General features: G+C 47.5%; 3 protein-coding genes across 6 annotated transcripts in view; 2 read left to right on the top strand and 1 right to left on the bottom strand.

Annotated features, from left to right (window-relative positions):
* PDGFRB (platelet derived growth factor receptor beta) overlaps positions 1–8,548 on the top strand; it is a 17,607-nt gene extending 9,059 nt beyond the window's left edge. Inside the window, exons 7-8 of the mRNA XM_034778888.1 lie at positions 1,380–1,618; positions 2,237–8,548. Of these exons, the coding sequence (XP_034634779.1) occupies positions 1,380–1,618; positions 2,237–2,390 (393 nt within the window). The 3' untranslated portion in view covers positions 2,391–8,548. The remainder of the gene's footprint in view (positions 1–1,379; positions 1,619–2,236) is intronic.
* Positions 8,549–20,757: 12,209 nt separating this feature from the next.
* On the top strand, positions 20,758–50,741 carry CSF1R (colony stimulating factor 1 receptor). The gene is made up of 21 exons (XM_034778121.1): positions 20,758–21,054; positions 26,468–26,722; positions 28,081–28,365; positions 29,258–29,394; positions 30,312–30,471; positions 31,812–32,001; positions 34,160–34,275; positions 35,344–35,464; positions 36,254–36,444; positions 38,308–38,420; positions 41,515–41,641; positions 42,242–42,346; positions 42,744–42,854; positions 43,423–43,585; positions 44,436–44,527; positions 44,683–44,789; positions 45,935–46,057; positions 46,580–46,691; positions 47,046–47,145; positions 48,012–48,117; positions 49,166–50,741. Exons 1-21 carry the CDS (start codon positions 21,006–21,008, stop codon positions 49,298–49,300), a joined length of 2,898 nt encoding a protein of 965 aa, XP_034634012.1. The 5' UTR covers positions 20,758–21,005; the 3' UTR covers positions 49,301–50,741.
* Positions 50,742–52,868: 2,127 nt separating this feature from the next.
* HMGXB3 (HMG-box containing 3) overlaps positions 52,869–70,636 on the bottom strand; it is a 26,897-nt gene continuing 9,129 nt past the window's right edge. The window contains exons 7-20 of one of the 4 annotated variants that reach the window (XM_034778123.1): positions 70,470–70,636; positions 70,024–70,193; positions 69,507–69,604; positions 68,488–68,586; positions 67,186–67,335; positions 64,340–64,641; positions 62,966–63,093; positions 62,229–62,360; positions 60,409–60,593; positions 58,897–59,116; positions 57,218–57,351; positions 56,640–56,756; positions 55,884–56,093; positions 52,869–54,231 (exon numbers count right to left, since the gene is read on the bottom strand). The exon at positions 70,470–70,636 is cut by the window's right edge and continues 255 nt beyond it. In XM_034778123.1, coding sequence (XP_034634014.1) covers positions 53,755–54,231; positions 55,884–56,093; positions 56,640–56,756; positions 57,218–57,351; positions 58,897–59,116; positions 60,409–60,593; positions 62,229–62,360; positions 62,966–63,093; positions 64,340–64,641; positions 67,186–67,335; positions 68,488–68,586; positions 69,507–69,604; positions 70,024–70,193; positions 70,470–70,636 — 2,589 coding nt within the window. In that variant the 3' untranslated portion in view covers positions 52,869–53,754. Of the gene's footprint in view, positions 54,232–55,883; positions 56,094–56,639; positions 56,757–57,217; positions 57,352–58,896; positions 59,117–60,408; positions 60,594–62,228; positions 62,361–62,965; positions 63,094–64,339; positions 64,642–67,185; positions 67,336–68,487; positions 68,587–69,506; positions 69,605–70,017; positions 70,194–70,469 lie in introns of all 4 variants that reach the window. The other 3 variants (XM_034778122.1, XM_034778125.1, XM_034778124.1) reach the window with 3 other exon arrangements.

Below are 70,636 nucleotides of genomic sequence, written 5' to 3' on the forward strand. Positions count from 1 at the left end.
CAGCATAAGCGCCAACTCCGTGGGTGCTCTGGGGCTGGAGCACCCACGGGGAAAAATTAGTGGGTGCTCTGCACCCACTGGCAGCCAAGCTCCCCTCCTCCCCCGAGCGTGCCACGTCCCCGCTCCAACCCCCAGCCTCCCAGCACTTCCCGCCCGGCCGCCACCAAACAGCTGTTTGGCAGCATTAGCACACGAGCGGGAACATGGCTTGCTCAGGGGAGGAGGCGGGGAAGAGGCAGGGCGGGGATTTGGGGAAGGAGTTGGAATAGGGGCAGGGAGGGGGCAGCGTTGGGGCGGGGACTTAGGGGAAAGGGTTGGAATGGGGGTGGGGCCTCATGGAAGGGGTGGAGCAGGGGCGGGGCAGGGGGCGGGTGTCAGGCACCCAGGAGAAAGAGGGGAAGTCGGGGCCTATGTTCTCCAGGGCATATTCCAACTCAAGCAAGTACATTCTGGCGATCTAAATTCCTCTTGCAGTTCAAACTGGACACAGCATTCTTCTTCACGTCCTGCCCTAAATGCTGTGTAGCGTTGCTGTGTGCAGTTAAACATTTGCCATTTCTCAGAGGTGGCTGGACTTTGGTGGCAAAGTGCTCCCTGTGTATAGTTTGTCTGAGATTTTGTAAAGCACTTCGGGCTTTTCGGGGTCAGTGGTGATAATGAAATGTTAACAGTTTAATTCATAAGGCTTGAAATATATTTGCTGGTCAATTCAGAGAAAAAAACGAAAAGCGACACTGTTTCCAGCAACTTGCTATAAAGATCAATTTGCTGTAGGAAAAAAATCAGCAGCCTTTTGTAAAGTGACATTTCCCAGCGTGGCTGGGCATATTGGTAATACCCTGGATACATAAAAAGAGAGGGACAAATGTCAGGTGTGAGCATTGTCTAGTTGTTGACGCCCAGGATTGGGGCTCAGGAGATCTGAGTTCTGTTCCTGGCTCTTCCCCAGTGTTCTCGGGTCACTCCATTCCATGTGCTTCCCCAATTGTCCAGCCATCCGCGGGCGTGCCTCAGATTTTGGACACAGAAGGCCTGATCTCCTCTCACTCACACAGACATAGAGCACCATGGAGAACAGCAGTATCACCCCGATATCTCAGGTGGCTCACCCAAAAATGGAGCCGCTCAGGGGATGCTTTGAAATCGGCCTCCTCTCTCCCAGGGCTGCCTTGAGGGCTTCATTAACTCGTGTCTGGGAAGCACCGTGCGATCCTGAAATGGAGCGCACTGTAGCAGTGCACAGTGTGCGGCTTCCAGTGGGAACAGGGCCCAGACTCTGTAGTTTCTCTTTATATGCCTGAGGATGCCGGCTTGACCCCGGTTAGCACAACCGCCTCTCACCCTCCTTGTTTCTTTTGTAACCTGCCCTGCGGGAGCAGAGGTACCAACAGGTCGAGGAAGAGTTCCTGAAGAGTGACCACCCTGCTGTTCTGCGCACAAGGCCCAGAATCCCCGGGGTCAGCAGCGCCGGGCTCACCCCCAGCTCCGGCACCGGAAGTGTCCTCTATACAGCCGTGCAGCAGGACGAGGGGGACAATGAGTACATCATCCCTCTTCCTGACCCCAAGCCCGACGGAATCGACGACGCCCCTCAGGAGGCTTCGGTCAGCCGGGCCAGGTAGCAAACACAGGCCTCTTCATGCTTCCCCCGAATCTGATCTCTGACCATCCTGAGATCTAAACAACAAATGCTTCATACAACAAATGCTTCATACAACAAAAGCAGGAGAGTGTGGTCAGGTAGAAAGGGGTGGGGGTGGGGGGAGGCGGAACAGGTAAAGCAGCTCCAGGATCAGCTCCCTTCACTCTCAGGATCCTTAAATCTACCCACAGCCTGGCCTTTCCCTTCACAGCTGCCCAGTCTATCTGCACTGCCAGCTGCCATTCAAGGTCCTCACGCCAGGCTGGGCTGGGGGCCCGGGGAGAGGCTGGACAGCAAGTTGTTATGTTTACGCAGCAGCTAGCGCGCCAGGTGTGCACAGCCCGTGGGGCGTTGATGGCTGCACTGTGTGCGAGTGAGGGGGGTGAATTTAAGTTCCATTTTGTCAATCGTTCTGTGGGAGTTGGAGCCTGTCTAAGATGGAGGATGACACTGGGCCACTGTGGGGGCGTAGGTAGTCACTCCTCGTGCCACAAGAGAGCCAGCCACGTCTTCCCTAGCAAGTGGGTCCTCGCTTGGGACATCAGCGATTACAGACAGCACATTTATTTCTCTCCTTTCTCTCCTCCCCTTTAGTTCTACTCTGAATGAAGTGAACACTGCATCCACAATATCCTGTGACAGCCCCCTGGACCTACAGCAGGAAGGGGAACAGGAGGAACCTGAACCAAAGTCAGGCTGCCAGGAGCCAAGCCAAGGGCACCACGACATGGAAGAGAGTTTTCTGTAAAAAGGGCAGGGCTGATGCTACCCCACACCCTACCAGTGAGACCAGCTGGGGGGCAACCAAACTTGGTGGAGAACCTAGACGGGTGCTTCTTTATCCCGCCCTCCGTCCCACCTCCCAGCACAACGTGGACTATAGAGGCACCTTTCCTCTCCCCCAGCCTCGCTGCCACACTCCACCCCATTGATCAAACTACTGAGATGAGGCGGGGTCTCCTCACAGACAAACCTCTTCTCCTCACAGTGAAGCCTGCAGTGCTCCCAGACCAAGGGGCAGGGCTCCAGCGGGTCTCCAGAGGAGATACTGCCGTTCACTCCATTTGTTTGATATCCCAGCCTCTTTCCCACACCCCGGTGCAACAGGTGGCTCTGAATTCCAGTCTCCATCTGGGCCGAAGCTGCCTCTTTGATGTTCTGCGTACCCGCCACGCTGTGGTACAACTGCCATATGTGGCTGGGCTGGACAGACCGATTCCTTGCAGCTCCCTGGTGGGGCGTCGGGAAGCCAATAGGCCAGGCCCCAGTCACAAGAGAACAGGATCATACTGATTGGATTCTCTCTCAAGCACAGCAGAGCTATTATAGCCGCTGAGGAGAAACGAGCCATGGAGAATCCAGTCACCAGGAGAAACCAGTCACGTTCTTCCCCTCTTGTCCTCTCCAGCCTTTCTGAGAGGAATGCGGCACCACAAGCACTGTGGTACAGGTACCTGTGGCACTGGGCCACAATGCTGCATTAGCACCCTTTTCCTCCACCCCCAAGGAGATGTCATAGGCTGACCCTCTTTCTGCCCACAACAGCACCCTGGGTTCCTAAGGGCCTGCCAGGAATCAGGGATGCTCTGATAATGACTCTGCTGTGGCAGCAGCAACACATTCCAGCGTTATCTTCCTCTGTGTGGACTCTAAGCCTAGATAGTCTCCATATCGCTCATTTAAAGGGAACAAATAAGATCTCTTAATTCACTAGCCAGGGCCAGTATAGGAACACAAATGGCTATTCATTAATCTTCTAGTGCCACGGAACCTATTTCACCTGCTGGGAAAGTCTCTCAGCCCAACTGGCTCCAGAATCTTTGTTTTATCTTTGGGAAGCAGTGGTATGACGTTGATGTTACTTTGTTCATACGAGTTCCCCTTTCTGTGCCGTCTGGGTCCCTCACGTGAATTGCAGCCTCTTGCCCTAGGTGAGTAACCAGGCTGCATAAACACAAACCCAGGCGATCCAGGGACAGCGAGAGAGAGAGAGAGAGAGAGTTTGTGAAGTCATCTGAGAGCTGTATAGGGTTTATGGTCCTGCCACTTACAGTCTCTTTGACTGTACAAATACATTGGGGGGAGCCAACTTTTAAACAACAAGCAGCATTTGTGTTTGCCAGGAGCAGCCGTTCTCATGCTGACAGGATCCATGGAGCCTTGCAGGATGGTACATTTTGGGACCCAAGCAGAGGAGGAAGGATCAGGTTGTCGGATGGGAAGTGGGCCTAAGACAGGGACTTTCTCTTAGAAAGTGGAATGCAGAATGGAAATGTTGGAGAACCTCTCGTCTTGCTTCAAACCCCTCCTCTACCCCATTGGCAGGGCTGTGACCTGTAGCGCTCTGAGCTTCCACTCGTTAGTCGAAGAGATAAACCAGGTGGAAAACAAGGAAACCATGAAAATCCCCCAAAACAGGAAGGTTATGACAATGTCTTCAGCTTGGAAACCAGCATTTTCTCCCTTTTGAATAGCATCAAATTGCTTAGCACCCTTTTCCTCCACACCCACAGCTCCCTCTAGCTCATCCACTTCCCTGTCCCTCTCACACACATGGTGGCTGTGCTCTTATTAACAGAGATGGTTGGAAATGTTCACATTTTCAATGACGTTCTTTGTGGAGGTTTGTCGGCCAGTTTATAGAGCCGTCTAAAACTGTCCACCGAAAAACATTGACAGTTTTGGTGTGTTTTCCAATCAGCTCTGGTTAATGGTGACATATTTGTAAAGTTAAATCAAGAGGAACAGGTACCTGTGGCGGGGAGGGTTATGTTTTTAATAAAATGTGAAAGCTAAATGTAGCACTGTTAGTGGTAGCCAGCCAAGTGCTACTGCAATCCTGCAAACCATGGCCAGAGGTGTTTCTCTATTTCCTGCAAGTATGGTCAGATTTCTCAGATCCCATCATCCTCAGGAATCATTCTGTGAATGGCAACTCTTTTCCTACACACGCATCCTCTTGATCGTAGTGCAAGATCCACGTTCAGTGGACATGACTCAAGCAATGCCCCAAACCACAGGGAAGCAACATAGATCGTTGGGGTTAGCCCACGTTTCCTCGGTTTCTTAGGTGCTCTGTAGGGCACAAGCCACCACAGCTTCAGCCAGGTGAAGGGATACTGCTCTTATCAAGTAGTTTGTGTTGTGTTTTTGTCCCAGCTTTCTAAGACCTCTCAATCTGGGTGGATTTAATAGATCCCCTCTATGGTCAGAGCCTTTATCTGCCAGGGCAGATTTCTCTTTTTATGATGCCCCGTGCTACTACTTGAAATAGAACCTGTGATTTAAAGAACTCATTAGCTCCTGCCCGCACAGCAGCCCTAAGCAAAATTTAGCTGTACAAATCTGACCTTGTGAATCTGGGGCTAGCGGGAAGTCTGGCAAAGGTGTGCTGGTGCTGAACACTGTCTGGCTACTTCCAGCTCCATCTGGGCTTGACATGAAGAGTTTGATTTGCCTTCTGCTCCGCTGGAAAAGCTGTTTGGTTTCACATCGTGCTGCGAGTGTGCAGTGACTCGCTGCCTTGTGTCAGAGTGAGATGCCCCCTCGGATAAGGGCAGACAGTGCTGACCAGGTGAGCCTCCCCCCAGGTAAGAGTCCAGCTGGGTAGCCTCAGGAACACCAAGAAGGGAAAACCCTTTTCAAAGAAAGGAGTCTGCTTTTTTTTAATTCCCAACCAGCCAATGGGTACAATGGTGGCGGCTCCATGGGCAAAGTACACCTATCCCTTACAGTTTCCAGAAGAAATTCCGTGGCCAAAATCTGCCAGGCATTAAGGTTCACACCCTCTCTCTCTCTCTCTCTCTGCTTCTGAAATTCCTACCTGGATCCGTCAGACTTCTGGGAACGACAAATGTTTTAACCCATCTGTTGCCATCAATTTTGTAGCCATAATTTGTCCTGAAGGGAACTGATTCCTCTAGGGTTTTTATTTTATATTGTTACTTTTTTTGTTTGTTTTTAATGTTGGGGGATGGGTCCAAACTGAACCCCTTTTCCAAGGACCCCAAATGATGGAGTCTCCAGAACCCCCAAAGGGAATCCAGTGCTGCAGTTTGGGCCCATCGCCGGTATATTTTTTTAACTCCTATTTTAATCTGCAGTCATTACAAAGTTATCCGCTCCAATATATGCACTTTCCTCCTGCCAGTCACGATTTCTGTGCATCCAGGAGTCTATTGCTACACTACAGTGTCTCTCTCCATATTTAAGATGCTGCTCAGTCTGACATGTTTGACTTTTTAATGTTTGTCATTTTCAGTTGGGTGGGTTTTATGTAAGGAGAGTCGTGTTTAGTGTTTTGCGTCACATTATAAAGTCTAGAGCACAGTGGACTTTACTTGGAACTGAGTTGTCTCTATTCACCTCTGCGGGGACCAGCAGGTCCTTTGTGGAGTCAGAGCAGTGAGATGGGAGCTAGACTTGCAGTGCAAGGAGCAATCAGTAGAAAGTTGGCCAAAACTGGTGTTAAAGACCCACCTAATTTAGGATCACCAACTCTCTGGGAGGTACAGCACCAACGGGCAGGAAGTATCTTGATAAGTGTTGGATGGAGATCCTGGGGAACGCCGTGTTATGTCAATCCACAATACTGGACTAAGCAGGGGAGGGATATTTCATAGCTGTATCCTTTTGGGAGAGATTTGCCACAGCCCAAGCACCGGGGAGGGAGGGGATCCCTTCCTTGTTCCACTGCACAGAGGTTAGAGAAAGAACTAGACTAGCATGTCATTAGTCCATCGCCTCCTCCCAGCCATGCAGGGTTGTTCCCTACAGGATTCCTGCTCCAGCTGAGTTTGACCCTAGCCCTTGCCTCATAGCAAGACAGGTGGCAGTCCCAGAACAGGTGGGGAGCGAAGAGTGACTGGCCACCTGCTCCCGCTCTTCCCCCATAAAGGGAGGGGGAATTTAAAGAGACAGAGCCTTCATTTTCACCCTTCCATCTTCCCCCACATCAATTAATGCCAATCCCAGCTTTGCCAGTTTTTGCAAAGGGGTTAAAATATTGGCACAGGCTCACACAACCGCCACACACACATGCAGGATACCAGGGGAAATGTTCTTCTTTCCCCACTTTCGGTTTAAGACAATGCTAGGAGAGTGGCTGGCTCCTGACCCTGCCCTACAGCGCTGGCGACCCTAAATACGACCCAGTGGTTTATCTGCAGTGTTTCTCTTCAGACAGCAGAAGGGCAACCGATCTTCAGCTTCCACATCACATTGCTGCAGGTGGCAACTCTCCTCCATGGCCCATGGGACCAAGCTGCTGCAGCCCCTGGATTTCCAGGCCTGTATGGACACTTGCTTAGGTCAAGCCTATCAGAAACCTGAGCTGCATCAGACAGGTGACTGACACAAGCTACACAGCATGTCCCAGTGACGGCAGCAGCTGGGAATGTAACAAATTGGGAGGGGGGAGAACCATTAATGAAATTCTGCCCAGTGAGATCAAACTGCAGTGGAATGAGCCACCCATCCCCGTGGCATGTCTCCTGGGCTGCTCCTCCCCTCACTTTCAAACCTTGTTATAGGCTCAGCCGCTTCCTTCCTGCTTGCAGTGATTTCAGACCTAGCACATCTCTAGTTCCTCTAACCTTTGTTTCAACCTTCTGCGTTTCTGAAGATATTCAATGGGTAGGAACCAAAGTGCAAAGCGCCGGGGCAGAACCGGCACGGGACATCTGACCGGCTGTCTCTTCGGTCATGCCCTGGGCGTCAAGTGGCAGTGCCGGAATGGAGGGGAACACCCTGCAGGGAAGGGACAGTGGATTAGGAAGCAGGTCATCTTGAGCCGTGATGGCCTGATGCAGAGTTAAATGAAAGAGAATCACATCTTTTGCTTGGAGCCACAGCAATGCCATTTTTAAAGGTGAAGTTACATTGATGCTGGTACTCTGTGCTCATGCAATCTTGCAGTCATGGTCACCTCCACGCCTTATAGACGGGGAACGTTGGGGAGGGGCCTGCCCGCCAAGCAGACTAGCAGCCTCAACCCATTTGTTTCGATCTATGGTACTTACCTGGCCCCCATTATGGGGGTATCTCTGCGCCTCACAGTCTTTAGTGTGTTTGTCCTCACAGTACCCCTGTGGGCCAGGGCAGTGCTCGTATAGCCACTGTACAGAAGGGAACTGATGCCCAGAGAGGCTAAGTGACTTGTCTAAGGTCACACAAGGAGTCTGTGATAGAGCAGGGAAATGCACCCAGGACTCCCAAGTCAGCACCCTCCCCACTGGCCCAGTTCAATGGAATTCCCCGTTTCCCTTGGAGGAGCAAACCCTGCACTCAGACACGCCAGTATAAATCTGGAGTGCCCGAGCATAGGCATGGAGTTGTTCTAGGTTTGCTCCTGGGTTACTGTGAGAAGAGCTTGGCCAGACGTGTGATTCGTTCCCTCTAGACTTGGGGGATGAATGAAACTGAGGAGCCAAGCAGTGGAAGGGCCCATGACACAGGGGACTGGTCTGTCTCACTCCCCCGCCCCTGTTTGCTGTTTCCCCCTTTACAGACTGCACTACCAAGTCCAACGCATTAGTGAGTTTGCCCATTGATTTCTCTCTCTCTCAGCCCCTCCCTCGCCCCCGCACGGTACAATATGGATAATCTGTTGGGATTGCACCTTTTTATGGCACGTTATTAGGCCTGTGTGGAATCTCTGAACAGAAACAGCGCCTGTATTTGCATTTTTCCTATTAACCTCTCCTAAGCCATCATGGGGGCAAGACACGGAACTGCGTTCAAACTAAGGTACCAAAGTGTTAACGTTATCCTAGGTTTACAAATGTATTTGTAGAGCTCTTATTAAGCCACATTTATACCGGTGAGATATTATTTTTTATGCTGTAAACTTTATACACATGTTTTTAAGGAAAGATTTTAAAATTAAAGGTGTTTCTTCTTTTTCAACCGGTTTCTTGCTGGTTCCTGATTCGTTTGCCTTTTGGGGAGGTTTTGGCTGTTTTTCTTTCCATAATCTCCTGTCTGGTTGCGTTTGTGTTTTGGTGGGAATGAAGATTAACTGTGGGGAGGCTAAGGGAGAGGAATGTTAATATGCTCTGTAGCGCTCCCCAGGCTTAGGCAAAGCTAAACCACGGTAGCGGGGCGAGATGGCCTATATAGCCAGCTATTGTGGAGGTGGATCGCCCTGCTCAAGCCCTTCGATGATTGAGCACACGGGGGTCAGTGCCCTGAGTGGAGGCAGGTGAGTGGATGGACGCCATTCGGTAGCGTTTCGGGGAGAGGTGCAAATAGCTGGGCTCTAACAATTCCCAGGGAGGGCCCATGATCCCCTCTTGCAGACTCCACCCCCTCCTCCCCTCCTGCAAAAGGCCTGTATCACAGATTGCTTCCCATTGGTGGAGGCAGCCTGGATGCCACTCTCCCAGCACAGTACAGCGATGCCGGAGAGGGTGGGCCTCTCTCCCCACCCCATCCACGGCTGGGCACGTTGTCTCTACAGCACGCCCAATCCTGGTCGGCCTGTGAGCAAGGCACCCAGCACGGGCCTAGGGATGAGCCAACAGCTGGTGTATGAATGCACCCAAACCTGCTGCGTCTCTGGCTGCGGAGCCAAACCCAAACTCAGGGCGTTCGGGCCCAGCCATCATCAGACTGGGCCTGGAGCCGTGCTGGTCTCTCAGGTCCTGTAGGACAGTCACAGCTTATCTCTCCGAGTCACAATAGGAACACAGGAATTGGCAAGGTCCATCTAGCCCAGGTGCTTCGCGGGTAAGAACCCAACAGTAGCCGATGTGGGGTGACCTGTCCTTGCCCTTAATGGCTCATCCTAATCCCAAGCACCTGGAGCTTGGCTTAAACCCTGACGCATGAGGTGCAAAGCTGAGAGAGGCCAGGCACAGCGCACGCTCCGGGAGTGCGGGATTGAGAGTGGGGAGGGCGATAGCTGGGGCAGAGTGCCTAGCCTGGGTGCCTGAGTGAGAAGTCACACGTGGTTTGGTTGGGTAGATATCTCTCCCACCCCCTGGTTCTCCTCCCACCGGGGTTCACCCACCCTCCTCTCCTTCCCCACCGTAATGTGCAGAAATTAGGTAGTGTCCCTTTAAGTAGTTTGGGAGCCCTCCAGAAGAAGCAGGGTGGAGAAGGTCTCCCAAACTATTTAAAGGGACATTACTCATTTCCTATATACTAAACCCCCTCACCCCAGGCTCCCTACCTCCTTCCTTCCTACCCCGGCTTTCCCTCTCTGCCTCTGGAGGGCTTCTACGGTCCCCTAGAACCACAGAGAACAGTAGAACCCAGGCAGGCTACTTCCCAGGATAATGAACCCTGCTTGTTTAGCCTGGGCATCAGGCATAGACTACAGCAGAAGACAATGAAGTCGCCTGCCCTTGGCTGCTGGGATGGCCGGTCCTGTGCTCCTGTCTCTGACGGGCAGTGTCAGTGCAGTGTTGGTTGCAGAACATGAAGCTGATGGGTTTCTGAGAAGCTCGGGATGGTTCTCCCAAGGAAAAGACAGACGGGTTTGTTCTGATTCATGTGGCAAGGCTGAGCTGTCACAGACAGGCTGGCACCTTTTGTCCCTAAACTGAGTCAGCAGGAGTTGACTCAGCAAGGGGGGGAAAAAATCCCCTTCTCAATGAAGACTGCAGCAAGGTCCTGAATGCCCTGGGGAGAGGACAGCTGGAAAATAGGGTGGGGGAATGTAGCTAGCTGTTACTGTGGGAGCCAGTTCCCATTCCCCTCCCGTTCCATTCACTCCCTGCCCCCTCTTTGGATTTCAGACCTTTCGCATGAACACAAGCACTAAAGAGAAGCTGCTCGTGTTATAGTGAACACCCTAATGCCCAGGGAATACGCACCAGTCATCAGGGGAGCCAGGTTAGGTGCTTGTTAGCATAATGCTTCACCTGACCATGAAGTGAAAAGGAATTCCCTTCTTCTGTTTCCCCCTCCATGCTGTGGCAGCAGCAATGAAGCATGGTGGGGTAGTACTGGAATTTGGCTCATGCCCCAGTCCAAATGTGAACCATGGAGTGTTGTCTTCCTTAGTCTGCAGAGGAACTGAAATAATCACTCTAATGGGCTGTTGGCTCTGAAGCCTAATGATATGATTCTCAGTATTGTTCATTACTCATTTCTGATTATTTTAGCAGAAGCTTATTCTGGTACCATGGGCATAGTAAGGAACTCCTTCCCTCCCCCCGGCCCCTTCTCCCATCATTCCCTGTCTACATTCTGTGCAAAATGCCTGTTAACTATTTACTCAGGATAAGGCAGATGCAAACTGTTTGCAAGTTCCTACGGGTTATTTGGTCATTAATTAGACACCTGAGGTTACTAGTTTGCAAATTAATTGTCCCGCAGACCAGCAGTTTTTAATAGATCTGCACTGTAAGCGTGAGACTTCTTGTCAGTGATATAAAAATGGTGCTAATGTAGTCCAGCTGTGTGATAACACTGTCATGCTCTTCACGTAGGATGTGCTTGGGCCTGGTGCCATCCCATCAGCCAGCAGATCGAGGGACGTGATCATTCCTCTCTATTCGGCATTGGTGAGGCCTCATCTGGAGTGTTGTGGAAGCAGAGAAAGAACTGTCATGCATTGCAATCCCTTCCTGTCAGTTCTTTCTCTGCTTCCACAGTACTGTGTCCAGTTTTGGGCCCCACACTACATGAAAGATGTGGAAAAATTGGAAAGAGTCCAGCGGAGGGCAACAAAAATGATTAGGGGTCTGGAGCACGTGACTTATGAGGAGAGGCTGAGGGAACTGGGATTATTTAGTCTGCAGAAGAGAAGAATGAGGGGGGATTTGATAGCTTCTTTCAACTACCTGAAAGGGAGTTCCAAAGAGGATGAATCTAGACTGTTCTCAGTGGTAGCAGATGACAGAACAAGGAGTAATGGTCTCAAGTTGCAGTGGGGGAGGTTTAGGTTGGATATTAGGAAAATCTTTTTCACTAGGAGAGTGCTGAAGCACTGGAATGTAAAAAGAACAGGAGTACTTGTGGCACCTTAGAGACTAACAAATTTGTTACCTAGGGAAGTGGTGGAATCTCCTTCCTTAGAGGTTTTTAAGGTCAGGCTTGACAAAGCCCTGGCTGGGATGATTTAGTTGGGGATTTGTCCTGCTTTGAGCAGGGGGTTGGACTCGATGACCTCCTGAGGTCCCTTCCAACCCTGATAGTCTATGATTCATGGCCATAGCCAAAGCAGGAAGGGAAACAGTGACCCACTGACACAAGGATTGCCCATGGGCTAGCAGAGGCATTGTGGGAGTGTTATTGTGATTATCTAGAGATACCTTCTGCAGTGGTACCAGAGGACTCTGAAGGGAGCTTCCTGTACAGCCCACCCTGTGCTGGAAGAAAGGACTCCATCAGGTGGCTTCTTTGTGAGAGAGACAGTGCTTAATTTGTGCCAAGGCTGAGCCCTGGCACCTCCGGGCCTGGCGGTTCAGAGCCCCGGCACCTCCGGGCCTGGCGGTTCAGAGCCCCAGCGCCTCCGGGCCTGGCGGTTCAGAGCCCCAGCGCCTCCGGGNCCTCCGGGCCTGGCGCTTCAGAGCCCGGCACCCCTGGGCCTGGCAGTTCAGAGCCCCGGCACCTCTAGGCCTGGCAGTTCAGAGCCCCGGCACCTCTAGGCTTGTCATGTCAGTTATGAATGTAAAAAATTTGCTTGAGCTGTGGCACCTGGTTCATTACAAATTAGGCACTGCAGAGGGAGGAGACAATAGAAGTAGAGGCCAGTGTAAAATCCGAGATGTTTTCTAGTTCTCTCAATGGCCTGGCTGCGAGAAAGCCTCATCTGTAATGTCTCTGCCTTAACTATCACATCTGCAAGGAAGGGCAAGTAGCAGTAACAGAGGTAACAGGCCCAGACTGATTCGCCTCTTAATCTGAGCATGAATCGGACAGAGATGGGACAACAGGAACAGCTGAACGTCGTTCACGCACAGACGGTGAAAGGATCTGACTTGGCTGTGTGTCTTCTTGGATGCAAACCATAAAACCCCTAAATGCAAAGATATCGTTTGAACCGCTAAACTCCCATCGGCTACTGACACGCATGACCCCTGCATGATTCCAGACCAGGGGGTCCATCCTCATGGAGACATCAACACTGAATGCTTCTCACTTGGTAGAAGACCCTCCTTGATGTCCTCTTAGAGACTTGTCCTGTCACCTCCAACGAGGAAGGGTCACAGCCTTTGAGAGTTTGCTGGATGTGTGTCTGAGTGCAGCTCACCCAGTCAGCACAGTTACAAAACTTTCCTTGGAATGAGGTCACATTTACTTATCAGGCTGAGGATTAACATGAATTCTGCTACCCCTATGAATTAAGTTGTGGCTCGTTAGTCCTAGTTACTCATTTCTTAAGTAGATTTAGTAATGTTAGCCCAGGTCTGCTGGGTAATGCAGTGCATCTAGTGTACACAGTGCAAATCCTCTTTCACTGCTCATCACTCCTCCGAAGTGCCTGGAATGCCAGCTTTTCAAAGAACAGCATTGACACTGTTGCAGCAAAGAGTTTATCCTAAGTCTCGTGTGAGGGGCCTGACTTGATCTCCCTGCTCTCTCCACTGTAAAACTATGTAGCAAGATTTCATGATTTCTTCTGACTCCCGTAATTTAGCCTTAAAGTTAGCAGGCATGCTGTTTCCTCAGTCGCAGTGCTACTAGCAACACTGCACATACTTGTCCTCCTTTGGGAGTACACTGAACGAGGAGCATCCCTCATAGAGGATAGCCTTTCTTTCTTTCTTTCTTTAACCTGTAGCCAACTTCTCAGTGGAGAGCAGTTCTCCCAGCCACATGTCAGCCCTTGCGCATGTGGTGTCCAGTGAGAGAAAGCATATGTTCTCCACACACTGATGCTCTAAAGTGGTGCAGCTACACCAGTGCCATCTGCATTTCCTGGAGCGTGGCCTACCTGTGCTCTTTGGTGAGAAGGAGCTGGAGGATGACAATGGCCTGGCCTCCCAATCGTGGCTTATGGAAATACCCCTCCAGCAATCTGTGTCTGAATGGAGCAGGAAGACAGAGTTCATTCTGCCTCTGGGATGTGGATCAGGCAGTTTTGCCAGTACATACAACGTACCCTTCCAAATGTTCTGCTGCCCCTGGGGTCTATAGACAGCTCTGAAGCTCTGGTTTCCCCTTGTGGGAATGCAGCAGCGGTTCCTTTGGGTTCACATTTACTTTTGTGTTCTTTGTCCCTCTGGTACTTTCAGCCCCTGGATGCGTGACCCTTACGCTCACCTTCCCAATTCATCAGTTCCGAAGAGAAGTGCAGTGACCCGCCGGTGGGGATGAGTTCAACAGCTGCCTTTCTGGTGGGGGGCTTGATTTGCAGAGGTGCTGAGCCCCCATAACTCCATTTCAAATCAGTGAGAGCTGCAGCTTTCTGGAAATCAGGCCTTGGGGCTCCCACATCCCTGGAGGGGGACCAATGTTCTCCCAGCACAGGGAGTGGACTTGGAACTTTTGTTCAATGGGATGTTTGGGGAAAGTTGTCCTCAGGAATGCCCAGCTCTGTCAGTTCTGAGGGCAGCAGATGTGGCAAATGTGCCTAGAAAGAAATCCAGCCAAGTCCCAGTTCTGTTTCCTCTTTTCTCTGTGGTCCAGTACATCTGCGCCGAGCTATTGGCAGAGGGCTGCTCTGCTTACGGACACTACTACACGGAAGGAACCTCTGCACAGATGGACACGCATGGATTTTGAACACTGCTGAGGAACATGTAAGAATCTGGAGGGGGGTCCCTTTAAGAAAACCAGCTCTCACCAGCAGCTCCTTGTGGGGCCCACAACCCAGGCTAATGTTCCACTATTTACTGAGGAAAACCAAAGGGGTCTGCTTGCTTTTCCCAGATGGAATTACAGCCCCTTATGCATTGGCCAGGGGAGGCTTTAGAAGTTTAGAACAATGGTTCAGGAGCCAAATTAGCGATCAACGTTAGAGCCACCACCATGTGAATTCACTGTTTCCTTTACTATTTTTATATGTAGCTGTATTATTCTCACAGCAAAGTGACTGGCCAAGTGTTCTACAATTGGTTAACAACATAGTAAAAGCATCCTGATTGGTTAATAACTTAGACTGGCTAATAATTAAATGACCCGGCGTTTTAATATCATGTGTGGCAAAGAGCCACCGGAGACCCATTAAAGAGCCATTTGCGGCTCCCAAGCCTCAGACTGAGTATCCCTGCGCTATATGGTGAATTGGTTCCCAGGAACGCTGAGCAAGGTTTGGTACCCTCAGTAAAATTGCTTTCTACGTGGAAGCCCTGGCATGTGCTGAGTTGTCACCTCACACCGTGGACTATCTATCCATAGTGTCCGAGCACATGTCCCGTGGTGACCTTGTCTCTCTTCTCTCCTTAACCGGGAAGTCTTCTATGACCATGTTATGCTTCTGAGTGCTAGCAGGGGGACTTTACTGGCGATGCTCAGGGAGCCCTCATTACATCTTTCTGCCACCCCAGGATCAATTAGGTTGCCATGCTTTTGCCCTCTGGCTCTTTGATGCCAGTTACCTGGGTAGTAATGCCTGGCATCTGGTGAAATGGGCTCCGGCTGAACAGGCTCAACGCCAGGCTGAAATGAGGTGGGGCGATCACGCTGTGGTACTGAATACGGTGTGTTTAGGTGATGGGATGCCAGCATTGCTACTGGAGATGGATTAGGATCAACCATCAGCAGTAGCCCAGCGGTTTGCTGCAGCCATCAGCTTCCCTTGAAGCCTTCCTAAAAGTGACTCTGTCACTTACGTACTGTAAGAACTTCGGCATCTCTTTCCCCAAAGTGCCCGTGACCCATGACCAAAGTCACCAGAAGGGAAGAACCTGCGGTCTTCAGTAGCGAAAGCACAGGCCCTACTATAGAAGCTGAGTCTACACTAGCCTTTCGTCCTCCCTCCCAAATTTCATCTGGTGCTAACCTGATCGGAATTTTTTCAGCGTTAAGGGCTAGGCGAGGAATAAGGCGATTAGCTGTCTGCATTCAGCAGCCTGTTGTAGTTGCTGGGACCAGCCACTGGGGGTGATATGATCATACACTAATCTAGAATATCACAGCTCAGGCATCCCAGGTCCACTGGCATTCCAGTCCCATCAACGCTGCTTTGCTTTGTTACCTGTGGATTTCACTGGTTGGTTTGCTGGCATTTTGCACATTCTGCCGTGGGCCTGTCCAGAAGAAAGAAGTAATGGATGAGCTGTTTGAGAGCTTGTTCCTGTCTCTCTAATGAGTTGGGCTCTTGTTCCTTCTGGTGAGTCAGTTCCCTCTGAGTTGGCCTTTGTTCCTGGAAAAAAAAGAAGAGGAGAGATAAACAGCCTTTAAAAATCCCCTCTGGTCTGGAAGACAGAGGGAGAGAATTAGCCCAAATGTCCCCTGCACTTTTGAGCAGCCAGTCTGCATCATGCACCTCACCTGCAAACACCCAGCTCTGGGACGTGACCTTCATCCCCCCTCTGCCCTGCTCTGCAGATTTTAGTGGCGTTTCTGCTTTCCTTGGCTAAGCCAGGAAAAACTGCTGAAAGGAAATATTTTCCTTCCAAAAGCTGCCTTCATGGACTTTCCTCACAGCTTCAGGAGCTAGCCAGTGTTAATTAAATTCTGACCCAAATCCTGATCCACAGAGATACATTACATCTGTGCTACTACGTGGCATTTCTGTGGCACAGCTTTTCAGGGGCCCGTGTTACAAATTCTGATTATTTAGTGCCAAACCACATTTATGCCATTTCTGTTTTCCCTTCCCTTCCCCGCCCCCCGCTGTTTTTTTCCTGCCAGACAGAAGAGCGAAGGGGGCAGATAAATGGTCACCTTGGTTGTTGCGCTTGATTAAGTCAAGCCCTCACTTAGCGATGGACAAGGGCAAATCAGCCTCAGTTTGGTTTTATGCTTTGGCATTTGCATGCAGGGTATTTCCTGCTGTGTTCATTTTAACACACTTAGATGTTAGCTTTAATTTGGTTTCAGTTTTCTTTCCTGGCTTTGAACTTGATTTGGCTCGAACGGCTTCTGTTATGTAAGAAGGGGACTGCTTCCAGAAATAGGTCATTAGCTAAGAGCTCGGCCAGTAAATAATAACAGTAAATAATCAATGATGCATAGATTGCACACCTATTTGAGAAAGGACTCTTTGACGTCTCCCACTTGCAGAAACAGGTCATTTGGTGGCAACAGATTCAAAGCCTGCACTGACAAGCCCAGCTAGGTAATGATAAAAGATATTGGACACTCTGTGATGACCGGTGTCAGGGCCGGCTCCACGCACCAGTGCGGCAAGCATGTGCTTGGGGCAGCCAACGGAAAGGGGCGGCACGTCCGGGTCTTCGGCGGTAACACTGCCACCGAAGTGCCGCCGATCACGGCTTTTTTTTTTTTTTTTCTGCCGCTTGGGGCGGCAAAAACACTGGAGCCAGCCATGACTGGCGTGCAACAAACTGGTGGGCTCAGTCGCGTGCCCAGTGGACAAGTTCCCACATCATAAACCAGCATTTATTGACCCCCTTCTTGGCAGCCTCAGCAGAGAGCATGAGCCACACATCACCTGTCATTCACAGGGCTGCTTCCTTCAGTTCAGGGCTGAGGCACATCAGGATCAGAAGACTCTTTCCCTATGGGCAGCTTATTTCATAGGTACCGGCCAAAGAGTTTCTTGCACCTTCCTCTGAACGCTGGTACTGGCCACTAGCAAGAGCCCAGACGTGATGGGCCCAGGATCCGATCCAGTATGGCGTCTCCACATGGGCAGTGCAGGATGGGCGAAGCTTGCACTACCCACTGTCTGTGCTTCCTCTTCTCTATCAATCAACAGAGGCCTGCAGCTTTCAGGCATGTCTCCCCACGAGCACGGAAGCCCCTTAAAGAAATGTAAAGCCCTGCGCTCGAGCACCAAACTAAGAAGCGCATTCTACCTCACCAGCACATGTGGAATCCCCATTGCTGCTCATGGATGGAGGAAACAATGAATCACTAATGGCTGAGCTCATGTCTAGTGCTTCTCCACCCCACCCCATCCTCTGGCCTGACCAGAGAAGCCGAGCGGCAATCATGAAGTTGGAGATGGTGCCTGGCTGAGACATCTAACTACACCTATTTGCCAGATTCCGGCAGCTGACGGAGTTATTTGGAAGGCTCCCATGGTACAGGTCACAAAGCATCTTCCTGACCTCACTTTCCATAAACCCACTCTGAGGCATGCCTTTGAAAAGGGTGTCTCATTATGGCAAGAAGGCAGACATATAATTTTGCAATGTGAGTGTCACCTCAGAGCATACGACTATATGGAAAAACCAAAATCCTTTCTTAAGCTCCTTCCATACAGGAAAAATACGGTCAGAGCAGAAGTGGGGCTGGAGCACCGCAAAGTTTATGGTAAATTGTCTCCCCTGCTAGGTGGATCAAGGTATCAAATAACTGACAGGAGTTTTGCAAGCCTGCCTTTCCTATCTCCTGGGTGGAGGGAAAAAAGCAGCGATGCTCCTTGCATGCATTTGAGGTCAGGGGGGGCTGGAACAATTTTTATAGTGGGGGGCGCTGTGAACCATTGAACCAAACTGTAAATCCTGTATATAATGGAAACCACTCCAAGCCAGGGGGAGCAGCAGCACCCCCCGCATCCCTAGTTCCAGCACCTGTGTTTGAGGTCTCCTGACATTTTGCAGAAGCACTGGCACAGGGATTTCTTTGATCATTTACCAGTTGCAAAGTACTAAAGAAAAAGGCAGCTGGTGCTATCTGCAGAATGCACCATGTGCTATGTATCGGGCCACATCCTCAGAGGGTGGAAATTGCCATGGCCCCATTGACTTCACTGGAGCGACATTGATTTACACCCACTGAGTCCCTGGCCCCATAAAGCTGTTTTGCGCCAAGGTTCAGCGCAGAACTGCTGCTTTAGCACATATAGCCCTCAGCTCTTGTTTATAATGGTCTCGGCAGAGTGGGAAGTGGCCACAACTTTGCTAATGCTTGCGGATAATGCTCTTGCATGTGGTGCATTGGTGCTAGTGGGAAGGCCTAACCTAGGGTGCTTTTCCTTGCATTTAAAATGCACCTATATAAACCAAACAACAGCCTGCCTCATGAAAGACACACACACACACCCAGCCTCTGCTTAAACCAAAACCCATCAGAGGAAAAAACTTGCAGAGAGCAGTGAAGGGCGTTGGGAGACACACCTAGACCCCTCCTGACAAGGGTGACAAGATGAAGACATCTCCATTAGCATACAGAATGGAGAACAGAGACAACTCCCCTAGCCTCATCTGCATGAAAGATGGGACAGGAAGACATCTCAATTTACATACAGAATGGAGAACAGAGAACCACACTGAATTCTGGAACCAGAAAAAGCAGGGAAGCACTGCATCCTGGGAATCTCTGCTCCAGATGCTAATGAACCTATGTCTGCACACACCCGGCTCAGCAATTATCAGACCAATTCTAGTAATGAATCCTTAATTGATATCCAAGTACTGAAGCAGCCTAGTTGCATTGTGAGCTCCCTGGAAGAAAACACCACCCATAGCCAAGAGTGATCAGCTCCTATTGTCTAGTCTAAAAAAACCCTTGAGTCATCAGCTTACCTATAAACAAATCTAGTGTTCTCCCTTGAACCATTGTATTTGCTCTACAAAAATCCCTACTCACCTTCCAGTCAGTGTTCTGATGCTTAGATCCAAACTATGCATCAGTTCCACTGGAACTCCATCTTCTCCTGACTGATCGTGCTGGGGGCTCTGCCTGTCTCCAGCATTCAGAACCCTCCGCTACCACCATCACCTGGGAAGCCCGATCAGTTCAAACCTCATGGAGGGGGTGAGATTCCCCCCCCCCCCCGCCGCCGCCCTTCTCTCTCTCTGTTTTCCTGTCTACCTTAGATATTAACCTTTAATCATTTATGTTATGTTGGTTTAGCTCTCCTTGTGTAGTTATCACTATTATTCAATAAATAACTTCTATGGTTAAGTTGGTTGCTTCTCTCTCTCTTGCTGAACTTTACTCTTTTGTGTTTTTAGCTCCCCCCATTCACTCTACAGCAACGCTTCTTTTATCTAAGCTAAAGATCCCTGCAGCGCCCAAAATACTGTGGGGTTTGCTCATCAGGTAGGTTACTGCCAGTACAATTGTGTTGAGGGAGTGGGGATAGGGACGTGCTGAATCTGGGACACATAAGGGTAACAGCTTGAAAGTGCTGCTTGACCCAGTCCATGGAGCCCGGGGGCATATAAGGGGGGGCAGCTTCAAAGTGCTGCTTCCTCCAGCCCAGTGAGTCCAGAGACATATAAGGGGTCAGCTTGACAGTGCTGATTGACCCAGTCCGCTCAGACTTGCTCTGTGAATGTATGTGTGGGTGTGGGTGTGTTCATCTGGTTCTGGGGCTGCAGGAACCCAGCCCTAGGGAACCTAGGTCCTGCAGGGTAGCTCCATTGGGAGGGGACTTGCAGAAGGGAGAAGTAGAGCTCCATATGAAAACACAAGTGACACAAGCAGTACATTGATAGAATTACAAAATCCCCTTCCTCAAAAGAGTAACCCGAATAAATGAGCATACCCCAAAGTAATGGGCAAATCTGGTAACAAATACGCTCCTCCCATGCATTGGATGCCTGATGCCCCTATGGAATAATGGCCTCAGGTACAACCTGGCTTCTATGAACTGAATCCTGAGGATTTTGCCTTTGTTCAGTCCTTATGTGGACATCACTCTCTCCGATTTCACTGGGAAGCCGCAGACAAAGGCCCTCAGGGTTTGACTCTATGCGCCAGCGCCTCCACGGCTGTACCCCAGTGTGCTCCCTGGCTTCACACAACCTGCACTTGGTGCCAAATTTGCCCTGACAAGCCCTTTGAAATGATGTGGGATTCATTTCTGCCGTGGTGAGAATGTAGTAGAATTCTCGACAGCCAGGCCCCCAGCCCAGCAGCTGTCTGTCGGGCTATGGCAGTGCGTCGGCCTGTCCCCGCCACTTACGCTAGTGCGTGTTTTGCCTCAAGAATGTTTTCTGTAACGCTCCCCTTCATGCTCCAGCTTTTTTGACCGTCACAAAACCAGGAGGAGACAGGGGTGGGCGGAGGAGGATAACCCGGGCCTACCATGAAGGATGGGTTTGGGGAAGGGCAGAGCGGTGTGCAGTGTTGTCCTCTGCCATTGGTGACACTGTATAACTCTCTTAAAAAAAAAAATAGGGATTTCCTAACTTGTGGTCAAAAGGAGAAGTTTATCCCAGAGAGAGACGGCAGCAGAGTACAGTTGAAGACTGCTCGGCAGCGCTTCCCAGTCCAGCCTTCTCCAGTCTACTCGGGAGGATCCATTGAGCTGAAGCACTTGTTCCTTCATCTGCCTCACAACATACCTGACCTGTGCTGAAGAGGCACCTGCAGCCCAGGGGAGATGGACCCTGCCATCCTGGTGCTTCTGGTGGCAGCTGGCATCTGGCATGGTAGGTCTGACAGCAGCAACTCCACTGAGCCAATGTGAGCCCGTGGCAGCTGGAAAGCAGTGGCATGTAGGATGTAGCTAGAGAGATACTTGCACGTTGGGGAGACTCTTTCTGCACAACCCATAGGTAATTGTGCAGAACAGGAGGGACCCCAAGCTCCCTGGTCAGCGTTTGCTCCATCCTTTCTCCAGCAAACTCCCATTAAAGTCACTGGGCCAGATTTTTAACGGTGTTTAGGACCCTAAAGATGCAGATAGACGCCGAGTGGGGTTTGCAAAAGCACTCGAGCGCCTAACGGCTTCAGAAACACCTTTAAAAACCTGGCCCTGAGAGCTCTGCCTGAGTCAGGATGGAACGGAAACTCAGCAAGGTGCTCCGGGTTTGGCCCAAAGAGCACGCAGTCCTGAGCCCAAAAGGGAGCGCAGCGCTCACAGCCCCTGCAAAGCAAGGGGGGCCGGGCTGAAGCCTAAAGCCCCTCATTCAGCAGACTGTTGCAAGGGGCAACTGCTGCAATGGTGGGAGAGTTAACAGGCGGCCCCTACAACACAGACGGAATAGGCAAGGGGTGATTTGCCTTGCAGACTCATTATGGCTCATTTATAGCACTGGGCACAAGAGAATGACTATGCGCTAAGAGCAACATGCCAACATTATCAGGGATCTACAAGACAATTTGAGGCTCCTAGGGCCAAAGGTATTTAGGTGCCTAAAGATGCAAAGCGGCACCAAGTGGAGTTTACAAATCAGGTTACGCATCTAACTCCATTGACTTTTGTTCTGTCTGTACAGCGCCTTGCACGGGGGTCCTGGTCCCTGATGAGGGGTTCGAGATGCTCTGAGAAGCCAGATAATAAATAACAACAGGAGTTAGGCACCTAACGTACTTAGGCAGTTTTGTAAATGCCTCTAGGTGCTCATCTGCCTGTGTCAATCTGGTCCCTTGTGTCCCAGCTGTTAGAGCAAAGGGCTAGGAACCGATAGAGCCCCAGGACAGATCTCAGCTAAGCTGCGGGCTCGTTCTAGTAGTAACACCTGCGCTGTTGTTTTGAACATATAAGGCACTATAGAAACGCCAAGTGTTATTGGATGAGCATGGACAAGCCTTGGTGGGGGGGGTTTCTCTTGGAAAGGCTGTGTAAAAAGCAGGATCCTCTGTGAAAATCAGGTGCTACATCTGAGGGGCGCTTAGTCGCAACTCAGTCCCGCTCCGCTCAAGAACATGAGCTATTCATTGCTATGAGGCTGTGGGAGAACCAGCGGACTAGCCTGCCCGGGTTCCTGCAGATGCACTGTAACCTACACCGGGGCTAGGGTATTGCTATGCTGTGTCAGATTGTGTGTGAGGGTTGCAGCCCTTTGGTGATGCTGCTGGTGCATATAGATTAGATGTTCTCGTGCCTTATGACCCAGTGTTTCCACCTCCAGCTGTCTAGTGCCATGTTTCTTGCTCCATTATCATCTATTCCCATGGCAGCAATGTCTTTTCTGACAGGTTTTTTTATGTCATCGCTCTCCTTCTCTTTTCTGTCTCGCACCAAGTGGGATCCAGTCAAAGGCTTGTCTAGGAATATTGGGTTTTTTTATATCCCTACAACATGCCTAAGCCACTTCAGCCTGCTTTCTCCAATCGTCGGGAATACAGACGAATAAGGGCTAGGCCAAGGGTATTGTTAAGCCTTTCAACGGAATGGGATGGGAGAGGAATACAGCAAAGTCTGGTCTGTCTATTCTGATTTGGATGCTATACCCGTTCCCTGTCCTTGTCTCTTTTCAATCCTCCAAGAGAAGCATGCAGGATTCTCCGGCCCAGATTGGACATTTGCAAAATAAAATATGGAAAGGGGACTGAGTGTTTTCTGGTTTTGCATTTCAAGCAATGGTGACATCGTGGGAGAGGTTCCCTCCCCAGCCCCCCTCCCCTGCTACGCCCACTCCTTTAAGGAAACTGAGCATCTGGGACTGTCCCAGGAAGACAGGAATGGCTGGGAACCCTGGGCAGGATGGGATCTTGGGATAATGTGGACTAGGCAGTTACTGGGGAGACACAAGGTTTCCTGGCGCCTAGAGAACTCTGTCAGGATCCCCACTGGAAACATGGACACGTTTACAATGTAGAGCCACATTCAGGGGGTCCATCTCATTAGGATTGCCAGGTGTTTCCCTACTGAGTTGCCCTATGAAGCCTTTGACAGCTGAGTTTTATCACAGTTATTCAGAAATCCCACAGCACCAAGAATCTTGAAGCATCCCAAGGGTTGCATGCACCAGCATTATCCCTGCATAAGTCTCCAGTGGGTCGTATTTTGTTTTCTGTCTGAATTTGATTAATCTGTTTCTTGACTCCTTAGTTGTTTCTTTTGGCATTGCTGTGTTTCCCCCTCCTGGGTCATGGTACAGTTTCTGGATCCCAGATATGCTGTTTCTTTAATAATTTTGGGCCCAGTTCCCAGACATGGCATCCCTGCCCTCAGATCAAATAGGCTGGCCAAATCCCACATCGGATGCCCAACTTGCATGCAGAGGCTGGTTGTTTGCATATCCAAGTGTGGGATCTGGACACCCTTTTAAGGCACCTGTGTTTGAAGACTGGGCTCTGAGATCTGACTGCTCCAAAGGAGTTAGGCTTCTAACTTCTGTTCATTTCATTGGAGGTTAGGAAACTAAATAGAAGTTAGAAGTTTAACTCCTTTTGAACATTCAGCCCTGAATGTTTGACTCCTTGCATGCTGGGACATGTTTGCCAAAGGTCTATACCATTTTCCAGGGGGTCCTAACAAAGGCATGGAGTGCCACTTCACTGGACCATCCCTACCGGGCAGTAATGGATGGAATGTGGGCTGTGCTCCGGTAGGGACACAGATGTAAGGTTATTCCTGATTCTGGAGGCAACGGGAGCTTCCTGGCTATTAGAATAATAAGGACTGGACAGCTGGGATGTGTGTGAGAGAGAGAGATAGCACTGAAGGATGCCGCAGTTGACTCTGGTTAGTTAGTGCCTCGGGAATTGCTTCTAATGCAGGACACTGAGCCAGGAAGCCCCATGTCTTTTCAATTTCCAACACCTGGTTTAAGTCCTGCTGACCTCTGTATGAGCCTGGGGGACATCGCTGGGCCTCCATGCATTGTCAGGCTGGAACCTCCTTGGATACCAGCATCTGCCTCTAAGCTTAGAGTCCCTGGGAAAATAAGTTTCAAAAAGAACAACAAGCTTTGGCCAGATGAAGGGGTCTGGCTAATTGTCGTGGCTGGGATGGTAGAGGGGGATGGGCTTCATCCTGCAACTGGAGGTCATTGTTACACAACCATGGTGTGGTGAAGCCAATGGCCAGCAGTTACTGACAACAATGAGGAAGTTGGTGGGTGACACTCACTAACTCCGTGTGAGATTGCATTCTGGTCAGTGGGAGAACAGAAGCCTGCACCAGAGCTCCTGCCACGTTACAGAGGAGGGGGAGGGGGCTGATTTACTGTCCTAATGCGTCTCACCAGCAACTCTACTCACACTCGGGCACTGGCCCTGATGCTTTAGCTGCTTTAATCAAAGCTAGCTCAGGTATGTCTACATGTGCTGTGATCACACCTCCCCACTGCAGTGTAGACATTGCCTTAATCCTAATGGCCAATGCTAAGTTTACCAAGCAAACCAGTTAGGGGATACAGAGACAGCAAGGCACACTGATGGCTGGACAAGAAACCAACATACAAGCAGATCCACTCCCATACCCTCATACAGAGCTCTAGCATAGAAGGGAGCAGGAAACTATAGATACATGGAAAATATGGTTTCAAAAGGATTGTAGGATATTTCCTTCTCTGCTTGGGGAATAAATGGTTTTTTTCCTGTTTCTGTAAGAAGTCAAAAAACAGCAAGAAAAAGTTCAAGAGGAAGAAATGTCAAATATTCCATATGTCGTCCTTTCCCATTTCTCATACATGTAGCTCTGTCGGAGTCTGCTCGTTGAGTTCCTGTTAGGCCACATCTACACTAAGAGCATGTTGCCAGCATAGGAAGGGTTTTTTTTAACTTGAGTGTATGTTCCTTTAAGATCTGGGGAAGGGGTTAGGGTCTGAGGAAAAGCAGAAGTGGGAGAATAGCCAGCTCTTGGAAGGGGCTTGCTGTGGATTGGGGGGGAAGCCAACCCCCCCAGTGCACAGATAGCCATTTGCAATGTGTTTCCTGTCCCCTGAAAGAAAACCTGTCATGAGGGTGTTGTTGCAGCTTTTTCCCCATAAGGCACTGATTCATTTTTCACTTCCCCCATCTCCATAAATATAGGCAGTGACTAAAAGAACTCGCTGACAAGACAAAAAAAATGTGTTTCTCTCTGACAGTGATGGCTGAAGGAGGTTCCAGGTTCCCCTTTACTCAAACTGATGAAGGAGTTAGTTCCACAATGTCTCTTAAAGGCAAATATGGCAACTCTAATTCAGGCCTGAAGTCTGACCCATTGCAAAATGGCAATCATTAGGCTAGGAGATCATGTGGCCCAGTGCATAGGTACAGGACTGTGCGTTAGGAGGACTGGGTTCCACCCCTGGCCCTGCCAATCACTCACTGTTTAACCTTGTCTAAGTCACTTAACTGCTCTGTGCCTCAGTTTCCCCATCTGTAAAATGGGAATAATAATGCTTCCCTTATACAATTCTTTGAGTACTAAGGATGAAATTCTATCAGATCTGGGTAGTTATCTAGCCTCTATCACCATAGTATTTGAGTACTTATATAAGTACTATGTATTATTTTGTAATTTTCAAAATCCACTACTCCACCACCAAGAAATTAAAGTTTCACCAAAGCAGTTTTTGATACAAAATCAGTGCTTTGGGCTCTTTCAATTGGCTCTGCACAACATAGTTTGGCACATTTCTTTCCGGTTCTGTTCTGATGTTAGCACTTATGTAGTACACAGAAAGAAGTAAACAAAAGAAAATTGCATTGATTGCTGCTGGATTAAAAATACAGGAGTAGGATTTTGTCCCAACACAATTTGCATAATGTGCTTACAGCTCCACAGTGAAATTTACAGCCAAATAAATCCTGATCAATAGGAAAAGAACAACTTCTAAGAAAGTAAAACAAAGAAACTCCGGAGCCTGGATTAATCAGTGCTAAAGAGTGGCTTTTGCCATCTAAGGCTCTGAATGTTCTGACATCAAATACCCCTCCTAGCCTAAAATTCATTCCATCTGAGAAGTAACTAAAATAAAAAGCCCAGCTAACCATATCAGCCTAGAATCTCTGCTACGTGTATGAAATGTACCAAAAGGCCAACTCTAGCCAGCCAGCCCAGTCTTTATGACAACTCTTCCTTGTGCCCTTGCTAAGATATTACCTGCAAGGTGAGATGAGATCCCACCAGTTTATCTGTAAGGCACGTCGGTTGTTCACCCATCCTCTCTTTCTTGTTTGCAGGCTCGGCGTCTCCGACAATCGACCCTAATGTCACCGTCCTGATCGTAAACAAGGGAGACCCTGTAAACTTGCACTGCTCTGGGGATTTCAGCGTGGAATGGGTCAGCGCAAGACAGAATATGATCGTGTACCCCAGTGGCACTAACAGCACTCTCAGTATTACCAGTGCCAGTTACAGGGACACCGGCACCTATCAGTGCGCTTATACCAACAGCAGTGACATGGAGCGAGCATCCATCCATCTCTTTGTGAGAGGTAGCTAATGCCATTCCTTCACGTACGGTCACACTCGTTTAAGGGTTGTCCACACAGGATAGTTTTACCTGTTACACTGATATAACTATAGCAATACCAATACCATTATACCAGTATAACCCCCTCCCCCACATGTGGGCGCTCTTATTCACCCTTTGGGAGACAATGTGTCCTCATGCATAAAGCACTAGACTGGGCCTCAGAAGGCCTGAAGTCAATATTCCTGGCCTCCCACTGGTCCGCTAGATGAGCTGGGCAAGTCATGTCACTGCTCTGTGCCTCAGATTTCCCTTCTGTAAAATGGGAATCATGATACTGCCTTCCTTTGTAAAGTGCCTAGAGATCTGTGGATGAAAAATCCTGTGTAAGAGCTGGATATTCCAGATAAGAGCTACTCCGGGATTAGAGTGGCTTTCTTTATTTTGTTTTGCTTAAACCCCTTCCAAAACAGCATAAGCTAAACCAGAAGGTCCTCTTATGCTGGAACATATACTAGAGAGACCTCATTGGGACCCAGACCAATATAGTATGCATTTAAATTCACCCCCTAGCTTATATCATTATAGCTTTCTCGTGTAGGCGGGTTTTGCTTACTGCTTCGAGTACACTCCTCTAGTGCAGCGTTTCTCAACCGTTTTGGTATCAGGGGAAATCTCAGGGACCGGCACTGGTCTTTGCATCAGTTGGTTAGAAACGCTGTCTAGTGCACCCACTGGGGACTGTCACCTGGCTTCTGCTGAATACACACTGCCAGGCATAGGGTTTGCTATCTGGGGCCCTACGCAGGCAGGGGTGCTGTGATGATGTCATGGACAGAAATCCACGAAGCTATGCTCCCAGCATTCCGTGAAGGCATGCAGCAGATCACCCCCTCGTGTAATATTGCCCCTATGAGACGGTTGTCCTAATGGTTTCAATAACAAGGGCTTACCCATGCGATTAATGGAAACCTCATAGACAGACTCCTCAATAGCCAATCAGCTAGCATCTTCAAGCTTAGCCTTTTTATTACTAAAACCAGCAGCCCCAGTTGAAAGGTAATTTTCATTGAGTGCCTGGTGCTCCTCTAACTGTCCCTCTCAGTCTCTGTCTCACACACCCCATCACACCTGTACTCATGCTACATTATATCCCCTCTCCTTAGGTATCATAGGCTGCACCTGTCATGCCAAATGAGATTTAAAGAACTAATAAGCCATAGGGTTATCAATAGGAGCAGGTCTTTAAGTGCTATAGCAGTTTAACACCAGGCAGCAATGCAAGGCAGACAGAAAGCTGAACCTATACTGAAATGTACCTGACCAAGTATATGCGCTTTGCTTGATTTCACTCTCTGGTTTGTCTTATTCCATCGATAGATCCCAAGAAGGTGTGGTATGTCCATAGCATCAGTGTCAGAGTAAGCGAAGGCCGTGATGCACGGCTGCCATGTCTGATCACTGACCCAGAGTATGGGTCCAACGTTACCCTGCTGAAGGATGATGATTCTCCAGTCTTACCAGGGACTGAGTTTTCTTTCAGCCCTCAGGATGGAGTAACCATATACAGCGTGCAGCAAGATCATAAAGGATATTACAGGTGTGGGGCCCATATCAACGGAAAAGTGGAGAGGTCATCGAAAATCAGATTGATTGTTCTAAAAGGTAAAGGGTTAGGTTTCTGATCACTCTTCCAGCAGTTCCATGGGGAGGCAGCTATTGTTAACTCTGCCAGGAGCAGGTCTTGGGGAGCTCGTTTGGGGAAAGGTCAGACAAGCTGGAGATGGAAATGACCTACTGGGTCATGGAGGCTGGAATTTTCAAAGGAGCCTAAGGGAGTTAGGTGAACAGTTCCCATTGAATTTCAGTGGGCTTTGGTCACCTAATCCCCATAGACACCTTTATAAAGCAGAGCCCAAGTCCATCCCTCTCCCAGTGCTGGATTGTTTCTGACTGTGTATTCCCAGGACTTTGTCCAGTCTAGTTTTAAAAGTTCCCATTGACGGGGTTCCCTGGGAGACTGTTCCACAGCCTGACAGGACCCTTTTCTCTGTAGTCTGTTTAGCACTGATGTGCTATTGGACAGTCCCATGTACACTGCTGTTACTACATGAATAATTCATTTTATCAATGGACTCCTATTAATGCTGATAATACCCCTGGCATCTTGCTCCTCCACCTCCTGGCTTTTTGCATCATGCAGATCCTTGCAGATGCATCCAGGAGCCTGAAGGAAAATCTGTTCTTCCTACTGGAACACTGAGAATTCTGAGGCCATGATGCAGTTGTCTTGCAGATCAGCAGGCAGATGGGACAGGGATTCCTTACCCTTTAAGCCTTTTGAGCCACATCATGGTGATGGCCCCGCCCTCAAAGTGGTAGTGCTGGGAGGAGTGGGGATGATGATGGTGGTGAAGGTGGTGGCAATGATGGGTGAAGGGATTAAAGTGGATGGTGGCAAGAGCTAAGCAGCCAAGTCCTTGGGGGATTCTTCAAGAATGCAGAGGCCTTTAAGCCCTCCTGTAACTAATCCTTGCCCATCTCTGCCTTTGTTTAGCAACAGTAAAGCCGCTCTCAGTCACGGTGGAGCAAAAAGACCACGTGCGAATACAGGGGGAACGTTTCCAGATCATCTGCAATTTAATTTCTCCTTCCCACAAGTACAACGTCAAGTGGATCCATCCAGCTCAGAATGTAAGTCATTTTCCTCTGTCCGTAAGGGGAATGTGATCTCTCTGGAAAATGGGGAGGGAGAGGATGGCCAGAGTCATTCCTGACTCACAGAGCCTTCTGGGTAGCAGCTGGCGGGAGCACAGTACTGAAGTGCATGATTAGACTGCGTATTGTACACAAACACAGGAGACCGAAGCACAGACATCCTTTCTCTCTCTCCTTTGTTGCGGTGACCGTTTACAAAGGGTTTAAGAGACACTTGCACACATTCTTGGTGGCTCACTGTCCTAGAGAATGAAATGGGGGTTGCTTTATCGGGGTTCGCTGAACATGACCCGCAGTGCCTGCAAAATGACATGTAAACCCCACTTCTCCCAGCCAGGCTTGCCCCAGTAACCCCATCAACATCCTATCTTATAAAACAACAAACACCCTCAATACGCACACGCTCCCCTAGAGAAGGGAGATGGGGAGAGCGAGGGAGATTTTCTTGTGTGGACTTTAATATATTCTGGGTTGATTTTAATACTTTTCATACATAGATAAAACTTTGATGGGTGCATTTTAAAAACCTAGGGTAGATTAGATAAAATAGTAGTTCCTGTTTTAGAGTTGTTAATGTCTCAGTGTAGGCGATGATACAGTACTAGCATACAAAATATAGCAGTCTGTTCAGATAATGCATTGTAACTATAGCTGATAATCAAAGGGCTGACAATGACGGTAAAGAAATCTATATGCCTGTCTACGCTACAAGTATCTGCACTGAAGACTTCAATTAACAGTATCTGTTTGTCTCCACTTGTCTCCATTTTAGCCATATAAATTCTGGGAGAAGGTCTAGTAAGGTAGAAAACAAGATGAAGGGCACAGTAATCACTAATCCTGATTTTTGTTCCAAAACAAATCAGTCTAACGTTCCTTCCCTATGACTGCAGGTCACCACCACGATCAACAACAACTTTGAAAATGGGGACTATTACGTTTCCTTCACCCTATACATTCCAGCGGTGACAATAGGAGACAGTGGACAATACAGTTGTGTAGCAAACAATTCTGTGGGATCCAGTAATTCTTCAACTGTGCTCCAGGTTGTAGGTGAGCAATTCCTGAATGGGCAAGAAAAGTGAGATCATGAAATGTGTGCACATACGCACAACCTCGTCTCCCTCGTTCATTTGCATCTAACACCACAATCTTGTCCCTATGTTGGTTTGCCAGTGGAGGCTCCCTGATTAGACCTACGTGCTTCAATACCAGAACTCTACAGTGGATAGAAAAGGGAAGTCTAGGTGTCTTGAGGGGAAAAGGGAAGGTGCCACTATCCAGTTAGTGATCCGGTCGCTGGTGCAGTCAGATGCAAAGCCAAGGAAGATCTTCTCTTTTTCTACAAGTTTAATAAACAGCCTCTAAAAAAATGCATTGGACAAAGTCACCCCAGAGGCCACTGAAACAAAAGCTGACTGTGTGTCCCACACTAGGAGACGGTGGGTCTGTCCCCCCTTCCAGTGGCAGATCCACCGAAGAGAATAAAACTCTAATGCAGATGCAAGTTGAAAGAGCTATTTCTGCAGTTCACAAAGAAGCCGCTCATCCTTTTAGCTCTGAAGCTCCTGGGTTCAAATTAGCTGATGACCAAAGTGAGGGGTTTGTAGTGTGCTGCTGGGGGAAGGAGGGCTCAGATCTAAATGTGCTTCCCGGACAAGTAGAGACCAGGGACGGACTGGACTCCTGGGGGATGCACAGGTGATACAGCTTGCTAGTTTAGCCACATCACTCTTTAGCATAGCTGACTCAGCCAATGCGTTCAGCTCCTCCCCCTTCCCAGCTATCCTGTCACCTAATCAGTTAACCTCAAGTCCTTGTCATATCAGCTGTTCCCTCCACTAGCTGGGTATGGGTCACACTTTATAGTAAGGTTCTATTTATAAAGTGTTAATGGATGGTTCATAGATGTTATACGCTTGTTGCAGACATGAGTAGTGTAGGTCACACATGGTTATAAGAACACCAGCAGACAGCGTTAAAGATACTCATAAGCCATGGTTCTAAGCAACCAATTAACCTGCTGGATTCTAACAATCTCTAGCGATTGCTTAGCCATCTGTTAACTCTTTATAAATGGAACCTTAATATGAAGTGTGACCTGTCCTGGGTATGCCCCAGCCTCTGAGAGTAGCTGAAAGCCCATCAGGAAAAGACAGCATTGCACTGAGAGAGTGTAATTTCATTGTCCCGCGTCAGGCTGAGCTGGGTCCCACCAGGAACTGGGATCAGCAAAGACTTCTCTACGCCCAAACCAATCTTGGTGTAAAGGCGGGCGACTATTGAAATCAGTGGAGATGGGCTGAATGCGGGCTATGCCAGAGCTAAATGTGGATGACCTTTGTCCTTCGCGCACACACCCACTGATTGGCTTTGCTCTTTTTGTCCCTCAGAGAGAGGTTATGTTCGTCTGTTGCCCAGGCAGAACTGCAGCCACGAAGTAAAGATAGGAGGAAATCTGGAACTGCAGGTCTTGATTGAGGCTTACCCCAGACTTAGCAACTGGATTTGGACACATGAGAATCCTTCCCAACACTCTGTGAGCGTCCTACACAATGGCCAAATGGTCCATGGTAACAACAGGTATAATATCTCCTCTCGCCTTTGTGCTCATCAACAGAGTATTTCCAACCTTGCTAGCTGGATCCTTTCCATTGGGAACAGGGTCCCCCTACAGCAGACCCCTTCTAGGGGGGGATTGTCTGGTAGAAAATTATTCAGTTTAAAGGGGCAAGGGGACGATCCTTCCTTATCCAGAGAGCAAGGCAGCCTTTCCTTGGGCGGTCCCAACCCTCTCATGGGCATTTGCTACTGTTGTTCATGTTTGTTCATTTTTTGATTGGGGGGCAAAGAAAATGCAAATGTGGGCTGAGGACAGGGTGGCTTCTCTCAATCCAAACGGACACAGCGATCAAGACAGCCATGTCTTTGTAATTCCTATGGGATGTGACGGGGCGGAGGCAGCCATACGCCTGCATGTCTCCTAGCGCATCAGACGCTTCCATTACCAGGGGCTGCACACCACAGATCCACACTTAGTCCACTAGCCAGAGAAACAGCCCCATCCTCCACTGTGCTCCCAGCTGACTCTGGGGCCAGTGAACTTCGGCTGAGACCGAATTCCCTAAGTGGCCTCTCCCATGTCCACTTGCACTTCAGCTCCACCAGCGGCCATGGAGCTTCTCACACAGGCTGGGGGATGATGGCCAATGCTGGAGGCAGGTCAGAGGCAGATGAGATGTGGCCAGAGGCCATAGGAAAAGAGCTGGCTGGGACCTCACATGTGTCGCTACACGCAGTGCCCCACAAAACCTGGAGCCGACCCAGGCCACAACAGCACATTTAAAGAACAGAACCTTCTGTTAGTTGGGAAGAACTGGCTAATTCCCCTTTTGTTTCTCAGAAACAAACAATTACCTACCGGACAAGGAACTGGAGCATTGAACTACGGAGAGGGCCCTCCGTCACTCAGTGTCAGGGTTCTAAAGGCTGTATTGGGATTCGGGAACACTAATGGGATGGGATAGATGGTGGGGCAAGTTAAGTAATCAGGGAAACGTCCATCTTTTCAAAATCTGTGTGGCTGGCCATTCCCGGTCCTTCTCAGTTACAAACTGGAGACTGACTCTCCTCAGTTTCTGAGTTCTCTCTCCCACTGGGGAGGGTGTACTGTAACCTCTCTGGAGTTGCTCTCTTCCAACACACTGTTTTACCACTTTGTTGAGTCAGCACTGTAGATAGCAAGGGAAATAGGGGAACATCACATGGGAGGCAAGCTGCTCACTTCATCTCCTGTTCCAGCCAGGGGGATGGTAAGAAGATATTGTTGTGGAGTGTGTCCCCGACTTCTCCCCACACACATAGGGATTATAATAATGACTCAATCAAGTCATGTTTGCAAGGCACTTTAAGATCCTCAGCTGAAGGTGCTACTATAAAAGTGTCTTGCAAACTTAATTTGATTGAGTCCAGAGAAGCGGTCATATTATAATCTCCATTTCACAGATAGAGAACCTCTTGCCGAGAGGCTAAATGACTTGCTCATGGTCACAGAGAAAATCAGTGGCACAGCTAGGAACGGAGCCAGAGTCCGAACTTCCAATCTTTTGCTTTAGCCACTGGACTTTAACCTGTCTGGGTTGGCAATCTGGAAGTGCCAATGATATTACATGGCAGCTGTTTCCCAGTTCCTGGTGCCTTTCATGTCACTATTTCCATCACAAGATGCATTCGAGGTCAGTGGAAGCTGCATGTGCTTAGCCCCTTTGAAAATCAGGCCTAAGATGTGCTGGAGAGGGGAAAGTGTTCATAGCACGCCAAGGCCGGCACAGCACAGGAGCAGGTGTGGGTCAAGCTGGGTCAAGGCAGGGACAGAAGCTCCTGTGGCTATGATGCTGAGATCCCTCTTGCCTGTCTCTAGAGCCCAGCCGGCTGAAGATCGAAGTCTCCATAGCACTCTCCAAACAGAACAGAGAGTAACGCTGCTGTCCTGGCCGAAATCCTCGCTCTCAGAAGAACAGGGCTCGTGTCCAAGGGGAAGATTTTCATTGCCTTTCACAGGGGGTGAAGCAGCTGGCTGCCGTTGGCGTCACTGAAAGGCTGGGTGTGGATTATTGCTAGGAACGCACTGGCGGCTGCAAATGTGTATGCAGTGATTGCACCAGCACTGCGCAGCATTGAGAGACCTGATTGGTTTTGTAATATGCAGCTTCCTTCAGTTACTTTTATTCTCTCGGGCCAGGTACACCACCACGCTCTCCCTGAACCGGCTGAAAGAAGATGAAAGGGGACTGTATACATTCTACGCTGCGAATGATGCGGCCAATGCATCCGTGACCTTCAGCATCTCCCTGAAATGTAAGTGCCCTGCTCTGTGCCGCTTCTGTCGTGCCGCCAAATCTGCGACACAGCAGATGGGAACCACACAGCAGCCAACAGGCTAGTGGATAGCAAGGGGATGAGCGGAGATGGTTCTTGCTTTTCCTGCCAGCAAACAAGGAGCTTACAGAATTAGTTCCAGGAAGGCAGCTGTCACCGGAACAATCAAAGCAGCCACCGAGAACACCAAAGCTGCTAAATGCTGCCTCACTTACGCCCGTGGGGTGGTGCACTCGGGAGGGTGATGGTAACAATTGCCAGAGTGGCCCTTTCACAGTAATCATGGTGCTTTTCAACCCCAGCTCTCCAAGCCCTTTCCAGTGGTGGGTCATTTGTCCCTGTGTTACAGCCAGACGTTCCAAGGTACAGGGACTGTAACCTGGCAGAGTCGGCATATAGGGAAGATGTTAAGCTTCTTACTGTATTGTATTTGGTGGATTATCCGCAAGTAAATGATGACAAATATATCATTGTATATTCACATTAAATACCAGGACTCACGGTATAGATCTTCCTACATTCATTACTGTATTCAAACTACAGCATTGTTACAAATTCCAGCTTAGCAGAGGGGAATTGATCCAATGGCACTGCAGGGTGTCTGGCTATGCAGCGTTGTTGTAGCTGTGCTGGTCCCAGGGTATTCGAGAGACAAAGGAGGTGAGGTAATATATTTTATTGGGCCAACTTCTGCTGGTGAGAGAGACAAGCTTTCAAGCTTACACCTGAAGAAGCGCTCTGTGCGGCTGGAAAGCTTCTCTCTCTCACCAGGAGAAGTTGGTCCAGTAAAAGATATTAGCTCACTGATCTTGTTCTCTGGATAGACAGATTACCAAGATACAGCACGGGGAAGGGGCAGTGCGGAACCTGGATCCCGAAGACCAGCCCAAGAGACCAAAGGGAGCTATTACTGTACCCGCTTCCCCCAAACACATAGCACTGCCTCTGTCATTTTGACACTGCACATAAATAAGTGGGATTGAAATGTAGAGAGAGCTGTGTTCATATGACTTCCACACCTAACACTCCTTTGCATTCCCTATTCAGTCCCGCCTGAGGTCCATCATGTCGGGATGGTATTCAATGACTCCACGAGCCTTCACTGTGTAGCCAGTGGTTACCCTGCTCCACATATTGAGTGGTATCAGTGCCCCGGGCATGCAGACAGGTGAGAAACATCAGAGAGGGCTGGGGAGCCTTCCACTGTGCAATGCACCCAATCGCAATGCCAGGGCTCGCCGCTGCCTTCCCTGCCTCTGCAGTAGGAATCCGAGATTCCCCATAGATGTCATCTGCATTTGCTAAACTGCTCAGCACAGACTTGCAAAAGATACATGACAATATATCGGAGTTCTGTCCAATATATCAACAACAGAGAATTCTTCTGCTATTTAAAATAGATGTTTATAGATTTTGGCGTCTGTTTTGGGGGTGGCTTTCCAACCCCAGAAGGTGACGGGTTCCGGTTCATCATACCAGTGTCTAGAATACACACTAAAATATGCTTGCTGAGGGGGAGACCTGCTTGATGTGCTGTTGCCCCCAAATTCAGCCCTGGTGCATTATTTGGGAAGGGTTGTAAATGAGGAGCCATTCCCCAGTCATGAAGCTGCTAGGGAAGGAGATCGTTGGCACAATCAAGCAGATGCAGCACATGCAGAGAGCAGGAGCTGGGGCCAGTTTTTCCATTCACGTACGGGGCCCTGCTTTGCTGACCATCTCTATCACCTGAATGCAGGGGGCAAGGGAGCAGTGCGGTGCCACCACTGAATTACTTCCTTAGGCAGGTCTATTCTCTCTGAAGTTGGAGGGGCAACATGGAGCATTATGACCCCAGACCTCTTGTCTAGCCATTTGGGTCCACCTAGCCCTCTGCGATGAGGTAGCAATAGATTCCATTTGTAGTCAGGCATGTTCCATGGAAATGTTTTCTCTCCCCTGCTTGGTGTTTCTGCAGATCTGACCAGGGAAGAACACTGATTCGGAATGACACCAGCCCAGGGGTCATAAGCAAATTGCCCTTTGGAAAGGTGAAAGTAGAGAGCATCCTTCAAATTAAGGAGTTTGAGTACAATGTTACCTTTTGCTGCTGGGCCATTAACAGCGAGGGGAATGACTCACAGATACATAGCCGTGTCCCTTTTACAGGTGAGATAAATCAGAGCATTTATTATTTATAGATCATTAATCAATTTAATCCAGGCCTCAATTAAAGATGGCTACTGGCCATTGGGGATCCAGTCCTTCCTGTACATGCACTCCAAATGCCCCACTAACTGCTCTCGTTGAGTTCCTCAAGTGGGCAATCAGATCAATCCTAACTTGAAGGGATTAAGTATGTCTCTTCCGCCCCGTCCCTGATAACATACTGCTAAGGAGGACTTCAGTTTTCATTGCTTGCATCCGTGAGGACATCATTGGTGACCTGGAGAATTTGGGTTTGAATCCTCTGGAGGTTGGAGGGGACGATGGCTAAATTTTTAGTGCAGTGCCAGGGGTTTTAGCCACACAACTCCTTAGAACATCCATAGGAGATGCATGACTAATTCCTGAAATTACACCCAAAATAGCATACCTGTCAGCATAAATTCAAACCTAATGAAATCAAGAAGAAAATGTCATCGTCTTGGATCGCCTGGCCTTCTCTTGGTCCTAAGTGGGGAAAAGACACGTCTTCGAGTTTAATCTAATCCATTCATACTGGCATTTCCAAATACATCTGCTGCCTTGGGGGAAATTTCATTTCCGGCCCCATAGTATTGTAGGTATGTTGGTAAATCCTGGATTTCTAAGGGTAGGTCTTCCTGCACTGCATGTTGTTCTCCTGACCCTGTGAAATCTGGGAGAGAAGGTAATGCACTAGTATAATTATCCCCTACATAAGGTACTATCATATGGAGACCCAGAGATTTCAATTCAAGACTTTTATTACTACAAACATTGGCTACTCACTTAGCTAAGCAAGCAACACCAAGGACAAAAGAAACTGTTATATCGGCACATCAAATTCCAGGAGAGGGCATCTACACACACACAGCTCAGACCGAAAATGTGCCAAACCACTCATTTTCACGCTCAAAGCCGTACCATGTTTCTCAGATATTTATATGGATTTGCTAACTTAATCCAGAGTGAACCTTCACTTTGCAGGCTGCTGAGCAGAGCTTTAACCTGTGGAGATGACAGTGAAACGTCCCATCTTAGACATCCCCCCAAATGGCCGTTGTTCAGCAGAAGAACCTGCTTTTAGTTGTTCCATTTATAAGTAAAATACTGACAAAGATCAAATGCATAATAGCCGCCTGCTTCCGACCACAGTGAGAATTTTTTGTCCACCCCTTAGTGCATATGAACCATGTTAGCACTGGGGTAGAGTCACACAACAAGATGCTTGAGATGTAGATGATAAGGTGGAGGTTAGTTATATTTCCTGGGTTTATAAGGACAGTTGGTTCTACTAGGACTGTATGACAGTCCTGTTCCTCCGCTAGTGCTTACCGTAACACCAGGGACATGCATCTGCTGGTGCTGATATCCCACATGCAGGCTAGGACAGAGGTATATGTGAATGGAAGCACTAGACGACATTCTGTATGGAACAGGCCCTGGGCAGATGGACTAACAGGCTCCTTTTATTGTTAATCATTCTGGGTCAAATCCTGAGGTCTTTACTCCAAAGGATTTTACTCTGTCCTTATTCTGGCACATTCTCACTGAATATGGGTCTCGGGAGCTGTCCAGGTATTATGAAGGGCTGGCTGGTTTTTGTTATTCGTCCCTGTTTCTATTATATACTTTGTAGTACAATATCTCTTATCTTGAAAAATTAAGACCTCCCTCCCCTGATGCCTTTGGGGGCAACACATCAGCTCTGGGGCCACCCCCGTGTAATTATGTACAGGGGGTTTCTAGAGCAAATCGTTGGTTGGGTAAAATGCTAGCGTGGATGACGGTCTAGTGAAATAACCATCTGAACGGCTGGTTCTCACCGTCTTTCCTTTGTTTCTCTAGAAAGAACCCAGATGCGCCAACATGAGCTCTTCAACCCCATTCTCTCCACCTCTGTGGGAATATTGGTCTTGCTTCTCCTGCTGCTCTTCTTCCTGCTCTACAAATATAATCAGGTCAGACTCTGATTCCTGTTCTCTGGAGAGAGAGGACTGTCAGGCATGTATAAATGTCCGTATACACAGCACTGCCCCTACCCAGCGATGCAGCCAGTGAGTTCGCCACAATGGCCCAGATCCTCAAAAGCATTTAGGCGCCTCTAACTTCCACGCCAATCCATGGAAGGTAAGAGCCCGAGGATCTGGGCCAATGAGTTGACATCTCACTGAAGCTCCATTGGTTCTTAGCTGGGATACTGTAAGAGCTGGGAATGATCCCCAGTCCCTGAGCCCCCTGCTCTTCCCCAAGGCTCTGGGCTCTGGCGTGAGGGCGATGGAAAAGGGAATTGAGGGCTCGTCTTCTATTTGACGCTATTTGCATCTATTCATTTGGAGGGGGGAAAATAAGCTGGGCTGCTCCTGCCCCTGCCTGGGGGATAAAGCGAAGGGGGAGAGTACAAGAAGTGTCCCCCACAATCATTTGCACCCACGCTGGGCACACTCTCAGTAGGGAGCATTAGCCCTGGACCTGGCAACGCCAGTGGCCGTATCAGCCTGCTGGAAGGGGGCAAGGTGAGGATGGGGCTATAGAGGAGCACAGCAGGCAAGGTCAGGCTATGCCCACTTCAAGGGAGGCAGAGCTGCCCTTCTGATGCACACTGATCTAGAACCCCAGGAGGACTTCTAACTCTGTGCCTGCCTCAAGGCCCCTCTCCCACCACAAGAACATGGCCTAAACTGACCGCGCATTAGTCACTCAATACCAGTGGAAGGCTGATGCAAACCCCCCAAAGCCCAGCCACTCATCGTACAGGCTCTTGCTCCCCAAGTGACTCATCCCAGTGTCACTGGCTCACAAAACTGTGCAAGATGTTACTCAGAGCACAGGGCAAAGGTGCTAGCTGCTGCGTCTCTGAACTGGCCCATGTGAACTGTAAGAGTATTTCGCATGGGTCAGCTGAAACATGCAGTCAACTGAGGCAAAACTTTGCTTTTTCAACCAGAGGTTTGCAATGTTTTGCCTCAGTTTCCCCTACTCCCCACTAAACAGAAAGCTGTTTCCACAGTGAAAGTGGATGGTGGGAATGCTAACACTCAGTTGTCTCTAGTGAGACTTGTCTACTGTCTTCACACAGGAACTGCCCCCGTTTTGCCTAATAGAGCTGTCTCTTGCTTTGGGGAAATCAGTGATAGGATTTTGGCAATAAACCACAAATTGTCCGTCCTTGCAAAACTGCTGAAAACAGGATTTCTTTTCCCGTCAGAGTCGACGGGTTTTTGTTTGTTTGTTTTTCCCCACAGCTCTTGTTACATGCCCTGCTGCATGTGTTTCAGCAAGTGAGCATAAGGGAACTTTATCCTCAGTTGTTGAACTCCTGTTTCTTGTCTGTTTAAGCTGATAATTAGCATGTAATAGCTTACAAAATGAGGAAAAGCTGTCTTCGGTTCTGAGAAATCTCCGTCCCAGGCAGAGTAACTGAGACCTCAGCTCTGGATTCTACCATCACTGGAAGGAACAAGCCCTCAGCCACCGATATGGAGAGAGAGGCCAGTGGGGACCTGAGTGCAAGCACAGCACCGTTGATGCTGGGAATTTAGGAGGGCCTTGGAACACACAGAGAAACAGGAGGTGCTTCTTTAAGGATGCATCATGGCTGGGTTTCTTAATCCACCGTGGATCCCTGCAGCCTGAGACAATTCATGGGGAAAAAAATCAGCAATGCTCCCCCTGCATGTGCGGTCTACAGTGACCCAAACCCAGGTGCACACCTTTGATGCAATGTAGGACCTACCCTAATTGCAGCAGTTTCTGGGGACTTGGACCTGCTGCCTTCTTCTATCCTTGGACAGACCTTTGTGGATGCAGGTGTTTAATCCTTAGACCTTGGATCAGGAAGAAGGGAAAACTGCTCAGCCAGGAAACACAGAGATCTTGCACTAGGTGGTGTCCATCTACCTCAGGTTTTCTCCCTTTCATGCCGGTGGCCCACCCAGCTCTCTAACCATCCACACGGGTGACTCACCTTTGTCTGCAGCTACCCAGCAGCAGCAGGAGGAGGAAGAAGCGGTGGAGGAGGAAAAATTTCCACATCCAGGAGCTTGGCCGCAAAGTGAATCATCGCATTGAGCCAGCACGCTCCACTCCTTCTGCCAGTGGACAAAGACAAGACCTAGGCCCTGCTGTGCAGACAGAGGAGATGTCTCATGGGGGTGGGCAGCACAGATCACTCTAATGCCAAACTGTTTCACTTCCTCTTTTTCCTTACATCAGTCTGGTCTCTCCCATCCTTCTGACGTGATAGTGACAGCAACCGTTTCAAGCTGATGGCTGCTTCTGTCCACCGCCGAGAGCAGCTTGCCCTCCCCTTCCCTGCCTGTTTACTTCTGCTGGAATCAGACACAGGCAGAAGAGGAGAAATGCTAAGTTCTATTTCTCGGTTTTAAAAGGAACAAAACACATGGCAGTGCTGTGCTCAGCGAAATGGAGTCAGAGCACAAGGCGGTGCTGGTTCAGGAATGCAATGGGGAGGAAGGGAGGCCCCTTTAGGAGATTTCCACTGAAACAAAAGCACCTGCTATGCTGACATCTGCTGCCCACTCAAACCATCTAGAGAAGTGCTTCCTCCATTTGTGGGACACACCAGCTGTTCTAGCACCATGTTCCCAGATGCTCTAGCCTGCTTGCTCAGAGAACGAAAAGAGACCGACAGTTTAGAACACTGCAGGCCCCCTTGCTGCTACTTGAGGAGGAAAATAGGAGTGCCAGCCTAAATGCCGACCTCAGCTGGTGGAATCTGTAGTCCTTAACATTCAACCAAGAACAGGGGGCAATCAGGCTTCACGACCAGCCAGAAGGACCCATGATGTAGGTCATAATGCTTAGAATCAGCTTGTCAGCTTTCTTTCCATGCACCCCACATTCAAAAGCAAGAAGCCCTAGCTGGTATAAAAATAGGACTCTCCACAAAATCTATGGAGCTACGTGAGGAGAGCGTGATGCCCCAGGGAATGTGGTGGGGATTTAAAGTCATTGTGATAAGCTGCATTAGTTTTACAGAGCCTTGTAGAGCAGGAGAAGGAATCTTGATTAATCAGATTCTCTTCTTTACAGAAACCAAAATACCAGGTGCGGTGGAAGATCATTGAGGCCTGCGAAGGGAATAACTACATCTTTATTGACCCCACCCAATTGCCTTACAATGAGAAATGGGAATTCCCCAGGAACAACCTGCAGTTTGGTGAGAAACATTCAGAGCTTCTCTACTGTTGGTCAGCGATTCAACTCACAGATCCAGATTCTCTGATGTGCAAAGCTAAAAGGACGCTGACGATGTCCAAACCCTTGCGTTCTCTTGCGTACAGGATTAGAACAATACAATACAATATTGCCCCCATCCAAATGCTCACGTCCTCTTGCATGCAGAACTACAAACAACATGATCCTGCCCTTTCTGCAGCCTTCCACGTGCTCTCACATACAGAGCTAGGGTGATATGATTCTGCCCCGACCTGTCACATGCAGGCTCACACATTCAGAATGAGATCACCCTCTCCAGACTTTTTCTGACATGTAGAGCTAGATTGATTCCATGTCTGGACATTCACTTCCTTACAACTCTGCCTTCACTCCCAGTGAATGCCCCACACATGTGGGCAGAGCTCCATGTCACTCGTGGATTCCATATTGCTCGCATGTTCTGCATCTTGCCAGGGTTCTGCTGCTGACATGTCACTAGGCCGTCCGGAGGGTCTGTTCAAAGCAGTTCTTTTGAAAATCACCATCACTGGGTTGTTGTTGTTTGGTTGTTTGGTTCTTCTAAGCACATTTATTTTTGTAGGAAAGACCCTGGGAGCAGGAGCCTTTGGAAAAGTGGTAGAAGCCACTGCTTTCGGGCTGGGGAAGGAAGACACTGTCCTCAAAGTGGCTGTGAAGATGCTCAAATGTAAGTCAAGAGCAGACTGCAGAGCAAGACACACTGAAAACACAAACACATGTCCATAGAATTTGGGATGTGCTTGTTGCACTGGTTGCCAATAATGGATTAAAATGCATGTTTTTTAGGCACCAGTTGTGGCAAGGCAGCCATAGCTGTCCTGGGCAGATATATATCCAGGCAAAGGAAGCATGTTTGTCATCTTCTCATGCCTCAGCTCTTTCCTCCTCTCTCCCTCCCCATTTTTCCACTGTTTTCCTCTCTCTCATTTTTCCCTTTTTCATCCCCTTTCCTGCCTCCCCCAGTTCTCTCTCGTCCTTTCTTTTCTCCTTCCCCGCCCCCTCTTCTCTCTTTCTGTCCCTACTCCATGTCAGACTTGAGGTAATCTTTTCCAATTTCATTCCAGCAACAGCCCACACAGATGAACAGGAGGCCCTTATGTCTGAGCTGAAAATCATGAGTCACTTGGGCCACCATGAGAACATTGTTAACCTGCTGGGAGCCTGTACTTATGGAGGTAGGCTGAGATGGCACCATTCCCTCTAAGAGCCTCAGTAGACATCCTTCTGAATTCTGTTTTCAGTGACACCTCCACCCCCAGGGGAACACTAGGGCCTTTTACACACTTCTTAAGTTGCTGACTCCTCCCAAGGAGATGGTCTACTTAGATGATCATAATGGTCCCTTCTGGCCTTAAATCTATGAACTTTCCTGGGGAGGCTTTCCATGCTTATTTCTTCTTCAGGAAGCTCCCTAAGGGATGTGTAAACCAATCTGCCTGCCTGGGCTAGCAGAGCTGCATATCCCGTTGCCTAGCCAAGCTCCAAGAATTAGGGACCATTAGCATGGAGACCTATATCTGACCGAAGCTGCAGTCTCAAGATTATCTAACTTATTAGAATCTACCATTTTCACTAGAGATGGAGACTCACACCAAACCTACGTATGTACTCATGCGCCTATTCACCCCCACTCATCCAAGCATGCCATTCTAAAGAGGAAACCAGGCCTCCAGGAGAGAGAGAGAGAGAGAGAAAGGGTGCAATGAAGTCACCTCTTGGTGATCACCACTTCCTATTTTTTAGGCCCAATTCTGGTTATCACTGAATACTGTCGCTATGGAGACCTGCTGAATTTCCTGCGGAAGAATGCGGAGTCCATAATCATCCAGGACTCAAGCCTGGACTCCTCTCTGGATAGCACAGCCGATTACAAAAACATCTATCTGGAGAAGAAGTATGTCCGAAGGTAAGACTCAGGACTGGAGATTGTACATGCAAGCACTGGCATAAATTGCCTAGGGAGACTGTGGAATCTCCATCATTGGAGATTTTTAAGAGAAGGTTAGACAAACACCTGTCAGGGATGGTCTAGATAATACTTAGTCTTGCCTTGAGTGCAGGGGACTGGACTAGAAAACCTCTTGAGGTCCCTTCCAGTCCTATGATTTTATGCAGAATTCCAATGCCTGACAGCAGGAGGCAATGGGAAGGTTTTATTGGCATGAAGTTGGGAGGTCATGGTACTCACATGTAGAAATATTTCACTAAATATATATATATATATATATAGGTAATTTTTTTAAATCCTCTGTAAAGTCAGAATGCACCTCGCCAGGCCTAGGCATGGAAAATTGTGACTGGCACATTTCAGAAACCTCTGAAAATTACCTACAACGTTTTCCACACAAATGTGATTTTATGCTTCTTATCCATTCTCCCCCCTCGCACTCTCCATCTCGGCTACTGAGTCAAAACTATTCCATTGTTTGCAACTGGTGTCATGTCTCAGAATGAGATCTGGCCAGTCACACTGATCCAGGAAATACCTTTTACAGAAGGAAAAGTGCATTTCTCGAAAGGGTAGTTACAATCTATTTCTTTGCTGAATGCTCCCACGCACAATCTAATTAGCATGGCGTATATAGATCATTATTCACTTTTGCTCTGCAGTTCAGCTTTTAAAATACGCCAAACCTCACAGGTAACTTGGAAGGGTTTTCTCTGCCCAGCACCCTGGGGTCAAAGGATGAAAAGACCGATATAGCCCTGATTGTTTTTAACAACTTGTCCCCTCTCTGTTGTTCTCTCTGGTTCAGTGATAGTGGGTTTGCAAGCCAGTGTTTGGAGACCTATGTTGAAATGAGACCTGTGCCGTCAGACTCCATGCCAGCAGGGGATAAGTTACAAGGTACGGTTTCCATCTTCCATTGGGCTCTGCATTCTGATAGGCATACTGCTTGTATCAGTCCCCATTGTGGGCCAGGATCCAGTGAACTCAGCACTTACATCGCCTGCCAGAAGACAGTTCTTGGGTTAACCGTAAAGAGCTCTTCTCTGTTCCAGGCAAGAACCCAGAGGAAGAACAGGATACTCGGCCCCTGGAGCTCTATGACCTGTTGCAGTTCTCCAATCAGGTGGCCCAGGGAATGGCCTTCCTTGCCTCAAAGAACGTAAGTGGCAAAGCGGACGGTGGCCCAAGGGCTGCCCACCAGGCTAATTAAGAAACACACTGTTAGCCTATAGCATAAAGCGTCTGAGGGACAAAACATCATCAGCCTTGTGAACTGGGGTGGAACCTCTGTCCTTGAGCCTTCTGAGTAAACTGCTGCTGTGGATACATGCCCCTTCCATCTTGGGCAAGGGGGCTAGCAAAGAGGCCTCTAGTATTCAACTTCCACTTCTTTGGGACGCAGGATAATGGGTCTTCCTTGCTGATGTGGCCTCACCCAGTAGCCGGTTCAGATTTCATTCCATAATCCTGCCTGTATTTCATGGAGAGTGACAACTGAATTTTGTGTGTGTGTTGTGTGCCATTTTCACAGCTCTTCCACTCGGCTTTTACATTAGGTCAAGACTTAGGCTCTGCACTGTCCTGCACTTATAGCCTTTTTTTCCAGGAAAAAGGAACAGAAAGTGACAGTTGAGATTTCTGCCTGAACCTGGTTATATATATATTTTAAGAAAGAGTAAATGTACTGACTGTTCTCCATTGACACGGTCTGCAAGGACCCCGTCCATCTGAGACTCCATCAACACGGCACCCGAGTGCAGGGCCGAGTGATTCCAGGATATAGTATGAAGTGTTTCAGAAGTGAAGCGGAGTGAACTGGGTTCAAAAAAGAATTTAAATAGGTTCATGGAGGAGAGGTCCATCAATGGCTATTAGTCAAGATAGTCAGGGATGTAACCCCATGCTCCGGGTAACCCTAAACTGCTAACTTCCAGGAGCCAGCAAGAGAAGACGGGTGGATCTCTCCAAATTGCTTTGTTCTGTACACTCCCCCTGAAGCTCTGGTACTGGTCGGTGTCAGACACAGGATACTGGACTAGATGGACCATTGGTCTGATTCCATATGGCAGTTCTTACGTTAATAATAAATTGTAGGAAGGGGCACATATAAAATGAGAGAGAGCACCTGAAATTGTAATTGCTGATATCTAGTATTTTCAAAGGGCTTCATGAATTCACCTGCCCCCCAACTGTTGAGTGGGCAATTACCTTCTCAGAGGGAAGAAAGGCAGAGGTTTTGAGAGTGTTCCATCACTGAAGCGAGATAATTTATTTGGATGTTGTTTTGCCGTCTGTTCTGTCCAGTGCATCCACCGGGACTTGGCAGCAAGGAATGTGCTAGTGACCCACGGACGAGTAGCCAAAATCTGTGACTTTGGGCTGGCGAGGGACATCATGAATGATTCAAACTATGTTGTCAAAGGCAATGTAAGTAACTGTGAGCATTAGCTGAGGTGAGGTGTACGGCAGGGATTCTCAAACTTCATTGCACCGCGACCCTCTGCTGACCACAAAAATTACTACATGACCCAAGGGGGGGGGGGGGCAAAGCCAGAGCCCACCTGAGTCCCACAGCCCAAAATGGGAGGGCCAAAGCCCCACTGCCCTGTGTAGGGGGTGAACTGAAACCCAAGGGCTTCAGACCCAGGCAGGGGGCCTGCAACCCAACCTAAGCTCTGCCACCCAGGGCTGAAGCCTGAGGGCTTCAGCCCCAGGTGGTGGGGCTTGGGCTTCAGCCCTGGGCCCCAGCAAGTCTAAGCCAGACCTGGCAACCCCACTAAAACAGGGTCATGACCCACTTTGGGTTCCCAACCCACAGTTTGAGAACCACTAGTGTAGGGTGTTTAAGGCGGGGAGGACGTGGTTAAGGACAGACGGGAAGAGAACAGGACTAGAATTGTAGTGCAAGTGGGCAAGTTGCCCCCTGAGTGGAACGTTTTGTCCTTGCAGGCCCGTCTGCCGGTGAAGTGGATGGCCCCAGAGAGTATCTTTGACTGCATATACACTGTGCAAAGTGATGTGTGGTCCTACGGCATCCTCCTCTGGGAGATCTTCTCGCTGGGTAAGGAAGGGTCCTTCAGAGTTCTCTTTATATATCAACCTCCATCACTTACCCAGACAAATGTCTTTAGGCAATAAGTAGAAATTGGGGAAGGGCCGATTGAGAAACTGGGCTGTGGGAGGTAGGGTGCAAAGCAACTTCTTTAACACCAGCTGTACAAATTACTCATCCTTGTCAGTGTCTGTTACCATCAGCAACCTGCCACAGTAACTGTCCTATTCAGGCACGAGAAACTCAGTCCATGCAAACTCCTGCAGCACCACTCCAAAGCATGTTGCTTATTGAGCTTGACTGCAAGATCTCTCGTTATCACGTCTGCTCTAAACCACAGCTTGTTTTCTGTTGTGGTTGCAGGTAAAAGCCCATACCCTGGCATGCTGGTGAATAGCAAGTTTTACAGCATGGTGAAGCAGGGGTATCAGATGGCCAGACCAGACTTTGCTCCTATGGAAATGTAAGTACAGCCACCCAGAAATGCACTTGCTGCCCCTGGAAATGCCTGGGTAGCAAAGGAAGCAGGCACCACCACTAGTGAAAAAGCTAGCAGTAGGTTATTCAGGGTACTGAGGGCCAATGAACTCTCCTGCTGGAAAGTTAATGATTTGCTTACTAGAGCGCTACAGCTAGACTCAAGCCACAGAGTTTCCATCCTGATTTCAAACAGGACGCAGTTTGGGAGTGTTTGGTCTAGGATTTTGTTGCAGACCCAACTCTGCTTAGAGCCTGTCATTTTGCTGCTTAAGATGGCACATCATGCCAGAGGCAGTAATACCATTGTCTAGGGATATTGCTGCTGGATACACTAGCAGCCAGCGATGGGGCTTTCTGGGAATGGACTATAGTTTCCTTCCAGAAACCACCCATGACATGACACCAGCTTGTAAATATTAAGGAAATGTTTTTTTATCCCAGTGAATCCCCTTAACCCTTGAAGGTAGGAATGGAAACACAAATTCTTGCAGCCAACAGAAAAGAAGCAAGCTATAAACTACAGTCCACACTGGTAAAGCAGGGACTCCCTGAATACATGGCTTCCGTCTCTTTAGGTTTCTAGCAGTAGTCTGTACTTTGCTCTCCTAGCGTTCTCTCTTCCAGCTGAGGAACTCAAAAGCACTTTACCAATATTTATTAATTACTCCTTGCAAGAATGTAGGGGAAGTGCACAGAGAGGGTGAAGAATGGCTCAGGCCAAAAGGTCATACACCCCAGGCATGAAGTGTGTCCATCCTCTTACAGCTCCCTGGGAGAGCCTGGGGCCATGTCAGCCTGCCTATTGCTCAAAGTGAGGCTAACACTTGGTACTGCTGTTTGATGCTGCAGGTATCGCATCATGCAAGCATGTTGGAATCTGCAACCCACCCGGCGGCCTACCTTTGACCAGATATGCCATTTCATTCAAAAGCAACTGGATGCCAACAAGGAACAGGTGAGACCCTTTGGAGACTCAGGTGCAGATAAGTGCGGGGAGAGAAAGGATGTTCCTTTCCATCCGCCAGCAATCTAGGGCCCTGCCTTAGCTGTTGCTTCTCATCTTTTAATAAAAAAAAAAATCATTTTTTTAGTGCTGGTGGAAAGCACAAAAAGGTACGGAAGTGGAGTACAAAGTCCCCCAACTTGCCCTCACATTGGTACATTGGCAGCACTAGTTTTCCGACAGATTCCATTTATTTCAGCACGAGGGACCACTACTAAGTGCTAAGAAAATGGGTAAGCCACCATGCTGATTCAGTTGAGGCTGCCAGTAGCCATGATGTTCTGCGGTGTGGACATGTCTACATCTCCATTCATTTCACACGGGCACCTAGTGGTAGCAACCATACTTTGTCACTCCCAACCTGGAGTGGCATGGAAGCAGTGAGGCAAGAGGTGCCGTACCTCATGAACAGTATCCTGAGCTATCCAAGTGGCCCTGGAGAAAGCACTGATTTGCTCTCCAGGAGGCACCTGAACAGGTTGTTGATCATCAACAGTAGCTCCCCTGCACCTTAAACATGCCACACTCTTGCCTGGCCAGTAGCACCTTGTAAATCAATTAAATACTAAGAAGGCTTAAAAAAAAAACACATCACTTAGTACTGTGCCTAGTTGGAGATGCACAAGAACTTGTGCTCTAGTTGGCAAAGCAGAGAGGCTATGACAAGTTACAGTCGTACCATAGAAGATGCAGTATCAACAGCACATACCGTATTAACCGATTATGTGGGGGGAGCTTGCAGTCTAGTTTGTACCTTACCCACCAGGACAGTGCCCAGCTCCTGTGCATTCAATCCCTATTGAAATCAAAGGCAATTCCGTATCTCCCCCCAAAAGGTAAGAAAATCCACCAATGTAAATCTACGCAAAAATGATGAGTCTCCTGGGTGTGGAAGCAGCAGCAGCATTTCCATTTTGGCAAGTGATACGGAGAACTAGGCCACAGCTGGGTTTAAGTAAACTCAAGGGACTGAAATCTATTTGCCTTTTCTTACTTTAAGGACTATACAAACCTCCCCAGTAGCTCGGAGGAAGACAGCGTGTGCGAGCCCTCTGGCTGCTGCGAAGAGTCCTGTGACCAAGCAGATAGCAGCAGTCAGCCTCTTCTGAAGGGCAACAATTACCAGTTCTGTTAATGTGTACGGTCAAAGTTGGATGGATCTTCCCCCATCATCATTGCAAAGGACTTGGTCCCTCTCTTGGCTAGAAGGCAGGTTCCTTGTGCTCAGTGTCTCCTTATCTCTGTGCTTCTGAAGTGTGAAAGAATTACAGAACTCCCCCCTGAAAGGGCATCATTAGAGGAGCTAAGAGCCAAGACTCATGCATGATCCCTACAGTGTTGAAGCATAGCTCAAAGTCACCAGGAATGTTAAACATGATCCATGTATATGAGGAGAGGATCAGATCCCCTTAGAGTCTCTCACCAACCCTGGTGACATACAGGCCCATTGATGCAGTCATCTTGACAAGCAGTTCCTAACTCTGTGCTAGTCAGTTCGTGCTTGGCTGGCTTTTGGCTTGTAAGATGTTTCCAAAGGTCAGTTTTGCAGGCTGGCATGCATCCACCATGTATTGTTCTACACGGATATGTATTGCTGTGCACCTATAATAGAATCCTTGTGTTTCTGTATGTGAGTGGGTGTGCCTGCAGGCACAAGAGCTTCAAAGTAAGCTACTTTAACTCAGACAGCCCTGCCTGTTAATAATGAAACAACCAGCCTTTTTCTTCACTAGTCTCCCTCCCTCTCCTCTGTATATGCACGTTACAGAGTATTAATTATAGCTGAAGAGTTTCTCTAGCATTAAATATGTGGCATACCCCACATCCCAGCTAAGTGAAGATGAGGATTCTGCATCTCATGTCACCCAAACTGCTGCTGACATGACACTCAGCATTACAGATTTTGTTGAGAGGACAGTCCCTTTGAGCCATTACTGCTCCAGAGGGTGAATGTCCCCAAGTGAAATTTAAAGAGAGCAGGGCTGTACTTCATAAGGGGGATTTACATCCCATGCCTATCGAGGAACGAATGGCAGCTTTTTATATTGATCTGGAAACAGCTCAACATTATACACACACTGTAATGTATGTCTGAATTATTGAACAATTAATGTAGCAACTCAGCAACTACTGCCTATACCACAAAACCATGATGGGAATGTTTTAATGTAGATAGTGAGAATGTTATACAAGATCATTTTTTCATAAGCTAGGGCCCTGTGCCCTCACAGGCAGCTTTTCTAAATCTTTCATTTTTACTAATTCTACACAGCAGCCGAGTCTATATTAGTGCAAGATTTCTGGTAAGGGAGTCTCTAACAAATCTATTAGTATGACAGGGTATATACACTGACCTGGCTTAGGCAACTCTTACTGTACAATAGGAGCTATATAATTTGGCCTTTATCAGACTACTACTATTAGTTATTGTGTGGGCCATTTTTAATTCAACATAGGATTAAACCATGTAGTGGGGGTAAAGTTTAAGACAAATTATTCCTTTCCACTAAATACAAGCTAATGCATTTCCACTTAGCATTATAATGACGAAAATAAAATGAACATGATTAACACAGCAATGTCGTTAATATTTTTTTTCCTCTAGATGATCTCATAGGAGTCTCCCCCTCCCTTCCCTTCAGGCGTCAGAGAAAGGGCGAAGCCTCGCCAGTCAGACCCTACTGATTTGCTCTAATAATTATTTAGGTAGCTAACTAACCCCTTCTTTTTTCCAGTTGTTGGAATGTTGACTTGATTACAAGCTGACAAACTTGTAATGGCAAGCTTCTTTTGCTCCGAGGCGCCTATCTGTTATTGGGAGAAGTTAAGTAATGGAAAGAGGAGGGGTGCAACTGCAGGATATTCATGGGTTAAAACACTTTTGGGAAGAAAAGAGACAAGATTATGCCACACACTGGGTAGAATGGATACCTGGCTGAACAGGATAGGTTGGCATATGAAGGGAGAAAGTGCCTCTTTACCTCCGCTGCCTCCTTCAGGATCTGTTCCACACCAATGCACAATTGAAACAGCAAAAAGCTGAAGATGCAAGTGAAATGATTTAAAAAAACCCACATCAACACCGAGGGAGAGGCTTACTGGTGAGATGTCACCTGCTCAATTTCCCTCCTACCAACTTTTTCCATTATCAGCACACTACAAGTAATTGTAGGACTATAAACTTGTATCAGTGCTCCAATGGTAATTCAACCTTTGGGTAACTGAATCAGTGGAGTTACACAAATGAACGAATTGGACCTGTTGTACAGTGAACCAAAACCTAGACTTCGTTTTACACTGCTTGCACCATGAAGATAAGCAGACATCAGTGAGAACCCAAAGGGTTATTTATTTATTTTTAAATATTGTGTTTACCCCCCGAAGAGCAGATGATGCATAAATCTCCCCCATGAACATCTGAAATGCTGGGGAAGGGGGAACATTTGACCCTGACAATTGTTTTACCATTAGACAACAGGATTAATATTTATCTCAGGGGCTGTCTTCTTTCCATTTATAGGAGCTACACCATAATTGTATTTAAAAACATAACTTTTTCTGAAAGCCTCACAGATTCAACACTGGGGTTAGGAGCCCAGGTAGCTTCTGTATTTGCCCCTTTCAGAACTTAGTACTGCAGAGAAGAAGACCAAAAATGTTTCCTCTAATTTTTCCTCACAGGAAGTTCATGTAACTGAGAAGCTGGCATGCCTCTGTGCCAGCACCATGGCTAATGCATCAGCTGTCAGACCACATGACTAATTGGCTGATTTACAAGCTTCTCTCACTGGCTCTCAGAGTCCTTCGGCTGTCAAAATGTTAATAAAAACTCACTTTGCCACATAGTTTCACCCAAAAAATTGGAGATAATTTATTAAAATTTATCACTGACTGAAAAAAGTCACTAATGTCTTTTATAATAAATTAACATTTTTAAACAGAAAAACCCCAAACCATAATTACTGCATTTGTTCAGACTTAATACATTTATGTTTACAGTATGGTACTCAGTAGGTTCCCCTTCACAGAAGGGAATTTTCATCCACACCACAAGTCTCTTATCCACTCTTCTGACCACACAAGGAAAAGCCTTCCTGGAAGTTTTCCTGGTTTCCCACCATTCCAGTATCCCACCTTCTACCTTGTTTGAGCCGGACCTGACGTGTATATTTTGAGATTTATGGCCAGCAGCAGAGAAAGGGTGTCAGTGGACAATGCAAGCAGCTATACAAACAGGGTTTGAGCTGCTGTTTAAATATGCTGGAGGGAAGGGGGACTCAGCCTGGCTCAAAGGAAAATAGTGAGAGCAGTGTATAGATAGCACGGACCCATTTAAGTTTGACAGCGCTGTGGGGATAATGGCAGGATGGGTCACCACACTTTGCAAACGGCCCAGAAAGGAGAGTGGATGCAGCCCTCTCAACCACAGTCTCAGTTGGGAGAGGATTATAAAAATCTCTCTTCATGGGCCTCTCTGGTTACGTTGCATTCATTGCCTCCTGTTACTGCTGCACAGCTGTCTTTTGCCATTCAGCCCCAATTGTAGGACAAATATAAATTTTCCTCAAAGTCTATGAACGGGATGTAACAGCTAAAAGAATAAAGTGCCCAAAAAGAAGTGCGTGGAATTCAAGCGCCTTACTGGTTTAAAAAGTTGTTGCCTTAGACAGCTCAAAGCAGTCCTTAAAGAAGTTTGTTAGCCCTTGGCTAGCCAAGTCCAGGGCAACCCATCAAGTTCAACTCTTCGGTAATGCAGACAACCATCAAGATTGAAATAATTATTACTGCTCCTCCTGTTAAGGGGCTAACAGTCCTAGAAACTCAGACACACCTCTCCACAGGCTAAATACCTGCACTACTGCACTGTTACTGAACCCAGGACAACAGCAGGGAGCCCCCACCCCACATGACTGCTTAACTCAGTTCTGGGCACTAGCACCTCCTGTGAGGCTACCCAAACTTGACTACTTTAAAGCTGCAGGCCACCCAACATGATCCTTTTGAATGCATAGCCAGATGGAAGGGGTGATTCCAAAGCGGGAATGTCCGTGTATTATGCTAATCCATTCAGAGCAGAGTTTGGTGGGGACTTGGACATTTTCATCCACCTTTCTTCCATCCTGCTCCCCCCACCCAACCCTGTACTGATGATATTAACAAGGTCAGCAAACAAGATCCATGAAAACAAAAAACAAAACAAAAAAAAACAAACCACCCTGTGCTTTTCCATCTCAGACATTCCCAGGGACTGGAAACTGATCCCTTCACCCCATCCAGCTGCTGTGTGAGAACAGCACATTGCACGACAAATCAACGGGTCCAAGAAGCACCTTGGAAGGGAATCCCATCCTGTAAGCAAGGATGTTAACGGAACTTATGCTCACAGCAGCAATCATGATCCTCTGGAAGCACATGGCTCTTTGGTCAGTGCAAGCAATCAGTCAGCAGTATTACAGCTTCTTTGTTTAAAAAAAAGCAAAAACCAACTACCTCCTGCAGTTAAGCCTAGCCAGTCTGCCAAGACCTTGCAGCAGCCCGGCACGCCCATCTGCATGGTTAGAAAGGGACTAACCACCAGTTGAGAGCAGTTTAGTCAGCAACCTCTCCATCATCTTCCTGGTTCTCTTCTTCCTCCTCCTCCGTTTCTGTCTTGATCTGTGCCACTCCCAGTCGGTACAGCGTGTCCCGGATCACCACCTCGCCGGGCTGACAGCTCTGCACGATTTCATGGATCTGCCGGTTCACGATCTCCCTGCTGGTGAAGAAATCCATCAGGCGGTTGTAGAGGTAATAGTGGGTCGCATTGTCGAAGGTGATGGGCCTTTGGCGGACGTGGCTGGTTTTGCTGTCATTGATGGCAGTGAGGATGGCACTATAAGGCTCTAGCTCTTGGCACAGGGAGATGGAACGGTGCCGAGCAGTTGCATCACTCTGGCTGTTTTGCTCTGCCCCGGTGTGAACAATTCGGCGGGCTGTGGATTTGGTGACTGGGTGCTGGACAGAGTGCTCAGCTACGGTCATATCTACACTGTAGTGTTGGTCTAACAGCTCCGGGCAGGACACACACTGTGGGAGAGAGAGGAAAAAAGATTGCATACATACCAGCGGATTGCTTAGCAGTTTCCCTCAGCCATGCCTGATCCCAAAAAAATAAGATAAAGCCCTAAAATTTCCCTGAATTAGAGAGACTAGAATAATGACCTGGAGCAGGATGGAAGCAAATATACTTGGCTTTCTCCAAAAGTCCGAGAAGGGTGGGTCCCGTACACCCCGTTGCCACCACACAGACAGTTTTAAAACAGATCTCACAAAACTAAGTGATTGGGCAACAAAATGGCAAATGAAATTTAATGTGGATAAATATAAAGTAATGCACATTGGAAAAAATAACCCCAACTATATATATATACACACACACACACACTATGATGGGGGCTAATTTAGCTACAACAAATCAGGAAAAAGATCTTGGAGTCATCGTGGATAGTTCTCTGAAGATGTCCATGCAGTGTGCAGAGGCAGTCACAAAATTAGCAAACAGGACATTAGGAATCATTAAAAAGGGGATATTGAATAAGACAGAGAATACATCATTGCCCTTATATAAATCGATGGTACGCCCACATCTTGAATACTGCGTACAGATGTGGTCTCCTCATCTCAAAAAAAGATATACTGGCACTAGAAAAGGTTCAGAGAAGGGCAGCTAAAATTATTAGGAGTTTGGAATGGGTCCCATATGAGGAGAGATTAAAGAGGCTAGGACTTTTCAGCTTGGGAAAGAGATGACTAAGGGGGGATATGATAGATAAGGAAAAGTTATTTACTTATTCCCATAATACAAGAACTAGGGCTCACCAAATGAAATTAATAGGCAGCAGATTTAAAACAAATAAAAGGAAGTTCTTCTTCACACAGCGCAGTGTCAACTTGTGAAACTCCTTACCTGAGGAGGTTGTGAAGGCTAGGACTATAACAGCATTTAAAAGAGAACCTCCATGAATTTATCCAGTTAAGTCCATTAATGGCTATTAGCCAGGATGGGTAAGGAATGGTATCCCTAGACTCTGTTTGTCAGAGGGTGGAGATGGTTGGCTGGAGAGAGATCACTTGATCATTACCTGTTAGGTTCATTCCCTCTGCGACACCTGGCATTGGCCACTGTCGGTAGACAGGATACTGGGCTAGATGGACCTTTGGTCTGACCCAGTACGGTTGTTCTTATAAAACATCAGCATCACATCAGTGATGTTCTAACTCCCCAGCCTCCCTATCAGGTAAGTAATAACTTTTTCTATTGGTCATGTTATACAGGTTATACCGCACTGTCCCCCGTAAAAATGCATCACATCTCCACGGTCCGTGAGTTGGATAACTACGGTATTCAAGAGACAGACTGCGCTGGTAAACCAGAGGAGTGCAAATGTCATGCAATACAGACAGTACAATTTGTCTGTAACTCTCCTCAGGAGCAACATGTAAGTGAAGCCACAACACTGGGCAGGTCATGAAACATGCATTTCCAAAGGTTCAGTCATCTTAATAGGCAGAATGCGGTGCTCAAAACTCCAAGATTAGCCCAGTAACAAAAGGTTGCATAAATCACTCCTCACTATTTTTTTCAACTTTGCATTAATTGCAGATCCCATAATACAGATACCAACACTGAAAATTCCCATTATCCTCACAGACAGCATAGACTGAATAACGTAACTAACCGTTGGGGGCTCCACGGGATCAGAGAAGCATCCCTGGTTTTTCCCCCACATCTGGACAGTCAGGGCAGGGCAGCAGATATCTGCACACAATGCCACCGAAGAAGCCATATCCACCACATAGACTGGTGGCCAGTGGCGTGAGGAGACTAGCAGGTCCACGTGGTCCCGGGCACTTTCCCCTCTCACAATGTACTTTGAGCCACACACCACCTTGGAAGAAAGTGAAGAGGACAAGCATGAATTTTTGGTCTGGTGCATTGCACTACAGCTGAGAAAGGAGAATTTCTAAGGAACAACAAAGAATATAGAACAAATCCAATGTTACACTTCCTTTCCTTGGTGCGTTTGGAAACTACCTGAACTCAGCAACCTCATATTGTTTAAGATTTTCTCTCTCCTCCCCAGATAAGCTGACTGTCCCAGGCAAGGAACGATAATTTCCAATCCCACCTCTGTGGCAGAGTCAAGAACTCAACATCAAACATCCTCTTACTACTAGGCAATGTGGCATGAATGCTTCTGGAAGGCAAAGTCCACCCCCAAGAGAGAACCTGGCTCATCTCTCCTCACCCCTGAACATGGAGAACAAGAACCCAAAATTTACCACCTGCCTATTCTCAGCCTCCTGTTTATTCTTCCGAGAGAGAGAGAAAAAACAAAACACATTTTGTGGTAGGTCATGTGTCAGTCAAGCTATTGTCTAAGCATCTGTCAATTATACCTTATAGCCACAATGCAGTTTCTAGCCTGCCTTACCTGATGTGGACACACTTTGTAGATTTTGCCTCCTGTGTGGTGGACTGGGGGTTGTTTGGCATCTGCCCCATTCTGTACAAAGTCATAGAGAGCCAGGAGGGAGTAACAGAGCTGGTCCTAAGAACAGAGAGACCAAGAGAAAAGCCCACATTTAAATTAAGAATCAAAGCCTAGGGCTCTCCAAAGAAGGTCATGGCTGTAAGTGAAATATCACACAAGTTGTAGTTAAACACATGGTAACCAACAGCCTTTTAATTCCTTGCTCAGTACCACGAGGATGACAAGCAACTCCAAGATGAGAAGCCCACGACAGAGTGATTATAGGTTTCCATTTTCCAACCCACCACGGTTGAATTTTTTTCCCCCATGTGTCAATTACCCTGTAATCTGCAGGGTCTCGTCCTTTCTAATCACCTCTCTCCTTCCTAAATACAGTGGAGTGAAAAGTTACTTCTTATATTGTCATTCTGAATAACCACCACCTCCTCTTGTCTTACAAGAAGGCATGAGAATGGTTCCCCTTCCAAAACTAGATGTGGTGTGGGCACGGCGGGGGGGACAGGGAAGAGGCCTGTTACCTTCGTGTCTGCTGCCCCCCAGGGGATGCTGCACTGTGTCAAGAAATACTGCAGCTCTTCCTCACTATAAGAGTTGATCTGCTCCAGTTTGCAGGATTCTTCCTGAAGCAGCCTCACCAAAGCACTCCCACTACCTGCAGAAGCAGAAAGCATTCTCAACACCCACCCTCAGAAGGGAAAGGACACCATGTAGTTTCTCCAGAAGTGGGCGGATGGTAGCCAAGAAACACAAGGGAAGTCAGCGAGGCTACAGTGAAAAGGCGGAATATGTGGAAAGTCCCAGAACCAAAGGCAAAGCCCAGCCTGATACTCAACTATTGAGTCAGCAGATGTTTACTTTTCTAATGAGGTTTTCTGGGTTCTGATGGAATCAGGACATTTAACATGCACCAATTCTAGGAGTCAGCAGGACCAAGTCACCAAAGGAGCACTCACAGTCTCTCCAAATATTCTTAAGTAATTTGTTGGGATTAAAGTGTTAAGTGGGTATCAAGACAAGCTTGGAGACCAGTCTGCTGCATTCCCACGGCACTGCAAGTCCCTTTCTTTTAAGGGCTGGCTCGGCAGCTCCAGGCCTACCCTTTGGCCTACCCCTTCATTTTTGTCTCCACAACTCTTTTTCCACACAGGCCTGCCTGCATGCTGTTCCTCCAGTGCGCAGTGCTGGCTCCCAGCTGCAGCCCCTCTCCTAAGCCAGCCAGCCACTTCCAAGGGTTGATGCTCCTGTTTCTCCACCGGCTCTCCTGCTCCAGTTCCCTCCCCCAAAACTGGCCTCTATCCACCTTCTGCTTCAGGAGGGCTGCATGCTACTATCAACTCTGCCCTGCGCCTTTTCCCTGGAATTCAAACTCAGTTCAGGAATGAAGAGGTTAACTTTTTTTTTTTTTTTTAATTCACTCCCCCTTAGACATTAATAAGCCCTGGGAGTCAGATCTCTCCAATGCCAGGTAAAGTTTCAGTGTCTCCGCTAACCAGAGTTGTAAGGAAAGAGCCGGTAATGGTGAATCCAACTCCGATGCAAGTTATTCACTCATGGCTCACTAGTCTATATGATTAAAACAAGATGTCCTGACCCAGCATATTAAAGGCATTAACCAGAAATAAATGTAGGTTGTGGTATCGGAGCGGTATTCTGCCCATCATCTGGTCCTTTCTTCCTTTTATTCCCCATACAGACCTAAGCCACGCCCCTCTGGGGTCTCAGCAGCAGCACAAAACAGGTACTGTCTGCAGCTACAGAATACAAGTTCTCACAAAACAGAATAAAGAGTATTTTAACAGTTTTAGCAAGTGCTGAGTGTGACTAATCTCCATGTAACATTCTGAAAACACATTCTATTTATAGACTTTGATGTACTGTATTTGGAGCAATGGGATGTTCACTTAAATTTCCCTGTATCTTGTCTCCAGCAGATCACAGCTAAGCATTCAGACTTCCCTGGGTAGACCAAGTCCCCCCATTTGGAATTCATAATTAGAAATATTAAAACTTGATCTACACATCCCCCTACGGCTTTGGTGGATCTAAAGACTCCACCAGGAAGTGCCAAGCACTTCTCTTTAGAGCATCGTGTAACAAAACCCTCAGTTCTTAACTGCAGATGGGTCACCTACAGGTATCCACCAGCAGCACCCCCCCTAGCCAAAGTAGCCTTAGGAGCTCTATGGCAGCGAGTTACCTGGCACCGGATGTGCATCTAGGTTCTTGTCCTTCTCGGTGTTGACAACCACAGCTCCTCTCATCAGTGGTGGGAAAAAGGGGGCAACAATAGAGGCATCAAATTTGGTGATCGGGATGCTAGATGGGAACGCCACCTGCTCGATCACTTCTGTCTCCATCGTGGACCAGAAATCTTCCACATTTACCTCGCTAGATGACAAGAACTCTGGCCAGGTAAACTAACAGAGGTGAGAGAACAAACACATCATCTATTCAACAGCACACACGCTTCATTTCTAGACAGCTCTGTATCCACTTGTGATTTGAAACAGAAGCATAAGGCTAACACGCACACCATCCAGAGTAGGAAGAGGAACTGGGGGTCTCCTTACTATATATGGGGTTGGAGTCCACAGGACCTTTCTGCCTACAAGGATTCAGACCAATCTACTTTAACTAGAAACAGGGGTTACTACGTAGCACTAATCGCTTCTCTGTGCGTTAGGAAAACACCCCATGACACCTCAGAGAAACTGCTACTAACAAAATCAGAAGGATGCTTCAAAGTCAATACATAAGAGGATGGTGATCTGAGAGTTCCACTCAGCTCTTTTACACCAGAATCCTGTTGGCTCAGTGGTGTGAAAAATAGGACAGACCCTATTTTTCCAAACTCCTTATCTAAAATATCTCTCCCCCAGAGAGGATAACATATGGACAGCATTGGGTCAGCTGCATGCTCCTATTAGACAAAGTCCTTGAGTGTAATGATTATGAATTACTAAGATTAGACTGAGCAAACGTCTTCTTGAGACTTTCCCTGGGGGCCTGCCCCTTTATGGCCAAGAGACCTGGGGTTAGCTAGCCCTGTTTAATTAGCCCTGCCTTGCCACACCTGTGCTGGGTGTAGGACTTTAAAAAGGGAGGAAGCCCAGCAGTTAAGGGCTGGCTGTGGAGGAGAACACTTGAACTGAGTTGTGGCTGGAGAGTTAAGCCACAGGAGTGGAGCTAGGTTCTGTGGTGGGTCCCCTGGAATAAAGGGCTGGGCTCCAGAAGGCTGTCCTGGGGCCAGTATTCCACGAGGGGAACCAGGAGCTGATGATGAGAAGCTAAAGCCTAGAGCGGGGTGAAAGATATTTAGCGGTGTTTTATTCTGGAGCACTGGGATATGCTCCTCTGCGAAAGAAGAGTGCAATTTTCATTGATTTGGAAGGACTTTGCTGGGGGCCCAAAGGGACTATGAAGAGGCCAGCTGGGGGAAAACCAGCGTGGGGCCTGTGTTACAGCTGGACTTAGGTCATGTAAAAGTTCCCTCCCCCTTCTGGGGTATCTAAGGACTAGCCCACGGAAGACACCAGTTGAGGCAACCAACAGGAGGCAACCAAAGGGAAGGCCCAGCAATTCTGCGCCCAGCCACAAGGAGGCGCTAACTGGCGAGTCACTTCTGCACACGTGGGGCTTTCTCGGGGAAGCGACTAGAACAGGGACATGCTTTGTCACAAATGCTCCCTCCAGCTTTTGTTTAATTTACCTCGACATTCTTTAGCGCCAGGACGTTTTCTGCATTCCTCTGGGCTATCTCAATCTTGGGGGCAATGCCACAGACTCCACAGATCATATCATTGTAGTCCCGGACAGTGAGGCACTCAAAGGCCCAGTAGCCACTGCACAGCAGCTCCTGGAGCTGACTCAGCTCCTCGTGGCTCAGGGTTTTCTCTGGGAAGAAAAGAGCAGGTTACTTTTGAGGTCATTTGCACGGTTTACTCAAACTGCATTCACACAGCTTTCACTTCCTAAAGCCAATGGAGAGAGAGCACACTGCTCACCAACAAAACACACTCCATAGATTTATCTCGACGAAATGTTTGGGGAGAATTGATCACCAAGGTACTGTTTGAAATGGCGCTTTCCTAGTCCAAAGTCGCCCCGCAGCCAGCTGAAAAGCTTTTCTAAGCAACAGGCCAAGTCTGGCTCTAACGTGAACACTTTCAAAGGCAAGCTCTCAGAACAGCTGGACAAGAGTGAATCTCTAATAGTTCTTGGAAGCAATTTTACTTCAGGGTGTCAGTGTCTTTCCCCTGGGGAATCTCAATTGCTGAGATCACCGATAAGGAAAAAGCCTCACAGAGGCAGCTGGACAGTTCCAGAAACATGATATACATCTCTCTTCTGGATTCCTCAGAGAGCCGAGTAGGACCACAAAACCCCCACTTAATAAGAACAAGCATCAATAGCTCAGGAAGACTGGCAGTGACATGTTGCAAACAAGATGCAGACACGTAGTCTAATCCATTTTAAAATGAAACATCCCCCCGGAAGGATTTTTAGACAAACAAGGTTTTAAGTTAACCCAAGTAACCCCTAACCGAAGCACTTCAAGAAGCAAAAAGCCACGTGTTCCGTTGCTTGGAAAGGAGGAAGTTAATGGCTATATGGGCCACTTTCTATCAAAGGCTGAATGAATAAAGGTTCAGAAAGAATATAACATTAACACTGAAACACCGGTGTCGTCGGTAGGCCTATGGCTAAGGATGGCTCGGATCTCACTTCCTGAAGGCTATTCCCTGGTGCCATATCACTTTCCCAATCAGCTGGGCACTTCCAGCCACACCTCCATCTGCCCAGTGTGTGACGTTCCATAGCTCCGAGCACCCACCCCCCAGGCATCAATGATCGATCTCCCTTCCAGCCTAACCTAGGACCCTAGCAGCCTTCTCAGCCTGAACTCACCACACTGGGAAGTCTCCAGGCCAGCTGCCTAGTTCACCTGATTGAACAAAGAACTCAGGCCTTATTTTCCCCCTTTTCCTTTTTTACCCCCTGCTGTTCTTGGCATTGCAAACAGATTATCTGCCAGAGTAAGCCCACCCATTTTGCCTGTAAACTGCCATTGAAAGGAGTAGTCCTTCCTTTCTGCAGAGGAGACATTAAGGATGCCCGGGCAGGAGGGGGCTATAAAATGTTATATGCTGGGAAGATGGGGATGGAGGCAGTAGAGTTCAGGTGAAAGATTGAGAGGGAGACACAGTTTTGCCCCTTTCACAGAAGATGGCAGCCACCAAACAATACATTTGACTGATTGCGAACTACAGCCATTTCCATTGGTCTGGATACAGAGAATTCAGTATCTTTTCAAACACACAGTAGAAACTCTCTCAAAACCAAAATCCTACCCAGCTCAACAGAAATACATTAATCCTCAGAAGGGCTGAGTTTTATAATCCAGTAGTCACTCACTACTTTGACCTAAAATTAAACCCAAACCCCTCTCCTCACAATTCTCAGAGAAGAGAGAGGTCAGCAAGTTCAGAATAGTCACTGTTTCGAGAAAGGGCCAAGGGAGCACCTTACCGGTCTGTTCCTGCACAGATTCCAGGATGCTGCCAACTGCCACTTTGGGATCCTCTCCCAGTTTAATATGGTTTCGGACAGTGAACAGAAGGTCCAGGCTCACTAACAACTTGTTACTCACGTTGAACAGGCCTGCAGTTTAACAAACAAACAATACAGCAGTTACCGGGGAAGATTTAGAATTCCACAGACACCGAACATAAAACACACTCATTTACCACTAAATGAGTCATGCTGAGTTTGGTTTAGAAAGTCACATACATTATGTCTAGAAAGGCCTTCTGGGGCGTGTATTCCCTCTCCTTGCACTACTGTAGGATTAGCTCCCTTTCGAGTCTTGCCTTTAATTATAACAGCACCCAGCCCTGCACTGCTTTACAAAACCTACAGTGATCCCAGCTTCAATTCCCTCAGCCAACAAGGGCTGGGAAGTCCATGGAATTTCAGAATTTTTCAGCTGAGCCTAAGCGCTCATGGTCTGCAACACAGAAAGAATGATTTACTATGTGCATATACAAAGACAAGTGAGGTGTGCTCTCAGTCACTATAGGGACTAACATATACCTCAGTAAGGAAGAGCAGCAGCTCACTTCTCAATCCAAAAATTCAAGTCTGGTAGGGTGGAGAGAAGAGATCTTTTATGTACAAGGAGGACTCTTCTTTCATAGTCCAGAAGCCCCAGATTTCTGCATATTGGTCTCTATAGATTAGCCTATTGATAGCTTGTTTTTTCCTACCTGTGTATATATCCGTGAAGCTATGCAAGGCCAGGCACTGCAGATTCAAACACACTTTGACCTGGGCAGTAACCACCTGTAACCGGTTAGCAGTCAGCAACCAGCACTCCTGTGGACCAGCGAGAGAACTGTAACATACAAACAGGGGGCAAAACAAAACAAAAAAAAACAAAACACCATTATCCCACTAGCGAGCAACCACACCAGCCACTAGTTGAGGAGATGGGAAGGCAACTGATTGCCAAGATTCTTTCCAAAAACATCCGTCTGAGTTCTGAAGACAGACAGAATCAAACCTAGGCTAAACTTGGAGAGTCTATGCACGACCCATCACAACTAACAGGATCCACACAGCAAGCACTCTGACCGGCAACAAAATGAGAACAGAGAACATGAAGTATTATAGCACATCTATAATCCTGCGGCTTTACACTATTGCATCTTTCCCATCTGCCTCACTGTGCACTTCATAAAGCATCAAGAATGGAAAAATAAAATGGGATTAGCAACCAGAAGCCGATGTCAAATAAGATTTAAATCTAGATTTAACATTCACTCAACCCGCTGAACTTGCCTGTTGTAGGAAAGCAAACCTCAAGGGTGTGAAACTTTAATCTGAACCTGGAGAAACCCAGAGACAGCTCATACCCGATCTCCTAAAATCTCAAAGTACAAAAAGGGCTATAGGGACAAGTAATTCAATGGAAGAAGAGAGTTTAAGGTTGTGGTTATGCATCATACATTAAACTTCAAGCATTCATTTGAAAGCTAACCATCAAAGGAGTGCAAGAGCTATGACAGGATGAGCATCATTGTTGCTGCACTTCAAAAGAATCTGGAGTTAATCTCAAAGATGGTAGCTGCACAAGGATTAATACTTGTCAGTTTTTATGCCTGGACACAGGTTGACACGATGGCGTGAGCATTCGGGACTGAAGTGTTCTGAGTAACAGAAATCCTGCAGGTCAGGCAGAGCTATGAGATGCTATAGAACTGGAATAAGCAGATGGTACTACAGGATCAGGACTGAGGTGCACGGATAGAAAATGTACACACTGCCTGCTTCTGGGTAGGATTTGCAAGTCCTTCACTTTCAGAAGAACTACATTCAACACCATCACCCACACCAGATGCAGAAAGGGCCCGAGTATATATTACTACATCTACTCCCAAACTCACATAAGCATAGATGTGAGTAAGGTTGATCTTGGGAGCTAAGGGAAATGTGCACTTCTTACAGAGATGCAGGTTACATGGTTTTTGCAATGGCTTTCATATGGAGAGGATAAAGGAGTATTTTCCTCAAAGACATCTTTAATACAGAACATCAGAGTAAGGGTGAATGAGAGTCACAAATCTAAAACAGAATCTTACTTCTGTCCCCCTTTGAACAACGGGCTGTTACAGAGGAGGCACTGCGTAGATGGAGACTCATAATAGTTTGACCAGGAGGTCTGCTCGATGGTGACCGTCTCCTCACTCACGTTGGACAGGATGAGCCGTGAGCTGTTGAGTTCGTGGATGAGTGTGAAGACCTCTGCCAGTTCCGACTCATTCTCTGGGATTTGCATTACCTTGCGCAGCAGCTGCAGTGTTGACTGGCGCTGGATCTCTTTCTGAGACTGTGTTAGGGGTTCACTGGTGTTCAACGCATCAGGAAGACCTGAGCTGACCTCCTAGAAAGAGCCAAAATGTCACTTGGATTTTGTCAGACAAATATGGAGTGAAAAGCTGATTATGAATCCTCAACACTCCTGAGAGGTAAATAACTGTTCTATTCGTTTTGCTGATAAGTAAACATATACAGAGCTATTAAGTAATCTGTCCTCGGTCAGAACAGCATAGTACAGAATCCAGAAATGCTGACTCCAGTCCCCTGCTCTGTTAGGCAATGCATTGTCTCTGCAGCTCATAGCTTTAAGGGCTGGGTTATTATTTTTATTTCAGTAGAACTGATTTATAAAAATAGGTAGAATGCAGCAGTGAGGAAACCTCACCTACCATCATTTACCAGCTTCTGCATAAGCAACAATTCTTTGCAGGCCTTCAGAAAATTTGGTGATGGAGCGTTACCATATAGACTGGATAATGGAGAGCGTGGGGTGAGCACAGCAAAGGTATATACACTAACATTTCTGCAAACTATTTACTTAACTGCAGGCAACTGCTTAAATTCTCCTCCCCTATAACACATGGTCAGACACAATGCATGGTCCATAGAAGATAAAAATCCACAGAGGAGGTGATTAGCAACTGAATGTTAAGAGAAAACCAAGTGTCCAGCACTGAATGCTGTGATTAAAAAAAAGTGATTATGGTGCAGTCTAGGGAAATACAAGTGACTAGCACTTCAAAGAACTAACGTACATAGAAAACGAAGAATCAAAACACTAGGGGGCTCAACAGAACAGAGAGAACATGACAGCCTCTAATCCACTTAATCAGTAAAACAAACCATCCTGCCAATGCTTCAGTTTGTGTTTCTGTCTAGCCTAGTGATAAGATAAATGGCCTGTCAAAGAAAAGGGTAGACAGCATTGATTCCAGAACAATAACAAAAACAAACATATTACAGGAATGTTAAGGCTGTGACCCCCCCCCCCAAAAAACAGGGGAAAAAAAACAGAAGTTCAAAAAAACCCAAGAAGGAGAAAAACAAACCAGAGTCTCTCTCAAAAATGCCAACCCATCTTAGTGCATTAAGGAAGCAGTTAAAGGAAAGCATTATGTTCTTTAAGTATCTGTCTATGTGAGAGTTTCACATGGGGTTATTTGAGGTGTTTTTTTCTGAGGGGGAGGGGAGCTTTCACACAGTATGCAGAACAATTTTGTACTTCAGAGTAAAATACAGCTGAAGGAAACAAGTTTACTGCACAGACTGGCATGCAGCTGGCTTGGCTAGCAGGCTCAGTCAGCATGTAAGAACAGGGCAAACTCTTTGGTTTTATCCAAAACAATTTTGCATGTAAAACACAAATGAACTTCAAAACTAAATTTATAAAATCCAGAAGCAGATATTTGCTCACAGTGACAAAAACAAGCAGTTTAAGAAACCAGAGTTCATTATTAGCACTTTTAGATATAAAAGTAGCCAAAGCAACTTTATTCAAATTTTAAAAAAAAGACACAATCCTGGCTGAGAATTTGTCTGCCAACAATTCAGGTGTGGCGTAAATTTGAGTTACAAGCTCTTGCAAACACGACATGGTAGTACACAATGGACAGACTGAACTGACATTTGCCACCGCAGCTCAGTCACAAAGGCAGCATCAGATTACAAACGTGGGACCTCATCTCCTTCAGACCGCACAAATCAGACAAGGCTGATGCTGCTCACTAGTTTTTCCCCATATTCATCTGCTCCATGAGACATGTTTTTTAATTGCCGAGTGCCCCCAGTGGTAAGATTGAGTTCAATTAGTCTGTAGTACCTACTCTCAGAGAAAACTACCATTCACAGCTGTGGGCAGTGAATAGCCCCCAAAAGAGGTCACTACACAGAGGGTTGACAATTTTCCAGCAGATCATTTTTCAGTCACCAGATGCTGTTTCATCAAAATCTAAACGTTCACCTAAGAACGTCAATTTTGATAAATTTTTCATTTTTATAAAAGCGGTTTAATAGGGTAGAAAAGTTCCAGACTTTCTTGGAATTAATGTTTTTACTTTGAAGTGAACAGTCCTTTAGAAACAAAGAAATTTTTTGAAGTTAAAATCAGAACCAAACTTGCTATCAACCTGAAACTACATTTTTTTCAACAATTTCATTTTTGTGGAAAATTTTTAACCCTTTTTGGTTTTGTTCTAATTCAGAGCAAACACAAATTTCAAACTGTCGATTTCCCACAGAATGGAAATTCTGAGCTTCAACCAGCTCTATATACAACGCAGAAAGCCACTAGCCAGTGGCTGGAAGCTGAAGCTAGACAAACTTGGACTAGAAATGAGGTAATTTTTATTATTATTAAACAGTGAGGGTAATTAACTACTGGAACAATTTACCAAGGGTTGTGGTGGATTCTCCATCACTGGCAACTTTTAAATAAAGATTGGATGCTTTTTTAAATAAGTACACTCTAGGAATTATTCAGGGGAATTCTATGGCCTGTATTACTCAGGAAGTCAGACCAGATAATCACAATGGCTTTGAAATCTATGAATCTAAAAGACCAAATACAATTAACTCAATAGTTCAACAAGCGTGAAAGAACATAACTCACCAGGGATTTCACAGTTTTCTCAGCTCTGTCTTTGGCGAGGTTGTAGCCACAGCTGGGACATATCCGCGGCTTGTGCCTATTTGTGTATACATAGCTACAGGAGGGGTTCTTACACTTCCCTCTGCCACGTGATGTTGCCAATCCCAAATCCTGGAAAAAGAGAGGCAAAACTTTCTTCTATCTTACTTTCAGATGCCAACAGAAGTCTGCCAGAATAGCACATCCTGTCCCGCAATGTCTAACACTTAATTTCAGGGGACAAACCACAGGCTTGGCCACTTACTTTGAGGACCAGTTCAATTAATCTGTATGCTTTAAGTCTAGTTCCAAATACCATAGATACTCGGCAGAGGAAACAAATTCAGCAATAAAGGATATTTGATCCTCCTGAATTAATGCAAGGGGGAATTACAATTGCATAAGGGCACCAAGAAAAATCCAGTTTTTAAGGGGTTAGTAGCAAATATGATTTCAAACACAACACTAAACTTTCTAATTCAATGTAGCTGTTGAAAGTCAGCAGTGAAACACCTAAAGCACGAGTTCTTTCAATCACACAAGGAGCCAGGAGATTTCCATGCAAGCCTGACAGTTGCAGGAGTAGAGCCATTCTAGAGAGATAAGCCAAGAGGAGGAGGAACATAACTGAGAAGCCAATCACAAGGACTGTGCGACAAAAAAGTACTTGTAATACCACACACAACCATTCAACTTTGTCACTGGCTCAAATCCAGCCCAGGTCAGTAGTGACCTGAAATCATTACCTGCTGAAGCCAGCACAGCAGTTCATGGAAAAAATGAGAGCTGGATCTGACCACTCGGGCCAGGCCCTGTTAGAGAGGTGTCACTTCACAAAAACCACCACTGCAACAGGTGTTTCTTATGGCAGTCTCAAGAGAACATATCTCATCAGCATGGAAACTGTGGCCTACATTCTTCCCTCTAATGATGGCTCCTCCAGGACAGAGTTGAGATATTAGTACTGCCGTGCAGGGAAGTTTACCCTACCATTACCCATGCAGGAGACTGAGATGTTTAGTGCTGTTAATGCAGCACATTACATGGACAATACTTGCATTTAAAAATTAAAAGAGCCAAATCCTAAACTGTGCCTTTGGAGCAGACTGCAGAACCAGAAGTGATTTCTTGAGTACCCACAGCGTCTTGTCAAGTTTAGAATTATCAGGTCAAAAGCACTAACCATGAAGAGGAAAGCAAATTGCCTTCCAAGAATATTGCCACTTCTCAAAACAGGCTCAATGGTGCCCCACATCAGGAATCGAATGACCAAAAGACCCTTACCAAAGTTACGGTGCAGCTGTATTTATAGGAGGGAAATACGTCTGGTTTGACCTCCACTACTTTCACCTGAGATGCCCTGCTGGTTGGGCTGCTGTGGAGCTGTAGATTGAAAGCAGTTGAGGAGGGGGAGGGGGGGCGGAAAAGCATATAAATCAAACGTTTGAGAGATCTGGCACTGATTACAGCTCATGAGCAGTAACTATTAAAGGTGTTCACTGATCTTCTTTTAAAGCCATTAAGTAACAAAGGATTTTAGTACTTTGCAAATTATAGGGTTAAAACTCAAACTTATTCTAACAGCTTTGCTTCTTAACCAGTCAGTCTCACAGCACACACGCAAGAATAATACTTAGTACTTCTATCACACATCACATCTTCAAAGCACTAACAGATCCCCCAAATAACCCCTCCTTAGTTATCTCAAAGGGGTATCAAAGAAGCGAATGGAAGGACTAGTCCAAGACCACAGAGCAACAGACCCAGAATTAGACCTCAGCATTTCTTGCCTCCAAAGTCCTGTGCTCCAACCACTAGCCTATGCTGCCTCATATAAATCTCACATACTAAGGGTACGTCTACACTACCCACCGGATCAGCGGGTAGTGATCGACCTATCGGGGATCGATTTATCGTGTCTAGATGAGACACGATAAATCGATCCCCGAACACGCTCCCCATCGACTCCGGAACTCCACCGCTGTGAGAGGTGGAAGCGGAGTCAAAGGGGGAGCAGCGGCCGTCGATCCTGCGCCGTGAGGACGCAAAGTAAGTCAATCTAAGATATGCAACTTCAGCTACAAGAATAGTGTAGCTGAAGTCAACGTATCTTAGATCGATTTCCCCCCGCCAGTGTAGACCACGCCTAAGTAACATTAGACACAAATCCCATCATCAAGGGGTTACCAGATTTATACTCAGTTTCTACACATTCAGGTCAGAAGAGTGAAATCCTACCCTGAACCTAGCAGAGAAATCCAAGTGCAAGAGAACATGCATTTGGAAAAGCAAGAATCACTCACCTTTCGCTCACTAATGCTAGATGTTTGTAGGACAGACTGACCCAACTGCTTCAGCGTACTGGGCTTCAGGCCCGAGGTTCTCACAGGGGAATGCTTATCTTGAAGAAGGAAAGAAAACTGCAGGTTAAATGTTTGAAATCTTTTTGTTTTACTTTGACAACTTTGACAAATGCAGCCACGGGACACAGTGGAGCTGCTGTCCTCTGAACCTGAACTCATCAAATCAGGCTTTGCAAATCCCATTCTGTCCAGCTGAGGGGTCAGCTGCCGAAAGCTAACTTTGTAAAGAGTCCACTGGTGACTACAACAGACCCACTGAACTCTAAACCGCCTGTAATCCAAAGAAGTACTTCTAAAAGGTCTTTGTAGGGCATTAACATTGTAACATCAAGCCAGCAAGTCACTCCAAATGTAGCATTCCACTACATGCCATGTGCTAATTGCCTCCTTCTCCCCATGCTTAAGGCGATTCTGCTGTCTAAACCTATTGTGGATGGCTTCTTGCTTTTACCATTACTTGGAAAGCCCTGTTGGCTGCTGAGATGCTCTGTGCGGGCTTCCCTCCCCAAGCTAGCAGGGGCAGGTAGGATCGCTCTCATGGGTCTTGCAGCAGCCAGTAAGGAGGGCTTGGGTTTTGGTTTGTTCTTCAGTTCTTGTCCTTTCGGTGCAGCAGCAAGAGCATCAATTCTGAAAGACAAGAAGTGCAGTTGTAGCAAAAGTTCCACCTATGCCAGTGAAGTGCAGTCACATACCATGGCAGAGGGTAGAAAGGAAGAGAGCAAAACTAGTAGCTACGATGTTTTTGAAGGAGTGGAGGACAAATCTCTGACCTCAGATTTATCCTGATTCACTTGTTACCTAAATGAGCCATCCAAGAAGCTCAGAGGCCAGTACCATGCACACTGCCACACACAAGTGATGGCTCAGTGTGACATCTCTATGAATCACTCAAAACTGACTCACCCCATTGGCTTTTTGACAGTGGCAGTTGGACTGGGAAGTGGACTTGTCATCTCAACAGATGGCTGTGGCCCTGTCCCTACGCTGTCTTTCTCGGGCTGCTCGAAGGAGTTGCCCTGCACATCGCTATCTTTAGCCAGCGGCACTGCTGCTGCATTCCCTCTGTCCTG

The sequence above is a fragment of the Trachemys scripta genome, chromosome 8, assembly GCF_013100865.1.
Source record: "Trachemys scripta elegans isolate TJP31775 chromosome 8, CAS_Tse_1.0, whole genome shotgun sequence".
NCBI lineage: Eukaryota > Metazoa > Chordata > Testudines > Emydidae > Trachemys > Trachemys scripta.

What these genes read in the sequence shown, in the direction of transcription:
- CSF1R (XM_034778121.1), top strand. Translation starts at nt 21,006, where the DNA reads ATGGACCCTGCCATCCTGGTGCTTCTGGTGGCAGCTGGCATCTGGCAT. An exon ending in CTTCAGCATCTCCCTGAAAT is followed by an intron (nt 34,276 to 35,343) that starts GTAAGTGCCCTG and finishes TTCCCTATTCAG; the next exon opens with TCCCGCCTGAGGTCCATCAT. An exon ending in ACTATGTTGTCAAAGGCAAT is followed by an intron (nt 46,058 to 46,579) that starts GTAAGTAACTGT and finishes TTGTCCTTGCAG; the next exon opens with GCCCGTCTGCCGGTGAAGTG.